We start from the raw sequence: 72,089 nt of genomic DNA on the forward strand, positions 1-72,089 counted from the left end.
TTCGGTGTTCCTCAAGGTTCCGTTTTAGGACCACTATTGTTTTCACTATATATTTTACCTATTGGGGATGTCATTCGAGAAACATAATGTTAACTTTCACTGCTATGCGGATGACACACAGCTGTACATTTCAATGAAACATGGTGAAGCCAAAATTGCCTCTCGCTAGAAGCCTGTGTTTCAGACATAAGGAAGTGGATGGTGGCTGAAACCTTCTACTTTTAAACTCGGACAAAACAGAGATGCTTGTTCTAGGTCCCAAGAAACAAAGAGATCTTCTGTTAAATCTGACAATTAATCTTGATAGTTGTAAAGTCATCTCAATAAAAATGTGAAGGACCTCGGCGTTACTCTGGACCCTGATCTCTCTTTTGACGAACATATCAAGACTGTTTCAAGGACAGCTTTTTTCCATCTACGTAACATTGCAAAAATCTGAGATTTTCTGTCCAAAAATGATGCAGAAAAAATTTATCCATGCATTTGTTACTTCTAGGTTAGACAACTGCATGCTCTACTTTCCGGCTACCCGGATAAAGCACTAAATAAACTTCAGTTAGGTGCTAATACGGCTGCTAGAATCCTGACTAAAACCAAGAAATTTGATCATATATTACTCCAGTGCTAGCTTCCCTACACTGGCTTCCTGTTAAGGCAAGGCTGATTTCAAGGTTTTACTGTTAACCTATAAAGCGTTACATGGCTGGCTGCTACCTACTCTTTCCGAGTTGGTCCTGCCGTACATACCTACACGTACGCTACGGTACAAGACGCAGGCCCCTCAACTATGTCCCTAGAATTTCTAAGCAAACAGCTGGCAGGGCTTTTCCTATAGATCTCCATTTTTATGGAATGGTCTGCCTACCCATGTGAGAGACGCAGACTCGGTCTCAACCTTTAAGTCTTACTGAAGAGATTATCTCTTCAGTAGGTCATATGATGAGTGTAGTCTGGCCCAGGAGTGTGAAGGTGAACGGAAAGGCTCTGGAGCAACGAACCGCCCTTGCTGGATCTGCCTGGCCGGTTCCCCTCCTCTCACTGGGTCTTCTGCTGCCTCTAACCCTATTACAGGGCCGAGTCACTGACTTACTGGTGCTCTTTCATCCCTAGGAGGGTGCGTCACTTGAGTGGGTTGAGTTACTGACGTGAACTTCCTGTCTGGGTTGGCGCCCCCCTTGGTTTTGCTGTGGTGGGATCTTTGTGGGCTATACTCGGCCTTGTCTCAGGATTGTAAGTTGGTGTTGAAGATATCCTCTAGTGGTGCGGGGGCTGTGCTTTGCAAAGTGGGTGGGGTTATATCCTTCCTGTTTGGCCCTGTCCGGGGGTATCATCGGATGGGGTCTCCTGACCCCTCCTGTCTAGCCTCCAGTATTTATGCTGCAGTAGTTTATGTGTCAGAGGGCTAGGGTCAGTTGGTTATATCTGGAGTACTTCTCCTGTCTTATCCAGTGTCCTGTGTAAATTTAAGTATGCTCTCTCTAATTCTCTCCTTCTCTCTTCTTTCTCCTCTCTCGGAGTACCTGAGGCCACTAGGACCATGCGTCAGGACGACCCGGGCATGATGACTCCTTGCTGTCCCCAGTCCACCTGGCCTTGCTGCTTTTCCAGTTTCAACTGTTCTGCCTGCGGTTATGGAACCCTGACCTGTCCACCGGACGTGCTACCTGTCCCAGACCTGCTGTTTTCAACTCTTAATGATCGTATGAAAAGCCAACTGACATTTATTCCTGATATATTATTTGACCATGCTGGTCAATTATGAACATTGTTAGGACGAACATCTTGGCCATGTTCTGTTATAATCTCTACCCGGCACAGCCAGAAGAGGACTGGCCACCCCTCATAGCCTGGTTCCTCTCTAGGTTACTTCCTAGGTTTTAGCCTTTCTAGGGAGTTTTCCCCAGCCACCGTGCTTCTACACCTGCATTGCTTGCTGTTTGGGGTTTTAGGCTGGGTTTCTGTACAGCACTTCGAGATATTAGCTGATGTACGAAGGGCTATATAAAATAAACTTGATTGATTGATTGATTAAAACACAAAACATTTTCTGATAGTGATTTATTGATACAAATGGCGCGTGCAGGCAGTCAATCAGGTAAAGTTGATGCATTCAAAGATGGCCACACTATCCACTTCATTTTTGAATGTTGCTACGGGTACAGCCAAACAACAGAAGTGATGAATTTGACTTCCGCTTTACTTCCCTACTGCAGAGCGCAGGTGGCAAACTTGCTAGAGTAAATTGTTTGAAGGAGTCCATTTATAGAGTATAAAAGTCAAGTAAACAAGTATACGTCTAAGTGTAATTTTATATGTATTTCATTCAAGTTCGCTAAAGTTAGCTAAACCTGCTAGTAGGCTAGTTATGTTGTGACAGATACTAGTTCAGACCATTCAGTGCTTTCAGGGTGTGTTCATTGTCATAGCGACAACTGCAAATAATACTTCAATGTTACTATATTGTGAAAAATATATAGTAACTCGTATTTAAATGTAGCAATTCAACAACAAACGCTGTTTAGCCTGCATATCTATTACAGCATGTCATTGCCTCGTTGCTCAAGTGATTTCCATTTTTCAAATAGTTGTCAATTTCTTTGGGTCTTCTTTTTCACTGTGCTCATCTCTCTGTCGGTCCTGTGCAACTATTTGCAATGTATCGGTGCGACAATGTTATCATCATACTTTCTCTCCTCAATATTCCCAGACATGCATGTTCTATGCTATAAGCATGTTTTACATTCAGCAATTAGCAAGACCAAGCCTACTTCTTTCCACTAATATGCTATTAGGCCTAGTGTATATATATGTATATATATATATATWTTTTTTTTAAATGTCCTATAGCTTTTACTATAGGTTTTCCGTCGATTTCACAAGACGAGGAATGGCCTATTGCGGAGACGTTTGCCTAGCCTATAGCCCAGGAGTAGYTAGCCCTGTTCAATGATTGTCTCATTTCAACACACCTGGTCTTCCAGGTCGGTTAAATAAAACACATTAAGGAGTGAGTTCCTCCAGGCTGCACTCTGTGGACCCCAGGTATAAAAAGCTCCCCTATTGATTAGTCCTAGGTCTACATTTTTTGACAATAAAATTACAGTGCAATGAGGAATGTATTATTGTTATCAAGTGAGTACACCATTATTGTCCATAGGCTGTAAACTGCAGTGATGTAGGCTAATTTGAATAACCTCTCAAACATCCTGTTTTGTTTCATGCCGAAATAACTACTTAATACCTGATTATGCAACCATTTGGATCAGATTTGATGTATTCTCAACAGTTTAGAAGGTCCAGAAAGGTACATTAGCAGGCCACCATATGATATATTTTGTCAGGATGTAGCCCAGTGMTAAGATTGGCCTATAGGAAAATATGGGTTTCTCCTTTCCTCGCCCCTTCTTAATGCTGTATCCTTTTGTACATTCAGCAAGCAAGAACRAACTGTGCATCTCTCGTCCAAAAGGCTGTTAGTAGGCTAAAGACAATAAGTTGAAATAAGTGACCAACAAGCGTTTGTAGTCTGGCTTTGCCTGGGACTCCACAAGATTTAAGAGGAATAACCATGGCAGAAGAGAGACCAGGTACGTAATTGCACAACAGAACACAGCAGACAGGCTGGAGATGTATCCTATAGCCTAAATTAGAAGTGTATACATATTAGCCCATAATTCAGAAGCTCAATGCTAGGTTTAATACTGCAGTGAATATATCCAGTCAATTTACATAGCAAAATAAAAAAAGTTTATCAGATAACGAAATCATATGTAGGCTACTTGTGCCTTTTAAAAAATGTATGTAGTTCTGTCCTTGAGCTGTTCTTGTCTAATGATGTTCTGTATTATGTCATTCTGTATTATGTTAAATGTTTTGTGTGGACGCCAGGAAGAGTAGCTGCTGCTTTTGCAACAGCTAATGGGGATCCTTATCAAATACCAAATAGGTAGCCTACATTATGTGCGCACTGAGGCTGTGTCTAGACTAATAGGCTGACCACCCCGCTCGAATGTTGCAAAATAAATGTAGGAATATATGTTATTCAATTATTGCACCCACACTGCTCGCGCGCGCCAATGAGCGTCTGCGTTGCCAAGGGCTAAAATAGAAGTCATTCCTATATCTGACGCAGATCGGGCTGCAAGTCCTGCCTCTCCCATCTCCTCTTGGTTTATAGAAGCAGGTCCCCACGTGCCATCTCCTCATTGGTTATACCCACATGGGTGATTGAAAGACAAACTGTTTTGCCGGTTGTCGTGGTAATACTATGAAAGTGTAGTTGCCAATCACCATATAAGTTCAAAGATGAAAAAGAAGAAGGAGCGATGACTTAGAAACGATTCGGTTGACCGTTTTATGTGTGGATTAATTGTCGGAGTAGAGGACCTTGTGCATTTCAGGTAAAATAACAACTCAATGTTTATATCCCAGGACATATTAGCTAGCAACAGCAAGCTAGCTAAATAGGACAAATTAGTTAGCAAGTGCAAGCTAACTAGCTAAATTGCCATACATATTTAATGCTTTTCGACCTGTCCCCAAATTAATGTCATTGGTTCAGAGTTTGTTTTGGTATTTTAACCTGCGTGTCCTGATCGCGTTTGGTGTAGTGGGACAAAATAAATGTATGCACGATAGCGCACGATGGCGCACGCGCGCAGCCGGTTTGGGTTCCGTGTTAGAGTTCTGATCATGGAATTCTGAACATGTCATGCTTCTACACCTACATTTAAATGTGTCTACCATGTCCACAGTGTGTCCGGGTTCCCTTTTCCAGCACTATATTCAAATGTCAGTATGCATTCTACAAACGGTGGAATAGGAAAAATATGATAAAAACACAACAACTGATGGCAGTAGCTAACTACTGTAGCTAACTAGCCAGCTGACCTCTGTAGCTAGCCATTAAGCTAGCAGGCAAAGGATTGCCTATAAAGGATTGCAAACGGGTTAGCATAACTCTAGCCAAACAAACAAATCTTATTTTTTCATATTAGCTAGCTGGCTAGCATTTATGAGGCCAGCAAACACATTCCTCACACTAGGAACGTATTTCCTCCAATGGTATAATGAAAAAGTGGCTTTTCTGTCTCAAATCACAAGCTGTCTGGAGACTTGTGGGAGGAGTGCTGACGCTTTCCGTAGCCTGATTGTGTCCAGACTGAGGAGAAATCCACACACAATGCATCCCTGACCACCTCCTGAAGTGGTCAGCCAGATCAGAACACAATAAGACTACAAAGCGGCTTTTGTGCATCTAGACCTTTCTTTTCAATGTGTTATTCATATTCTGATAGCAGAAGTCATGTGCAAGTGTTAAGTGTAGACACGACCTGAGTGCGCTCCCTCCCAGTCCCCATGTACCATCTCGAAAAGCTACCCTATTGTTTCAGTTTCTTAGGAACAAGAAATGTATCCTACCGAAGCTACAACAACACAATGTAATAAAGAACGTTATTATTGTTTTCAAGCCTGAAAAACTCTAATCTAGCTGCAAACTGCAGTGAATAGCCTATGTCATTTGTATAACTGCTCAAAAGTCTGGCGTTTTGAATGCATATTCATTTTGAAATAACTGCATCTAGCCTGCCTGATTGGGCAACCATTTTGATCAGTTATGGGGGGTTTTATCGGCTGTTTAGCCTACAAGATCCAGGCACATTAGGGTCTTTCTATAATCTAGGGTACCAGTGAGGATTTCCTACAATGGACAACTTGATACAGCTGTTGATAAGCCATTGATAATAATCAGCATTTTTTTTTATGTGATTACATTATATGTAAGGGGGATCATAGCTACAGTGGCTTGTGAAAGTATTCACCCCCCCTTGGCATTTTTCCTTATTCCTTATAATTTTGATTATACAAAAAAACAAATAAACTGAAAACTTGAGCGTGCATAACTATTCACCCCCCCCCCCCCCCAAAGTCAATACTTTGTAGAGCCACCTTCTGCAGAAAATTCAGCTGCAAGTCTCTTGGAGTATGTCTCTATAAGCTTGGCACATCTAGCCACTGGGATTTTTGGCAAAACTGCTCCAGCTCCTTCAAGTTGGATGGGTTCCGCTGGTGTACAGCAATCTTTAAGTCATACCACAGATTCTCATTTGGATTGAGGTCTGGGCTTTGACTAGGCCAACACTCAAGTGTTGCTTTAGCAGTATGCTTAGGGTCATTGTTTTGCTGGAAGGCGAACCTCCTTCCCATTCTCAAATCTCTGGATGACTGAAACAGGTTTCCCTCAAAAAGGTCCTGTATTTAGTGCCATCCATTATTCCTTCAATTCTGACCAGTTTCCCAGTCCCTGCCAATGAAAAACATCCACACAGGATGATGCTGCCACCACCATGCTTCACTGTGGGGATGGTGTTTTCGGGGTGATGCGAGGTGTTGGGTTTGCGCCAGACATAGCGTTTTCCTTGATGGCCAAAAAGCTACATTTTAGTCTCATCTGACCAGAGTATCTTCTTCCATATGTTTGGGGAGTCTCCCACATGCCTTTTGGTGAACACCAAATGTGTCTGCCTATTTTTTTCTTTAAGCAAATAAAGGGTTATCTTTGGTCTCTTTGTTGCCTTTCTGATTAATGCCCTCCTTGCCTGGTCTGTGAGTTTTGGTGGGTGGCCCTCTCTTGGCAGGTTTGTTGTGGTGCCATATTCTTTCCATTTTTGAATAATGGATTTAACGGTGCTCCGTGGGATGTTCAAAGTTTCGGATACTTTTTTATAACCCAACRCTGATATGTACTTCTCCACAACTTTGTCCCTGACCTGTTTGGAGAGCTCCTTTTCTCTTCATGGTGCCGCTTGCTTGGTAGTTCCCCTTGCTTAGTGGTGTTGCAGACTCTGGGGCCTTTCAGAACAGGTGTATATATACTGAGATCATGTGACAGATCATGTGACACTTAGATTGCACACAGGTGGACTTTATTTAACGAATTATGTTACTTCTGAAGGTAATTGGTTGCACCACGTCTTATTTAGGGACTTCATAGCAAAGGGGGTGAATACGTATGCACGCACCACTTTTTTCAATTTTTTATTCTTTTGAATTTTTGGAAACAAGTATTTTTTACATTTCACTTCGCCAATTTTGACTATTTTGTGTATGTCCATTACATTAAATCCCCCCAAAATAAATTTAAATTACAGGTTGTAATGCAACAAAATAGGAAAAATGCCAAGGGGGATGAATACTTTTGCAAGGCACTGTATATTCAATACAATTCACGAGTTGATTTAAAACTTATCTTTAACCCTTCATCATGGTTGGTGTCTTGACATATTTGTCCAAAATCATGTGACATGAAGGTGAAAAGCTTCAAGTTCCTCAGCAACAGCGCCTCTTCAACCTCAGGAAGCTGAAGAAATTCAGCTTGGCCTCTAAGACCCTCAAAAACTTTTACAGATGCACCATTGAGAGCATCCTGTCGGGCTGCATCACCGCTAGGTATGGCAATTACACTGCTCTCAACCGCAGGGCTCTCCAGAGGGTGGTGCGGTCTGCCCAGTTCATCTCCGGGGGCACACTGCCTGACCTCCATGACACCTACAGCACCCAATGTCACAGGAAGGCCAAAAAGATCATCAAGGACATCAACCACGCGAGCCACGGCCTGTTCACCCCGCTATCATCCAGAAGGCGAGGTCAGTACAGGTGCATCAAAGCTGGGACCGAGAGACTGATAACCAGCTTCTATCTCAAGGCCATCAGACTGTTAAATAGCCATCACTAGCCAGCCTCCACCCAGTTCCCTGCCCTTCACTAGCTGGCTACCACCCGGTTACTCAGCCCTGGACCTTAGAGGCTGCTGCCCTATGGACATAGACATAAAATTACTGGTCACTTTAGTAATGGAACACTGGTCACTTTAATAATGTTTACATCATGTTTTACTCATGCCATCCTATTCAACTATTGCTTTATATACAGTATGCTATTCTATTCTACGTATTCTGCAGATATTCTAAATATTCTATCCAGATACTCTCCATAATGTCTATGTGTGTGTATTGTTGTGAATTGTTAAATATTATTGCACTGCTGGAGCTAGGAATACAAGCATTTCTCTACACCCGCAGTAACATCTGCTAAATATTTGTATGCTACCAAAACAATTTGATTTGATTTGACTATGTAATATTTTGTATCTTCTTATGTTAATGTGGTGAAAACAGTTTTCATGGGCACACAAATCCAAATCCAAAAAATGCTTCTAACKGAAAGAGTCCCCTTACATTGACACTTAAAAACGAGAAATGTCCAGAATATTTTGGTATCTCATTCATTATACAACTGAAAACATTTGTGCCTGGATCCATGTTGGATCTAATATCCCTAGCGWATTGAGGTTGATCATCTATTGTTGTCTGCTTCATTTACAGCAGGGTCTCATTAGATTTAAAAGAGAAAGCATCAAGGTAATGATTTTGTTTTCATATGTTTTTGTGCCTCGGAAACAACCAAAACTCTTCCTATTGGATGTAATGACAACAAATTACGTAGTCTAGTGGGCTTATTCACAATATGATTTGGTAATGAAATAGCATGACAAATCAATCAAATCAATCCATCAAATGTATTTATAAAGCCCTTTTTACATCAGCCGATGTCACAAAGTGCTATTCAGAAACCCAGCCTAAAACCCCAAACAGCAAGATAAAGAAGCACGGTGGCTAGGAAAAACTCCCGAGAGAGAAACCGGGCTCTGAAGGGTGGCCGGTCCTCTTCTGGCTGTGCCGGGTGGAGATTATAACAGTACATGGCCAAGATGTTCAAATGTTCATAGATGACAAGCAGGGTCAAATAATAATAATCACTGTGGTCAGGGGCGTTGCCAAAATTTTGGGGCCCCATGAAAAAAAACCTACCGGGCCCCTAACATAGAAATCAGAATGTTTCAGTTTAAAATAACGTACTGAACAACATGTCTTATTAAATGTACTAACTATAAGCTTCTGCTGCTCTGTACTACAATTGTGCAGATTCTAGTTTCCACCTTCATCCTTTGCCTATATTAAKAGGATTGCAAACATGTTTGGTTCCTAATGTTAACAAAAGCTGTCTACGTCATGAGATTTTTATGATGCTTTATTATAAATAACTACACAATTGGTGATTTWATTTTTTTATATATGGTATTGTAGTCAGTTTTAATTAAGAAATGACCAATAATCCATGTTTKKGATTAAATCATTTATTACCAATTCTTATCAACAAGGCTAACCCTCTTCTGTCCTATGCATAATTACAAAAGAAATGCCTAAATAATATACCCAAAATAAAAACAAATCCTGAACTATGTGGACTGCAGGCATAAATGTGGTACCTACTAAGAACAAGCATCTGTGAAACTGCAACTGTAGTATCAAGATATTATGTGGGCATTCCTGATCAAGTTCGACAGGAGATAAACCATAGAAGAAAATACTTGAGAACAGTATTTTGCCCATCCCTGGGCAGGCTTGGGTAGAACAGGTTAAGGCATTTGTCCTTGTGTTTGTTCGCTGTAAAAAAAACACTCTGAGGTTACACTGCACCAAGAGCCCCGCGTCAAGCCTTCTTGTGAGCAAACTCATGTCTTTAAAGTTACATTTTCTAGCGAACTGGTTCAATTGAAAGGATGGCAAGGCTGTTCAACCTGTCTTGGCACATTGTAGATCTTAGGTAGTTCTTTATAAGTTTCAGCTTACTGAATGCACGTTCACCTCCAGACCATCTGAAAAAGTGGCACCATATATCGTCTTTAGATGTCGCACTTAATTTTCAAATCCATCTGTGAGATCTTTGGAGTACTTGTTTCTCAATTTGTGGCAAGATACACAAATTTGATTTTCAGTAATTTTCCTAAATGTAAGTATTGGATGAAAACTCCTTGCATATAGCTGCAATCGTGTGGAACCGCATGTCCAAATGACTGATTATACTATCCAGAGCCACATAAAACACTGTGTTGCAAAATCCAGTGTCTGACTTTTTTTCTGGCGGCTCCTCTGTTCACTGTGAAACTGAGTAGTTACACCCATTTAATTTGCCACCATGGAGGCTTCTGCCAGAAGAGCGTCCCATTGATTACGCAGAGCCTGTATTTCATCCTGTATTGTCTTAATGTGAGCTGCTTCAGTGTCCAGATAAATATTTAATGACTAAAGAATTAGGCTTCTATTCTCAATACACTGCAACATTTTTACCCAGAAAGTGAGCAGGAAAGACATTAAGTCGCTTTTCAGACCTTTTCAGATTTGGTTTCGTTAGAAACCATAGAAATAAAGAAACTAGAATGCCCACCCTAGTCACACCCTGGCCTAACCAAAATAGAGAATAAAAGCCTCTCTATGGCCAGGGCGTGACAATGATATCTTATAGCCAACCTTACTATTCAGAGAACTGGGTGATGGTTTACTTTTCTCATGAGGAAAAAGAACACATGGAATGCAATATAATGCCTTTACACTCTTACTATCAATAAGCCAGTCTCTCTGCACATTTTCTCTTACGTTTGCTGACTTAATGTACTGTAAKTAGTTGGGGAGTGGCTTGCCTTCTGAGTCTGGGGGCAAGATTTTATACAGTTCTGTCTCCTCTTTCATGGTCTTGTACTTTCTCTGGCCACAGTGCTGGATCATCTAAAACCTCATCTTCCTCACTTCGAATCTATACATACTCTTCCTTCCCTTATTACTTGCTTGTTCAATCTCTTCTGTCACTCCTTCACTGGCACTGCTGCTACTCTTCAACTCTTCCTCCTCCCTGCTCTCCTCCGCATCAGAGTCTGTCTGACAGCTTTCTGCTGAGATTCTGCCTACCTGGGGCTCTCTAGGCACTAGGAAGTGAGTAAACAAAGGGAATTTTGGGTTTAATGTTGGCTCCTACAAAGGTTACCATACTAAAATCTACTACCGAAAGAAAAAACGTTTTAATAGTATACATATCAAATAGAATACGTATTTAAGTCATCATGTGCCTAACTCAACAATWAAAAAATGGTCTAGTTATGCTGCTGCAGCCACACAACAACTGCCTCACTTCCAAGGTCCGCTGTTTCAACTTCATGTAGTAGACACACATTGGGATCGTTGTCTACAGCAGTAGTAGTAGTAGTAGCATCTACAGTATGGATAGGTATATCAGGTATGAAGGTAAGACCCAGATGCAGACCACGTCGAATAAACAATAGTTTAATATTCCAACAGGGGCAGGAAATAGACAGATCAAGGGAGGCAGGAGTCAGTAAARCAGAGGTGGGGCAACGGTACCGGGCGGCAGTCAGGGTAAGGCAGAGGTCGGTGGTCCAGAAGGGGGCAAAGGTACAGGTCGGCAGGCAGGCTCAGGGGCAGGCAGGCGGGCTCAGAGTCAGGAAAGGCAAGGCAAGGGTGTAAGGCGTCTAGGTGTAGCAGGTAAGGCGAAGTCGGGCGTAGGACACAGAGATGAGTAATTCACGTAACTTTACTCAAAACAACAAATATTCCAAGAAGGAAAAATATTCAAGCTCACAAATACAGACCAACTTACAACGAACAAACACACACAAAACCATGGGGAGGGTTAAATAAGGAACATATCATTATGGGAATGGAAACCAGGTGTGTACAATGAAAACAAAATAAATGGAAAATGAAAAGTGGATCGGTGGCGGCTACAAAACCGGTGACGTCGACCGCCGAACGCCACCCGAACAAGGAGAGGGACCAACTTCGGCGGAAGTCGTGACAAAGGGTCAAAACCAGGAGGGCGAGAATAGAAAAGCAGCAGCTGAGACWCAAAATGCTGGTTGACTTGAACAAACAAGATGAACTGGCGACAGACAAACAGAGAACACAGGTATAAATACACAGGGGATAATGGGGAAGATGGGCGACACCTGGAGGGGGTTGGAGACAATCACAAAGACAGGTGAAACAGATCAGGGTGTGACAAGGTAGGCTACATGTTAGGTTTTAATTTTAGTATATCTAGCTAGCTAACAAATATCACGCAAATATTGGGGAATACAGTTGTAATAATATCTAAATAATAGCTAATTTGCTAGCCATAGCTGTTAGTGGTAGAGAATCATCATCATGTTAATAATTACTGCTCTGACCAAGCCGAGTGAGTCCACGGTAGGCAGCTACCTGTAGCTAGAAAGCTATCAAGCTAGCTATATTGGCTAGCTAGGCAACTTAGTTCGGCAGGCCGTCTGCCCTTACTTACCACTCAAATCCTTCTCCTCGCTTTTTTTTCCGACGCCCTTGACTGTGGTTGAAGAGGGTGCAACAGGTCAGCACCGCAGGAGTAAATGTCTGTTGACTTTTCATAGCCAAGCATTCAGAGTTTGAGACAGCAGGTGCAGTAGAGAGAGAGAGTCGATGGAACAGGTCAGGGTTCCATAGGCAGAACAGTTGAAACTGGACCAACAGCATGACCAGGTGGACTGTGAACTGCAAGGAGTCATCAGGCCAGGTAGTCCTGYGGCATGGTCCTAGGACAGGTCCTCCGGGAGAGGAGGGGAGGGAGAGCGAGAGAGAGAGAGAATCACACAGGACACAGGAGAATTACACCAGATATAATAGACTGACCCTAGCCAACCGACACATAAACTATTGCAGAATAGATACTGGAGGCTGAAACAGGAGGAGACACTGTGGCCCTGTCCAATGATACTCCCGGACAGGGCCAACCAGGCAGGATATAACCCCACCCACTTCGCCAAAGCACAGCTCTCCACACCAGGGATATCCTCATACCACCAACTTACTACCCTGAGACAAGGCCGAGTATAGCCCACGAAGATCTCCCTTGAATATCAAGGCCTAAAAAATGCATTATTCCTAAAGTGGTAATGGCCTACCTTTTTCTTTTGCACTTTATGCATGTTTTTTGGGGGAGGGCTGTTGTATATTAGGCCCTATATATGACCCGTTTCAGGAAACTAGGCATATGTCGCGGGTCACTACTTCATAGGAGAGCCGTTTGAATGTAAACCTTTTTTTAAATCAAAATGTGTTTTCTTTTGGCAGAAATGCCTTCTCGAGCATGTGAACTTTCATGTGCCTTAATATCAAACTTGTATGCAATCTGTAAATACAAATACAATTGTTAAATTACAAGCCTAGTTGGTTTAGCCACAGAAAAAGTGTGCAACCTTCCCGCTTGCCATGATTGGCTAAGATAATTAGTGGGCTGGACCTGCCAAGAGATGAGTTTGGGTCGATCTTCCAAACACCACCATTCTGTCTATTTGAGCTGGTCCGTGGCTTTTTTTCAAATGTATCGTGTATTAAAACTGCATATGTGTTGGTCTCCACTATCTGGAGGATCGGGTTTTGAAATCAGTGGAARTCAAGTATGATAGCTAAGGAGATGGAGAAAACACATGTCTCCGGATTACAGCCCACAATGACTGACCACAACCACACAACTACTGACAACAATGACTGACCACAACCACACAACTGCTGACCACAATCACATAACTACTTACCACAACTACTGGCCACACAACTACTGAACCCACAAACTACTGACCACAACCATATAACGACAGACCACAACTACTGATGACAAACACAAAACTACTGGAACAATAGGTAAATTACTGACCACAACTACTGACCTAACCTACTGACCACAACTTAACAACTAATGGTCACAACGGCCCAACTACTGACTACACAACAACTGACCACTACTAATGTGAACAACAACACAATTACAGAACATGACTACTGACCATGTCTAATAACCACAACAACACAACTAGAACGTAACACTACTTACCACACCTACTGACCAAAACAAAACAACTAAAGACCATACCTCCTGACCAGAACTACTGACCAAAACCAAACATCTACTGATCACAACTACTGACCAAAACCAAGCATCTACTGATCACAACTACTCAACAAAACCACTCAACTACTGACCACAACTACTGACCACAACAACACAACTAAAGACCATAACTGCTGAACACAACTCCTGACCACAACCACACAACTACTGACCACACAACTACTGACCACTGCTACTGAGAACAACAACACAAGTATAGAACATGACTACTGACCACATCTAATGACCACAACTAATTCACACAACTCCTGAACACAACCTCAAAACYACTAACCACAACTACTGACATAAAATACTGACCACAACTAATGACGAAGCTAATGACGACCACCACACAACTAAAGACCACAATGACTGACCACAACCACACAACCACTGACCACAAGGACTGACCACAACCACACAACTACTGACCACAACCACATAATTACTTACCACAACTACTGACCAAACCCAAAACAACACAACCACAGACCACAACTACTGACCACAACTACTGACGTCAACTACTGAGCACTACAACAGAGAGCAACAACAAAATTACATACCATGATTAATGACCACCACTGACCACAACAACTGACCAAAACTTCGAACCACAACCACACACCAACTCACTGAACCACAAAACTACTGATCCAAAATCCAGACCACAAACACAACTACTGACCACAAGCACATAACTACTTACCACAACCACTGACCAAAACAACACAACTAAATACAATAACTCCTGACCACAACTAAACATCTACTGATCAAAACTACTAACCAAAACCACATCACTACTGACGACACGGGAGGAGGGACTGGGGGAAGAAAGATTACTCCCGTGTAGCTGGGGACGGTTCAAGAGGTAAAAGGAGGTAGTTCAGTTGACCTCAATTACTGACCACAACCACACAATAATTGACCACACAACAACTGACTAAAACACACAACTACTAACCACAAGGACATAATAATGACCACACYACTACTGACCACAACAACACAACTACAGTCCATAACTAATGGACACAACTCCTGACCACAACCACTGACCACAACCACACAACTATTGACTACAACTACTGACCACACAATTACTGAGCCAAAAAGCTACCCACCACAACCATATAACTACTCACCACAACTACTGACGGCAAACACAAAACTACTGCCCACAATAGGTCAATTACTGACCAAAACTACAGACCACAACTACTGACCTAACCTACTGATCACATCAACATAACTACTGACCACAACTTAACAACTTTTTTGCCACATCCATGCAACTACTGACCTAATCTACTGAGAACAACAACACAATTACATAACATGACTACAGACGACAACTATTTCACACAACTCTGACCACAACCACTGACCACAACCACAAAGCGACTAACCACAACTACTGACCAGAAATACTGACCACAACTAATGACAAAAAACGAATGACTACAACCACACAACTACAGACCACAATGACTGACCACAACCAAACAACTACTGACCACAATGACTGACCACAACCACACAACTACTGACCTCAACCACATAACTACTTACCACAATTACTGACCAAAACAACACAACTAAAGACCATCACTCCTGACGACAACATATGACCAAAACTAAACATACCACAACTACTGACCACCACAACACAACCACAATGACTGACCACAACCACACAACTACTGACCACAACCACATAACTACTTACCACAACTAATGACCAAAAGAACACAACTAAAGACCACAACTACTGACCACAACCAAACATCTACTGATCAAAACAACTAACCAAAACCACATCARTACTGACCACACAACAACTGACCACAACTACTGACTACATACAATCACAKAACTACTAACCACAAGAACTGTGGCATACAGCAGGTCAGCCACCAGGGGGAGACTAGTCGAGACCTGGTGACAGACGGATTATACATCACGAGGCGATGTCTCCCTCTGCTGGACGTGCCAGGTCTCAACGGGCTCTCCGGCCAGGACTAATTGGGGCTGATTGTGGTTGGTGAGTAATCAAGGGCTGATTGCTCACCAGCTGGACGGGTCCCATAAAGCTGCCAGAAGGGCAGCAGAGGGAAGTAGGGACTGGGGGAAGAAAGGTTACTCCTGTATAGCTGGGGARGGTTCCAGAGGTAAAAGGAGGGAGTTGAGTTTTGTTCCCCACAGGATACAGCAAGACCCAAAGCCCAGAAGATGGTATCCCGGAGAGGGTCTCATGGGGACACCTATTATTTTCTTTTGTTTTGTTATTCAAATAAACACCCTTGAAACCGAACTAATCCTACTCTGTCCGTGTCTGATCTGTGTAAACGTTTTGACRAAACACCCTGGTCTGCCACAGGACATAATAATGACCACACAACTACTGACCACAACAACAGAACTACAGTCCATAACTACTGAACACAAATCTGGACCACAACCAATGACCACAACCACACAACTACTGAACCAAAAYGCTACTGATCACAACCATGTAACTACAGACCACAACTACTGACCACAACCACATGACTACTTACCACAACTACTGGCCAAAACAACACAACTAAAGACAATAACTCCTGACCATAACTGCTGACCAATACTGACGACACAATTACTGACCACAACTAAATAACTACTGACCACATCCATGCAACTACTGACCACTACTACTGAGAACAACACAATTACAGAACATAACTACTGATCACATCTACTGACCAAAACCACAAAACGACTAACCACAACTACTGACATCAAATACTGACCACAACTAATGACACAAATTTATGACGACAACCACACAACTACTGACCACAATGACTTACCACAACCACACAACTACTGACCACAACCACATAACTACTTATCACAACTACAGACAAAAACAACACAACTAAAGACAATAACTCCTGACCACAACTACTGACCACAACCAAACATCTATGGATCAGAACTACTGACCAAAACACACCAATACTGACGACACAACTACTGACCTCAATTACTGACAACACCCACACAATAATTGACCACACCTACTGACCACAACAACACAACTACAGACCGTAGCAGTCAGACGTCTTTGTCCTTCGTCTTGTCGTGTCCCATGAATATATATTTTTCTTCGCATATCTTTTTTTATATTTTTCTAAACCTCAACTTKAACTTTTTCGAAAGTATTTTTATTTACCTTGGAACCGGAATCCCCCAACAGAAGCTAGCCAGCTCACTAGCTACTAGCTAGTAGTCAGCTAACCACTGCTAGCGGTCATCAGCTAACCTTTAGCTCGGAAAGCTCTCGCCAGTTTGTACAACGCGACTCAAACCAGAGCATACCGGARCTATTTTCTGTCCATGTCCCCGGGTTCCTACCGCAAGCTCRGGACATTTTCGCCTGGATCATTGCAGCTAGCTAGCTGCTATCCGAGTGACTACTCCTGGCTAACGTCTGTCCCGAAGCAAGCACCAATTAGCCTGGAGCTAGCCCATGCTAGGTCCATTCTCCTGGCTAGCTGAAGAGGCCCATCAGCCACTCCTGGGCTACAATACCCGCGACCCCTTCTACTGCCGGTACGGGGCATGGAACCCCGCCGATCCTTCACAACTGGACTACGACGTAATCTGCACGAGGGGGTACTCAACTGGCCCCTACATCGCGACGTCCCCTTAATGCCAATCTGAGTTGGTTTTATTCACTGCTTTAGCACACTCTGCCAACCCGGATGTCCTAGCCGTGTCTGAATCCTAGCTTTAGGAAGACCACCAAAAACCCTGACATTTCCATCCCTAACTATAACATTTTCCGCCAAGATAGAACTGCCAAAGGGGGAGGTGTTGCAATCTACTGCAGAGATAGCCTGCAGAGTTCTGTCATACTATCCACATCTCWACACAAACAATTCGAGCTTCTACTTTTAAAAATCCACCTTTCCAGAAACAAGTCTCTCACCGTTGCCGCTTGCTATAGATCACCCTCTGCCCCCAGCTGTGCCRTGGACACCATATGTGAAWTGATTGCCCCCATCTATCTTCAGAGCTCGTGCTGCTAGGTGACCTAAACTGGGACATGCTTATCACCCCGGCCATCCTACAATCTAAGCTTGATYCACTCAATCTCACACAAATTATCAATGAACCCACTAGGTACAACCCCAAATCCGTAAAGTCGGGCACCCTGATAGATATCATCCTWACCAACTTGCCCTCCAAATACACCTCTGCCTTTTTCAACCAAGATCTCTGCGATCACTMRCTCATTGCCTGCATCTGTAATGGGTCTGCGGTCAAACGACCACCCCTCATCACTGTCAAACGCTACCTAAAACACTTCAGCGAGCAGGCCTTTCTAATCGACCTGGCCCGGGTATCCTGGAAGGATATTGACCTCATCCCGTCAGTAGAGGATGCCTAGTTATTCTTTAAAAGTTCCTTCCTCACCATCTTAAATAAGCATGCCCCATTCAAAAAAAATTGAACCAGGAACAGATATAGCCATTGGTTCTCTCCAGACCTGACTGCCCTTGACCAGCACAAAAACATCCTGTGGTGTTCTGCATTAGCATTGAATAGCCCCCGTGATATGCAACCTTTTAGTGAAGTTAGGAACCAATACACACAGGCAGTTAGGAAAGCTAAGGCTAGCTTTTTCAAGCAGAAATTTGCATCCTGTAGCACAAACTCAAAAAAGTTCTGGGACATTGTAAAGTCCATGGAGAATAAGAGCACCTCCTCCCAGCTGCCCACTGCACTGAGGCTAGGAAACACTGTCACCACCAATAAATCCACTATAAATGAGAATTTTAATAAGCATGTTTCTACGGCTGGCTATGCTTTCCACCTGGCTACCCCTACCCCCATCAACAGGCCTCCACCCTCCACAGCAACTCGCCCAATCCTCCCCCATTTGTCCTTCACCCAAATCCAGAGCTAATGTTCTGTAAGAACTGCAAAATCTTGACCCCTACAAATCAGCTGGGCTAGACAAGAAAATTACAGTAACCTTCCCGCTAGCCATGATTGGCTGAGATAATGAGTGGGCCAGACATTCCGCGAGATGAGTTTGGATTGGTCTGCCATATAGCACGCTTCTGTATATTTGAGCTGATCAGTATGTCTAGGTAATCCTGTCTAAAGCTAAATCTCAGAGATCAATTGGTAAACTCTGATTTACCACCTCAAAATATCCTTAGACGATGTCTATTTGCATCCTCTACTGGATGGAAACGGCTGCGCTCAATGCAATGGCACTTACAAATGTAGATCCTTCAAACAACCCCAAACAGGGAAACCGGACCCAATCAAAGGTGTTATCACGTGCTCCACTAAGGCATTTGGTTCAAATCCAGGCTCTGTCGCGGCCGGGAGACCCATGGGGCAGCACACAATTGGCCCAGCGTCATCCGGMTTAAAGGGATGTTCTTGTCCCATCGCGCTCTAGCGACTCCTGAGGCGGGCTGGGTGCAATGCACGCTGACACGGTTGCCAGGTGTATGGTGTTTTCTCCGTTGTCTACCTAGCTATAATGACAAACACTGTTTTCTCCACTTAACCTGGAAGCGGCTGGCTTCCGGGTTAAGTGGGCATTGTGTCAAYAAGCAGTGCGGATTGGTTGTGTTTTGGAGGATGCACGGCTCTCGACCTTCGCCTCTCCCGYGTCTGTACAYGAGTTGCAGCGATGAGACAAGACTGTAACTACTAATTGGAAACAACAAAATTGGGGAGAAAAAGCGGTAAAAAATATATATAGATAGATAGTCTAGCTATTTACATTTTCAGATATTACACATTTCTAATTTTGACAGAAAGTTCAAGTTACAGTGTACTGTTAGCTAACTAGCTAACATTAGCTGGCTGGCTCYCTAGCTAACGTTACTTGTACGATCTTATTACTCGTATCTCAGAGCCATTTGCTTGGCTAGCTATAGCCTAATGTTAGCCAGCTAACTTTGAACCTGGTTGGTTAGCTACCTGCAGATTCATGTAGGGTAGTAACGGATTATTGGGATTATAGTTCATTGTTTACCTAGCTAGCTAGCTAARGTTATGTGTATGATCTTATTATTTGTATCTCTGAGCCAATTGCTTGGCTAGCTATAGCCTAATGTTAGGTAGCTAACATTGAATCTATTTGGTTCGCTACCTGCAGATTCATGCAGGGTAGTAATGTCATGAGTTGGAATTATGGTTAATTGTTTACCTAGCAAGKTAGCTAGCTAGCTAACGTAAATTCAGTCTGGCCATCTACTCTGATTTCAGAGCACTCTCATCTGAGTGTGCCAGAGCACAAAATAACTGATGAATTTACGAATGCACAACACCTGTTGAATATGGCCGGTGTCATACATTTCAGCAAAAAAGCATAATTAAATTGTTGCCAGCTGCACAGTTACAGTCACTAACGCTCTGGATAACATGAAAACAGCCTAACCAGCTCTGCTAGGTTAAGTAAAATGTCAGAGTGGGGTGTTCTCTTGTTTGTCCGGAAATAGCCAGCCAATGTTAACCAGTATGCTTGGGTGCTTGACTGCCGTTGTGAGGTCAGAAGATTTGGATGCGTCCAATGTGCACTCTGAATGCTCTGAGAGCAAAACCTATTTGGTTATGAACGGACTATCTGACAGCACAGTTGCAGTCACCAACGCTCTGAATAACATACAGCCTAACCAGCTCTACTACGGCGAGTAATGTTCAGTGAGCTGTTCTCTCATTTGTGTCTGGAAGTAGCTAGCAAGTTAGCTTCGGTGCTTGACTGCTGTGTTTAATTACAAAGCTACGGAGCAACCTTTAAAGAGATTCTTCTTCAGTGGGGTTCATCGGCGGTTGGCATCCAACGTTATGGTGCATTACCGCCACCTACTGTATTGGAGTGTGGGCCAGAGACAGGGGGAAACTAAATCCTACCTGCCAGCCCTGTTGCTCTTWAAAAAAGATAGCAAAATATTTGGTACTATATCTAATGACTTTCTACTCAATATACTCTTTAAACTTATTTCCTGTATCCCCTTCTGCCTCATACTAAATCTCAGCCTCTCTCTTTCCCTCTGATACTGCTCACACTGTAGCAATACATGCTCCACGGTCTCTGTTTCCTGGCAATAATCACACTTTCACACTTATTATTTAAGGACTTATTCAACTGGCTGTGTCCCACCCTTAATCTCTCTTCTGTRCCTTCCTGCCGTCTTCCCCGACTTTCCTCTGTACTTGAAATAAATGCCTGCCCTTAGTATCTCTATTCCCCCTTAAAGAGATGGGTGTGGCTTAAGCTTAAGAGGGTGTGAATGATGCTGAATGGGTTTAGACAAAGAAGGGCTCTGCAGTAGTAGTACCAAAACATTCAAAGACCATTTTCTCAAAAGTGAGTTTACAAGTTTATCTTTCAAAGCAGAATTACTTTCCCATTGTTCCTCAACTGTAGTGTATGAAACACCATTTTGTAGCTCTGAGTCTCTACTTTTATCCAATGTAAAAAACACAGTTTCAAATTTTGCTACTTAAGACCGATTTGAGCCAGTCAGTCACATTTGAGAAAAGCGCTACCYAAGTTCTATCAACACATTGCCTGTAGTACTCGCGTGACCATTATTACTATCCCTTCCGCGATGGCTACAAGGRCCTCCCCCGCCCTACCTTTGGCAAATCACGACTCCATTCTGCTCCTCTCTTCCAATAGGCAGAAACTCAAACAGGAAGTACCCGTGCTAAGGTCTATTCAATGCTGGTCTGACCAATCAGAATCCATGCTTCAAGATTGTTTTGATCACGAGGACTGGGATATGTTCCGGGTCGCCTCTAAGAATAACATTGACGCAGACACAGACACGGTGACTGAGTTCATCAAGTGTATAGGAGATGTTGTTCCCAAAGTGACTATTAAAACATACCCAAACCAAAAACCGTGGATAGATGGCAGCATTCGCGCAAAACTGAAAGAACGAACCACCGCATTTAACAACGGCAAGGTGACTGGAAATATGGTGGACTACAAACAGTGTAATTATTCACACCGTAAGGCAATCAAACTGGAAAGACATCAGAACATAGACAAAGTGGTGATGCAATTTAACGGCTCAGACACGAGCCATATGTGGCAGGGTTAACAGACAATCACGGATTACAAAGGGAAAACCAGCCACGTCGCGGACGTCGACGRCTTGCTTCCATACAAGATAAACACCTTCCTCGCTCGCTTTGAGGATAACACAGTGCTACCGATGTGGTCCGCTCCCAGGGACTGTGGGCTCTTGTTCTCCGTGACCGACATGAGTAAGACATTTAAGTGTGTTAACTCTTTCAAGGCAGGTTGTGAAGGTACAAAACAACACCTCCACTACGCTGATCCTCAACACAGGGGCCCCACAAGGGTTTGTGCTCAGGGCCCTCTTGTACTTCCTGTAAACCCATGACTGCGTGGCCATGCAAGTTTACAGACGACACAACAGTAGCAGGCCTGATTATCAACAATGACAAGACAGCCTACAGGGAGGAGGTGAGGGCCCTGTCGAAGGGGTGCCAGGACAATAACCTCTACGTCAAAAAAACGAAGGAGCTGATCGTGGACTTCAGGAGACAACAGAGAGAACACGACCTATTCACATCGACGGGACCGCAGTGGAGAAGGTAAAAAGCTTCAAGTTCCTCAGCTTACACATCACTGACAATCTGAAATGGTCCACCCACAAAGACAGTGTGGTGAAGAAGGCACAACAGCACCTCTTCAACCTCAGGAGGCTGAAGAAATTAGGCTCGGCCCATAAGACCCTCACTAACTTTTACAGATTGAGAGCATCCTGTCGGGCTGTATCACCGCCTGGTACAGCAACTGCAGGGTCTGCCCAACGCATCACCGGGGACACATTGCCTGCCCTCTAGGAAACCTACATCACCTGATGTCACAGGAAGGCCAAAAAGATCCTCAAGGACATCAACCACCCGAGCCATGGCCTGTTCACCCCACTATCATCCAGAAGGCGAGGTCAGTACTGGTGCATCAAAGCTGGGACCGAGAGACTCAAGGCCATCAGACTGTTAAATAGCATCACTAGCCAGCTTCCACCCGGTTACGTAACCCTTCACCTTAGAAGCTGCTGCCTTTATACATAGACTTAGAATCACTGGCCACTTTAATCATATTTAAATCCTTTTTCCATACTGCTTTACTCATCTCATATGTATATACTGTATTKTATTCTACTGTATTTTAGTCAATGCCACTCAGACATTGCTCYTCCTAATATTTATATATTTCTAAATTCCATTCTTTTACTTTTAGATTTGTGTGTATTGTTGTGAGTTGTTAGATACTACTGCACTGGAGTTTTGAACACAAGCATTTCGCAATAACATCTGCTAAATATGTGTATGTGACCAATAAAATTTGATTTGATGTAGAGTTGCACGCTTTTTCGATCTAAGGTGTCCACAGATCGATTTATAAGCGAAATTGTCTCTCGTAACCGATACCAGAAACACGCAGGTCCCCTAAACAGGGGACCTTATATCTAAGGTATTCGTCTCCAYCTATTATAAGCCATGCTTTTGTGTATATTTTGTATTTCTCTAAGCTCAGGTTTCCTTACTAGCTACCCAGCTTACTAGCTCAGTGTAGTTTTTTTATATATTATTTTATTGCTGTCAGGTTATGCAAAATGTTCAATTCAGTGCACTAAATGCCAGGGGTTTACGAGACATAACTAAATTAAACATTTTATTTTGTAAACACACAAATGCAGATATAATTTTTATTTTCTGATCTTGCTGATAAGCTTACTGAGCTGCAGAACAAGTATGACTCATCATGGTGCCTTTCAGCTCTGCCTTGAGAATGACGTAGGCTACTAGGAAGGGTTAAGTGACGTTATAACACCATTTTTATTTTATTTTACCTTTATTTAACTAGGCAAGTCAGTTAAGAACAAATTCTTATTTTCAATGACGGCCTAGGAACAGTGGGTTAACTGCCTGTTCAGGGGCAGAACGACAGATTTGTACCTTGTCAGCTCGGGGATTTGAACTTGCAACCTTTCGGTTACTAGTCCAACGCTCTAACCACTAGGCTACCCTGCCGCCCCATAATGGCATAGTTATGGCATAGTTATGAAATAATGGCATAGTTATTTAGGGAAACAGATGTAATTGAGAACACCGCTGGCCTCTGAACATTCTCTTCATATGCATTTGCCTCTTCTAAATCAGTTGGAGCGCATAGAAAAGGCTTTTAACATGTAATCCATATTAATCTGTGTTAGAACACAAAATATACTGTATATAATGACGAAATGGTCTCCGCCCTAACAATGGGAGTCGTTGTCTGGCGGTCTGCTTTTATTGTGGACAGATTTTGAGGGGAATAAACCCTCTCATTTCGCCTCTTCCTCTCTGCCAACACCAACCTCAGACAGTCAGAACCACTGAGCTATAATAAGAATGTCAGAAACGAAGTACCCAGATGGTGACATGCAGCCCCGAGGGATAAAGTTGTGACGATAGAAGAGAAGCATGGAGAGGCCAGAGACTTGTAAATTAGGATAAGGAAGAGAAGTTGGGTTTTGGAGAAACACCATCAGTGCCTGCTCTGCAACCAATACAGCGGATGAAGGCGCAGCAAGAGCGTGGTGAGCGGATAGATGTGGTTATGGACAGCGAGGAAGAAGGAGAAGAGCTGAGTACAGTCGGAAGATGTGTGTTGAGGAAGAATGGCGGCAAGTACAAATCGTATTCTGCTTTCTCTGATGGCACAGATATTTAACCTAACGAGAGTGAAGATGAATTACCTGTGGTGGCAGATGTGGTGAAGACCTCCGAGTCCGAGCCTCACCCCGAGAAGAAGGATGATTTGGGCCCAGTGGGAGTGCCATTTTTCTAGAAAGTGGATCCCAGCCTTTAGGCTGATCCATATGTAGTCGCAGGCTGGGTAGAAAAGAAGTTTGGCACTGTTAAATCGGTAAAGGTAGCTTGAAGTGACTTGTAATGATTTTCTGTGTTTCTTCTGTTCAGAGGGAGTGGGTGCTTCACGTCACTCGACAAGGGACAAGACCTGTGACTTGCTTTGCCTTCTGGAGCAGGGTGCCTTTGAAAATAATGATTACTGGGGTGGCGTTAAGTGTTGATGTGGAGCAACTGAAATGGAAAATTCCTTGTGTCTGTGATGCCCGACATTTGATGCGACGCAGACCCTGTGGCGAGCGTGGTTAAACTGAGTTTTGAAGCATAATCTTTACCTGATAAAGTAATGTTAGGATATGTCAGTTATCCACTGAGAGCTTTTGTACCGAACCCACTAAGGCAGTGGTCACCAACCTTTTCTGAGTCAAAATSCAAGCCGAGATCTACAGATTTTTTGGAACATGACTTAAAAAACGTAAGCCTATGCAACATTAACCAATTAATATATAAACAGTTCTGTAGCAATCAGGTTTGTGCAGTAGGATATAGGCCTAATACATTATAACTGCATATTGTRTATGCTTGAATTGCCCTGCCAATGTTGTTCTCCTCAGACCATTTTGAAATTATATTACAGCATTTTAGGTATATGATCACACTGGTAATAGATGATTTGTTGTGTTACTTGTGAGGCGCAGCTGAGTGAGCATAATATATACACTATTTATACAAAAGTATGTGGACACCCCTTCAAATTAGTGGATTTGGCTATTTCAGCCACACCCTTTGCTGACAGGTGTATAAAATTGAGCACACAGCCATGCAATCTCCATAGTCAAACATTGGCAGTAGAATAGCCTTACTGAAGAGCTCAGTGACTTTCAACGTGGAACCGTCATAGGATGCCACCTTTCCAACAAGTCAGTTTGTCAAATTTCTGCCCAGCTAGAGCTGCCCTGTTCAACTGTAAGTGCTGTTATTGTGAAGTMGAAAAATCTAGGATCAACAACGGCACAGCCGTGAAGTGATAGGCCACATAAGCTCACAGAACGGGACCGCCAAGTGCTGAAYCGCATAGCGTGTAAAATTCGTCTCTCCCCGGTTGCAACACTCACTACCAAGTTCCAAACTGCCTCTGGAAGCAATGTCAGCACAATAACTGTTCCTCGGGAGCTTCATGAAATGGGTTTCCATGGCCGAGCAGCCACACACAAGCCGAAGTTAAACATGCGCAATGCCAATCGTTGGCTGTAGTGGTGTAAAGCTCGCCGCCATTGGGCTCTTGTGGCTGAATGGAAGCAAGTCCCTTCATCAATGTTTCAACATCTAGTGGAAAACCTTCCCAGAAGAGTGGAGGCTGTTATATCAGCAAAGGGGATCCACTCCATATTAATACCCATGATTTTGGAATGAGATGTTCGACGAGCAGGTGTCCACATACTTTTGGTCATGTAGTGCCTTCGGAAAGTATTCAGACCCCTTGACTTTTTCCACATTTTATTAGGTTACAGCCCTATTCTAAAATTGATTAAATAGTTGTTTTTCCTCATCAATCGACACAAAATACCCTATAATGACAAAGCAAAAACAGGTTTGATTTGTTTTGCTAATTTTTGCTAACAGATATCACATTTACTTAAGTATTCATACCCTTTACTCAMTACTTTATTGAAGCACCTTTGGCAGCAATTACAGCTTCGATTCTACTTGGGTATGACGCTACAAGCTTGGCACAGCTGTATTTGGGGAGTTTCTCCCATTCTTCTCTGCAGATCCTCTCAGGCTCTGTCAGGTTGGGTGGGAAGCTTTGCTGCACAGCTATTTTCAGGTCTCGCAAGAGTTGTTCGATCATGTTCAAGTCCGGGCTCTTGCTGGGCAACTCAAGGATATTCCGAGACTTGTCCCGAAGCCACTCCTGCATTGTCTTGGCTTTGTGCTTAGGGTCTTTGTCTTGTTGGAAGGTGAACCTTCGCCCCAGTCTGAGGTCTTGAGCGCTCTAGAGCATGTTTTCATCAAGGATCTCTCTGTATTTTGCTCCGTTCATCTTTGCCTCGATCCTGACTAGTTTCCCAATCCCTGCCGCTGACAAACACCCCCACAGCATGATGCTGCCACCACCATGCTTCACCGTAGGGATGGTGCCAGGTTTCCTCCAGACGTGATGCTTGGCATTCAAGCCAAAGAGTTCAATCTTGGTTTCATAAGACCAGAATATCTTGTTTCTCYTGGTCTGAGAGTCTTTAGGTGCCTTTTGGCAAACTCCAAGCGTGCTGTTGTGTACCTTTTACTGAGGAGTGGCATCTGTCTGGCCACTCTACCATAAAGGCCTGATTGATGGCGAGCTGCAGAGATGGTTGTCCTTCTCGAAGGTTCTCCCATCTCCACAGAGTAACTCTAGAGGAAGAGTTACTCTCTCCCTCATGGCTCTCCCTCATGGCTTTGTTTTTGCTCTGACATGCGCTGTCAACTGTGGGACCTTATATAGAGTGTGCCTTTCCAAATCATGTCCAATCAATTGAAGTAGGGAGAAGGTGCATTTTATGGCTTATAAAAGAGTTGAACAAAGTGTTGACAGTGCTGAATAACAACTTAAACATTAACTTACTAATACAAACAGCAGCTCTTTGCTGTATTCATTGAGTCTCTCTCTAGTCATAGTTTTAAAAGTTTTGAAGTCTCACATTATCAACTTTGCTGTGCGTTGAGGCTTCTTTTTACAGTSTATGGTACGAGGAAACTATGCAGAAACTGTGAACTGATTGGCCAGCGGTCYGCCTATAAGTGCACTTGATTTGTTCTCTGGTTCTGCTGGGTAAGCGGAGTTCTACCTTCAGACACATGAATAGGTTCAAAATGGGAACACTTTCCCTTCCTGGCGCTAGGGCTGCTGAATCAAGTGCATATGTAACCGATGTGAAATGGCTATCTAGTTAGCGGTGGTGCGCGCTAATAGCCTTTCAATCGGTGACGTCACTTGCTCTGAGACCTTGAAGTAGTGGTTCCCCTTGCTCTGCAAGGGCCGGGGCTTTTGTGGAGCGATGGGTAACGATGCTTCGTGTGTGACTGTTATTGATGTGTGCAGAGGGTCCCTGGTTCYCGCCCGGGTCGGGGCGAGGGGACGGACTAAAGTTAAACTGTTACACATATACCGCCAACAGCACGAAACATATACAAAAAATTAGAACGCAAGGCTTTTTTTAACAGAAATGTTTRGTGATCGACGAGGAATGCATTGGAGATCGACCAGTCGATCGTGATCGACCAGTCGGTGACCACTGCACTAAGGTGTTTCAGATGCCAAGCTTATGATCACGTTGTGGCAGTGTGTAGGCGGGAGATTCCGAAATGTGTGAAGTGTGCAGGAAAGCATGGAACAAAGGAATGTGTAGCATCSGTGGAAAAAACTGTGTCAACTGTGCGAGAAAGACAGGTTGAGGTTGCCAGGGCCAGAGTACAGCAGAAGGTGTTGTATGCTGAGACAGTGAAGAGAGTAGAGGATGATGTGTCAACGGTGAGTAGTATTTGGTTTCAGTAAGGTTGGCTTCTTAGCATTCATTGCCATAGTTATCAACTGTACCGCAGGAATGGAATGTAAATGACAGAAAATATATGTTGTGGTGGCAGCTGCAGAGAAGTACTTGGGTTTTACTGCAGAAGAGTTACATGGCAGTTAACCCACTGTTCCTAGGCCGTCATTGAAAATAAGAATTTGTTCTCTCCCTTGGTCATATGTTCATGACCCGATTTCACATAAATTATTTTAAATTCATAGTAACCCCTCCTACAACCCCTCCTACAGCATATGCTGACAAAATATTCTATAAAAAAGTATTTTAGTGGCAAAGACTCCAGTGGTCATACATAATTCATAGATTCACCAAACATATATTATTATTTTATGTTTCATTATTCATGGTATATACTATTGGTTATGATTGCAGTCTTTGGGCTCTGTATGCAATCATAACCAATAGTATATACCATGAATAATGAAACATAAAATAATAATATATGTTTGGTGAATCTATGAATTATGTATGACCACTGGAGTCTTTGCCACTAAAATACTTTTTTATAGAATATTTTGNAAACATAAAATAATAATATATGTTTGGTGAATCTATGAATTATGTATGACCACTGGAGTCTTTGCCACTAAAATACTTTTTTATAGAATATTTTGAATTAGTAATATTTTGATAAGGTGCATGTCACCCAGAGATATGCCCATGTTGTAGAGATACACCTAGCGGACTGAAAGCTCACAGTTGTAGGCATATTACAGTTAGTGCTATTTAGACTAGCGCTGGCAAACAAATCCATTACATTAGCTACCTAAATGTGAAGTAAACTCAACTGAGGAGTAATAGAGCAGCAGGTAGCCTAGTGGTTAGAGTGTTGGACTAGTAACCGAAAGGTTGCAAGATTGAATCCCTGAGCTGACAAGGTAAAGATCTGTCGTTATGCCCCTGAACAAGGCAGTTCCTAGGCCATCATTGAAAATAAGAATTTGTTCTTAACTGACTTGCCTAGTTAAATAAAGTTAAAAAATAATAATAATGGAGACTTTTAACTTGTAAACGTGCAGGATAACTACTTCCGTTTTTTTAATACTCTGTTTTGCTTGTTTGGGTAGCACTCCTCACAGGCTGTTTGGTGTATGTTTTTTGTTGTTGCRGAGATGAAACTGCCCAAACTCTGAAAGGTATTATTGTATGTCAGAATTGCAACTCGAGATTTGTTCAAGCTTAAAATSTTATTCCGTAATCGTAACATGGTGTTTGTATGTTCACAGATGAAATTTCACGTTCAGTTCATTTTTCACGCAAGGCTTTTCTTATGAACCTAACAATTTATATATGGATCTTCTTACGATTCTAACAATACGTACATTCAACCTTTAGGCAGGTATCTGGCTCCATAGCGGCGGCATGCACAAACAATTGTYCAAACGCCATGATACCAAAGAAGAAGTAGTAGTAGTACCCGGATGGAGCTGTCATGGCCGCCGTCGCTGAGCTGCAAGGCTGAAGAGAAAAGGAAGGTAAATTCATCAACGGTAAACCTTTTTTCCACTGTAATTTTAACAATCGCCAGGGTTTTCATTGCGTCACAGTCGATAATGTCTAAATAAATCATCGCTAACCATARATTTACATTATGAGGCGTTATTTCTGGCGTGGGTGGGGGCAAGCTCTATTTTGTATTTAAATAACCGGTTATTGAACAAGTTCTTACTTTATATTGGGACTCTATAGTGTAGTTATTTGTCAGTATCACGGATGAAGTTAATGAGGTACGTGGAGCAATATAAATTCTCAAGATAAACATTGCCCCATGCTTTCCACTGGTGTTGTAGGCTATACGTCTGCGTTTTTTCAAAGTTAGAGAATGTCGAGTCTGTATAGGTAATGTTAGCTAGCTACCGGAAAAGTACATTTTAAAATTGTATTTTTGTCAAGTAATTTATCTGTTTATCTGTTGTCTGTCTTCCACAAATATTGTTAGTTGTTGCCTGTTGTGAAGTAACGTTAGCTTACTGAGACATAAAATTGTTTGGGGGCACACACTGTACTTATTGTGTCGTTTTGCTTTGATGTGCTGAACGGTGTGGGTATGGATCCGATGTTCTGGCCCATGATGTTCTGTTGGTCGTAGTTTGTAGGATGCAGGGAATAAAAAACATTTCCACAATGAACGTTATCCTAGCTACTTCCTATAGGGACCCTCTTCGATAACAACACACAGACCTACACATTTTGAAGGACATTAGTGTTAATATCATTATGCTATCATATTGTCAAATTAATAAATTTACCACATACTGCTATTAAATTWATATATTTTTCCACAGACAATGTGGTAGAATTAGAGAATAGTTTATGGTTTGGTTGCCTTGTGAAATGCATGCATGAGTTGCATAGGCTAGCTTAATGCAGCAAATGTAGTATTCGTTAGCAGTGAGGATGGAAATGTGTCTTTTGGGATGGTGGCACAACAACTCACTCAGTTATGTCTTCTTTAGTTGTGTAGTGCTGGGACATCACAGAATTTGTAAATCCTGGTGGCTATTTTTTCAAACATGGTCGCCAGCCAATGCTCCAGGGTCAGTTATGCAGTTTTCTTGGTTGGGTCAAAAAAACATGGGTTGTGTGCTAATACCCAACCTTTGAAGGATCCTGTGCAAATAAGTCTGTGACATTAGAAAGCCAGCTATTTAGACTGCCCTTTGTGCTTGTTGACAACTATGTTTTGCCCTAGCAGAATTAAGTTACAATGGCCTTTAAAGTTATAATCAAACCTAAATCCTTMGAGTTGGTTGGCAGTTAGGCTATATTGGAAAATGAGTGTCCTCTTTCAATGCGTGCCTATATCCAGTAATGTGATGTTAAACTTAAAGGTTGAGTAGGCTTGGGCGATACCCCGGTATACGGTATATTCCGTAATTACCTACAGTATGACTTTCAATACCCCCCCCCCAAAAAAACATTTATTTATGTGTGGGGGGGCACCACTGCTGTGTGGGGGTGTGTGGTAAGCCACTGCTTATAACTAGAAGTAAAGTATAACTACAAGACATTTGAAGGTTTGTCAAATACATTATGTCCATCTCAGGGCTCCAGCTATGCATTTGGTTTGCTAACTTGCTAGCTAAGTGGCTAGATGTCAAGATCAAGCTTATTGGTTACAGCAGATGCATCCAATCCCCTCCTGGATCAAGATCCCTGTTGCCTAATTTTTTTAGAAATACTGCCCCTTCTGTGCACATTCGGTAATACCGTAGACCCCGGTATGGTACAGAAACAGTAGGACGGTATGAAAATCTGGATATTGCCCAACCCTAAGGTAGACTAAATAACAATATCGGCCTGACTAACGCAACAACTAAGAGCATGAAGTGTGAGGCTAAACTCCTGCAATATGAAGTGTGAGGCGCTCATCTGCAATATTATTGGTTAATCCTGCTGCTTGTGGCAATGTCACATTGCTGAGTCTCAGTTCAACCGTAATCTGAATCTTACCCTTCATTCAACCATATCGATAGTCTTTACCTTTCATTCAATATTTTCCCAATTTACACAAACAGAATTATGATGACAATAAATGGACATCAAAACCATGTAATCAGTCCACACAATTAATGGAAGCAGTGGTGATGTTAATCATTTTGCAATTTTTCTGACAGCTTGCGGAGCCCATCCCGACATCACCAACCCAGAGGGAGAAGACAGAACATTCATGTTAAGGCTTCCTTGGAAGGGGTAAAGGTAAATTCAAATAGTCATAATAAAAACAAAGGATGTCATTTCTGAGGTTCTTTTTTGTTGAGCAAGTATTCTATTGATGTTCAGTCTTGATACTTTTGTAAAATATGAATTAGGATGTGCATACAACAGACATACAGTAGCTATGTTTCAATCAATTTCAGTCAATGCAGTTTGTCATGCTGTTCATTAATCTTAGTCTGTAAAGCCTACCATAATTTATTATCTGATACAAGGCAATTGCACCAACAAATGTGCATATGCTGTGTGGAATACTGTTTTTCTTTTAGTGGTAACATTGAGATATAGGCCTAATACAGAATTCAGTGTGAAAATAATCTTGATTACAATGAAAAAGCCACAAGAATAAAGCATGAGACCATCTGATCTCACATTGGAACTTTGTGAAGTCATCATTAGCTAGGTTTCCATCCAATTTGCAACAGATTTTCATACGAATATCGTCATTTTCCAACCAGAGGTGATAATTATTGGAAAGGAGCATCAAGCTCATCACTGTGCACTTTCACCACCCTGTGAAGTTCATCTTCATTTATTACATCTGTGGCTTTTCCAAGTCGCAGTGGGAGGACCACACAACATAGCATTGTGTAACTGTAAGTTTACTTTGACATGATAGGTATTATATCAATATTTGTGCATAAAAGCGGGGATGCACAGCCAGGACCGCACACCTCCCCAAAATTCCCAACCAAGGCGACTCATCATACGTGGCTCCTGTTTGGGATGGGCAGTTGACATTATTTTGCTATTCGAATAATATATGCAAAATATGTATATGCGTGAAAAATAAATAAATGCTCAAATCTACCCATAAAATATTTGGAAGCCAATAGTTTGGGGTATACATATACACTATAGACTACAATATTATGCTAAGTTAGTATTGATCATATTGAACAATATTTCTTTATTTTCATTTGCATTCTGTATAGAGGGAGTGCTTTTTACCTAATGTACCCTTTAAGCTCACCTAAGKTAAATGTCAAATTTACAAAAATTGCATTTTTAAATGTATGTTGTTGTAGCAACATAACTTCTGTGACATGCAGGTATGACTGCTAGCATGAAAAACACATATTTTAAATTGGCAAGAAATAGTAATGAATGTTAATGAATATGCTATCATGTGCATATAGCAGCACACTGATCTCTTAATTTGAGATAAATTATGATCACTTATCTGACAATGTTATCTGCGGGTAGCCGCAGATAACATAAAAAAAGCTTTTTTATAGCTTTGAAATTGGCCATTAATGTGAACTTACACAATTGTCAATAACTTAATAAAACATCTGATTAGCTTAGAATAAAATAATTTATGGATATAACATCCAGATGAATTAGTTGAAACATTAAACAGCAGAATACTTTTTATTTTTATTTGAATCCAAAGATTGAAGTGGGCTTAATGGGTACATGGGCTTAAATGCCATGTTGCGAATTACATTTGACAATATAATATACATACACCCTCTGTGGATGGCAAAACAACCCCAAAAAATTTGGGCTGCTAAGAAGAAAATGTGTGAAGCACATGCGCTATTAAGCAATGCRCCCCTCAAGTGCATGATGCAGCCTGTGATTTTACCTAAGACGTTCGTTCAGGTGAAGACTCTGGAGCTGACTGGYGACAACATATGGTGAAGACGCCAGTTTTCCAAACAAGTAACTATTACTCCTAGGCCTGAAGAACTAAAATAATTGTCTCTTATATTTACATGTACATGATTTTTGTTGGTAAAAGGCATGAACTTGGCATTGCTTGCTGGCTTCTGACTTATTCATGCTACTTTACGAGCAGCTGGCAAGCTGGATCAGGCAGTTTTACATGCCAGGGGGAAATTAAATGCTATATTTGCTAAGCTATCCATCTGATTGTTAAAGTTGATAAAATGCCATTAGCTAGCTAGATTGAAACTGCTGAAGAAAAGTTGGCTGTTACCCTAACTCCCACCACCAGTCTGAGTTCACCACCTTAGCTAGTGAAGTAGACTGTAGCTAGGTTTCTAGAAAAAAGCTATATATTTGCTAGCTATAATACTGACCATTCTGAACACTTTTTGTCAAACTGCAGTACTTCMTTCCCCTGCCTGTTTATTGATGCACTGGTGACTGAAAAAGTAGGCAAGAAAAATGCTCCTCTTGATTTCACTGCAAATGTTGTTTTGGTATAATTTGTCAGAATTAACGTGTGCACATTTGCATTAGTTAATTAAGTTACTGACTGACTAGTCTAATTCATGTTTTTGGTGGTGTTTAATTTCAGATGAAGAGGGAGTTAGATCACTAGAAAATCAGCATGCAGTCAGACCAGGGCTCGTATTCCAAAGCATCTCAGATTAGAAATACATATTTTTAAGATTTTTTTTGCCTTTATCGCAATTAGTGATTACATTGACAGGGGGAGCTGGCCCTAGATCACTTTTCCTACTCTGAAGACGCTTTGTGAATACGGGCCCGGGAAGAAAGCTGTTGCCCAATACCAGTCTTTCACCACAGGACCCTAGAGGAAATACAGTCAATGCTTATGAACTGAATGTGTATGTGAATTTCCACATATCAATGACACCAATAAAAGGGTTGAATTGTTCAGCAACATGTGCAGTGAACATGGCTTTGGTGATGAAAGGAACATAATGCATTTATTGTAATCTCCACTGCATGCTATGACATGGGCTTGGATGGTAACACACCTCTTCAAGCTTCCTGACTGAATACTGGGGTTTTCAGTGATTCCAGAAGCAAGGGCCTTACCTGGGAGTACAGCAACAGTCCCACCTCTCGCAGCCATTCTGACATGTATTGTATGTAACCACTTAAATTCATACAAACTGCTACGGACGCAAGCACTGACTAATATTCACTTTGTCCCATTCTTTAATCTTGTCTGGGATATACAGTGCATTCGGGAAGTTTTCAGACCCCTTCCCTTTTTCCACATTTTGTTATGTTACAGCCTTATTCTAAATTGGATTAAATAAAAACAATCCTCATCAATCTACACAAAATACCCCATAATGGCAAAGCAAAAACAGGTTTTTAGACATTTTAGCAAAAAACTGCTTATTTAAGTAAGTATTCAGACCCTTTGCTATGAGACTCAAAATTGAGCTCAGGTGCATCCTGTTTCCATTGCTCATACTTGATGTTCCTTCAACTTGATTGCAGTCCACCTATGGTAAATTCAATTGATTGGACATGCTTTGGGAAAGCACACACGTGTCTATGTAAGTGRATGTCAGAGCAAACACCAAGCCATGAGGTCGAAGGAATTGTCTGTAGAGCTCCGAGACCGGATTGTGTCGAGGCACAGATCTGGGGAAGGGTACCCCAAAAATTCTGCAGCATTGAAYGTCCCCAAGAACACAGTGGCCTCCATTGTTCTTAAATAGGAGAAGTTTGAAACCACCCAGACTCTTCCTAGAACTGCCAAACTGAGCAATTGGGGTAGAAGGGCCTTGTTCAGGGAGGTGACCAAGAACCTCATGGTCAGAAGGACAACCATTTCTGCAGCACGCCACCAATCAGGCCTTTATGGTAGAGTGCAGTAAAAGGCACATGACAGCCCACTTGGAGTTTGCCAAAAGGCACCTAAAGGACACCCGAACCATGAGAAACAAGATTCTCTGATCTGATGAAACCAAGATTGAACTCTTTGGCTTGAATGCCAAGCGTCATGTCTGGAGGAAACCTGGCACCATCCCTACGGTCAAGCATGGTGGTGGCAGCATCATGCTGTGGGGATGTTTTTCATTGGCAGGGACTGGGAGACTAGTCAGGATCAAGGGAAAGATTAATAGAGCAAAGTACAGAAATATCCTTGATGAAAACCTGRTCCAGAGCGCTCAGGACCTCAGATTGGGGTGAAGGTTAATCTTCCAACAGGACAACGACCCTATGCACACAGCCAAGACAACGCAGGAGTGGCCTTGGGATAAGTCTCTGAATGTCCTTTACTACAGGTGGACTCCAATCAAGTTGTAAAAACATCACAAGGATGATCAATGGAAACAGGATGCACCTGAGCTCAATTTTGAGTCTCATAGCAAAGGGTCTGAATACTTATTTACATAAGGTATTTCTGTTTCTAAACCTGTTCGCTTTGTCATTATGCGGTATTGTGTGTAGATTGRGGAAAAACATGAATCCATTTTAGAATAAGGCTGTAACAACATAACAAAATGTGGAAAAAGTAAAGGGGTCTGAATACTTTTCGAATGCACTGTATCTGCCTTGTAAGGCAAAAGTATTCAGATTTCAGTGGAGATCTATTGAGAGCATTGGGTGTTATTTTTCATTTATGCTTGGCTATTCAAAGAATATTTTAACATTGTCAGAATGACATGACCAATGTTGAATATAGGGGAATCCCAGCTTTCCAACTGTGTCAGATTTATTTCTCAGGAGTATTTAGCTTTGGTTTATTAACACACCCGTTCATTTGCAGTTATTCTGTTGTTTTTAGGACGTGACAATGACATTAATAGATGCTATAGTTAATAGATACATTAATAGATGCTAAATAGTTAACTAGCCAGGCTACACAATATGTTTTGAAATGGCCATCTAGTCTGTCTGTTGTCTTATTATTTTATAGCCTACATGCTCTGTCTCTCTCTCTCTCTCGCCCAGTCGCACTGGCACACACAGGTGACTCATACATCTTTACTTTTCCAGGATTTTCATGACCGTACAAACCTTGTTTGCTGACCCAAGTCTTGCTATAACTGGGTAAATAACTCAATAACTAGCAAGGATTATCAGCACTTCGATCTCAAAAGCTTTTGATCTCGGGACCGCAAGTGATTGACAGATCGCCTTTTCAAGGCAATACAATTATATTCTGATGCGATCTGCAGAAATAACTTCTTTTTTTTTAAAAATTTTTTAAAAATCAACCATGTAGACTTAAATGTATATTCTGCTTGTCAAATATTTTTTGGGGACTTGCCCCAGTGTTAATGTCGAACCCTGTCCCACTGAAGGCTACTATCAACTATTAATAAAAGTTGCTCTCTCTAATACACCAGCCACAAGTTTTCAACACAACTTTGAAAATGTCAACTTCTTCAACGAGATGCACAATCATATTTCTCTCCCAAAATAATAGCCGATAACTTTTCAAATTCCTTCATGATTAAATGTGGAATAGTCTGAGTAGTTATTTGTGATGAAATATGTGATGTAACTGCCCCACACTCCAAGGTTGATTATAGTGGGGTAATCAGACCAGATATTTTAATGTTAACCTTTTGACTATATCTCACCGCTTCACTTTAGTAAAACGTTTTAATCCTCTTAAACTACCGCAAAAATAATTTTCTTCATGGGAAAATTACCATATTGTTACTGATTTTATATATTTCATGATTTGAAGTGAATAAATATTCACTTTGTGGACTTGAGTGTGACAATCAGGCATCTGTCACTTAAAGGGTAACTTCATTATCTCCAGCACAATACTAGTGTCAACATATGTGAAAATGGCGCATTTCTAAGTTTTGTAGAAGCAAATTCATTTTTAATGTTACATCTGTCGATATCATCAGTTTAAACATTAATTTAAAAAAAGATTTTCAAACACTATGAGATTTGTGGTGATGTGGGGAGCAAGCAAATATCCGCTCTTGGGCTAGAAACTAGTAGCAGGTTTTGAAAATCCCTTTTTAAATCCTATCCTGTGATGTCACAGAGAAGCATTTTTTTTAGGACCTTTTTAATCACASATCATAGAAATGTGCTGTTTTTAGACACTGGTTTGGTGCTGGAGATCATGAATATGAGGTTGAAAAGTGGCGGAATTGCCCTTTTAGCCCTTTGACATGTACCAACAAACGGGTGTGATCATTCTACAGTGGTCCCTACAGGGTACGCTGAAACCTCTGTTCAGTTTCGATTGATGCAACAGTCAGTGTTTCAGCTGGCCACTTTTTTCACAGAAATATTTTGCACAAACATAGTCCTTACAAAGTTGTCATGAATGGTTTATTTTTGGATGCAATGTTCAGACAGTCACAGAAGTAGCCACAGCATAACGCAATCATCCAAACCGGAAAATGTAGGCTACATTAGTACTAACTCTGGGGAAAGATTGACGTAACGCAGTGGTCATATTTAGCTGACATAAAGCACAATATGAATTAGCTAGTAGCAATTACTATTCACAGTTCATCACATCACGGTTGAGCTCACCATTGTTAAAAATAGAGAAACACTTTGATGTGTAGTAATCCGACGATGGGTAGTTTTCGCGCGCCACCATGTTTTTTTCCCCCACGTCGACCAAAGATAAGAGGAGACAAGATGAGTTTGGTCTGTTTGCAGTATGCATGTTGAAGGGGATGTGTCATCTACTATCATTCACTTCCCTTCATTCACTTCCGGGAAGTTTACTTGAAAGATGTGTGAACCATTCCTTCACCTCATTATAACATCTTTGGTCTGACAGATGTTTACGTGATACCCAGAATGCATTGTATAATGTCAACAAACAGGATTAGCTCATCATAATCAGTACATCCATCAAAAAAATACAGTGGCTTGCRAAAGTATTCTCCCCCTTGACATTTTTCCTATTTTGTTGCCTTACACCCTGGAATTAAAATAGATTTTTGGGGGGTTTGTATCATTTGATTTACACAACATGCCTACCACTTTGAAGATGCTAAATATGTTGTATTGTGAAACAAACAAGAAATAAGACAAAAAAACAGAACTTGAGCGTGCATAACTTTTCACCCCCCCCAAAGTCAATACTTTGTAGAGCCACCTTTTGCAGCAATTACAGCTGCAAGTCTCTTGGGGTATGTCTCTATAAGCTTGGCACATCTAGCCACTGGGATTTTTGCCCATTCTTCAAGGCAAAACTGCTCCAGCTCCTTCAAGTTGGATGGGTTCCGCTTGTGTACAGCAATCTTTAAGTCATACCACAGATTCTCAATTGGATTGAGGTCTGGGCTTTGACTAGGCCATTCCAAGACATTTAAATGTTTCCCCTTAAACCACTCGAGTGTTGKTTTAGCAGTATGCTTATGGTCATTGTCCTGCTGGAAGGTGAACCTCCTTCCCAGTCTCAAATCTCTGGAAGACTGAAACAGGTTTCCCTCAAGGATTTCCCTGTATTTAGCGCCATCCATCATTTCTTCAATTCTGACCAGTTTCCCAGTCCCTGCCGATGGGGAGGGGGGGGGAACATCCCCACAAGCATGATGCTGCCACCACCATCCCCACAGTGAAGCATGGTGTTCTCGGCTTAAAGTGGTCCTATAGACAGATACTCCAATCTCCGCTGTGGAGCTTTGCAGCCTTCAGGGTTATCTTTGGTCTCTTTTGTTGCCTCTCTGATTAATGCCGTCCTTGCCTGTTCCGTGAGTTTTGGTGGGCGGCCCTCTCTTGGCAGGTTTGTTGTGGTGCCATATTCTTTCCATTTAAAAAAYAAAATGGATTTAATGGTGCTCTGTGGGATGTTCAAAGTTTCTGATATTTTTTTATAACCCAACCCTGATCTGTACTTCTCCACAACTTTGTCCCTGACCTGTTTGGAGAGCTGCTTGGCCTTCATGGTGCCGCTTCCTTCGGGATGCCCCTTGCTTAGTGGTGTTGCACCAGATCTTATTTAGGGGCTTCATAGCAAAGGGGTGAATACATATGATCTCACCACTTTTTTCAGTTTGACATTTTTTTTTTTATCTTTGAAACAAGTTTTTTTATATTTCACTTTCAATTTGGACTATATTGTGTATGGCCATTACATGAAATTTACATGATAGGTTGTAATGCAACAAAATAGGAAAAACGCCAAGGGGGATGAATACTTTTGCAAGGCACTATACATACATACATACATACAACCTATAACATACCATACATACATACATACATACAGTGGGGAGAACAAGTATTTGATACACTGCCGATTTTGCAGGTTTTCCTACTTACAAAGCATGTAGAGATCTGTCATTTTTATCATAGGTACACTTCAACTTGAGAGACGGAATCAAACAAAAATCCAGAAAATCACATTGTATGATTTTTAAATAATTAATTAGCATTTTATTGCATGACATAAGTATTTGATCACCTACCAACCAGTAAGAATTTCCGGCTCTCACAGACCTGTTAGTTTTCTTTAAGAAGCCCTCCTGTTCTCCACTCATTACCTGTATTAACTGCACCTGTTTGAACTCGTTACCTGTATAAAAGACACCCGTCCACACACTCAATCAAACAGATTCCAACCTCTCCACAATGGCCAAGACCAGAGAGCTGTGTAAGGACATCAGGGATAAAATTGTAGACCTGCACAAGGCTGGGATGGGCTACAGGACAATAGGCAAGCAGCTTGGTGAGAAGCAACAACTGTTGGCGCAATTATTAGAAAATGGAAGAGTTCAAGATGACATCATCACCCTCGGTCTGGGGCTCCATGCAAGATTTCACCTCGTGGGGCATCAATGATCATGAGGAAGGTGAGGATCAGCCCAGAACTACACGGCAGGACCTGGTCAATGACCTGAAGAGAGCTGGGACCACAGTCTCAAAGAAAACCATTAGTAACACACTACGCCGTCATGGATTAAAATCCTGCAGCGCACGCAAGGTCCCCCTGCTTAAGCCAGTGCATGTCCAGGCCCGTCTGAAGTTTGCCAATGACCATCTGGATGATCAGAGAGGAATGGAGAAGGTCATGTGTCTGATGAGACAAAAAATAGAGCTTTTTGGTCTAACTCCACTCGCCGTGTTTGGGAGGAAGAAGAAGATGAGTACAACCCCAAGAACACCATCCCAACCGTGAAGCATGGAGGTGGAAACATCATTCTTTGGGGATGCTTTTCTGCAAAGGGGACAGGACGACTGCACCGTATTGAGGGGAGGATGGATGGGGCCATGTATCCGAGATCTTGGCCAACAACCTCCTTCCCTCAGTAAGGAGCATTGAAGATGGGTCGTGGCTGGTCTTTCCAGCATGACAACGACACGAAGCACACAGCCATGGAACTAAGGAGTGGCTCCGTAAGAAGCATCTCAAGGTCCTGGAGTGGCCTAGCCAGTCTCCAGACCTGAACCCAATAGAAACACTTTGGAGGGAGCTGAAAGTCCGTATTGCCCGCGGACACCCCGAAACCTGAAGGATCTGGAGAAGATCTGTAGGAGGAGTGGGCCAAAATCCCTGCTGCAGTGTTGCAAACCTAGTCAAGAACTACAGGAAACGTATGATCTCTGTAATTGCAAACAAAAGGTTTCTGTACCAAATATTAAGTCTGCTTTTCGATGTATCAAATACTTATGTCATGCAATAAAATGCAAATGAATTACTTAAAAATCATACAATGTGATTTTCTGGATTTTTGTTTAGATTCCGTCTCATAGTTGAAGTGTACCTATGATAAAAATTACAGACCTCTACATGCTTTGTAAGTAGGAAAACCTGCAAGTTCTCCCCACTGTACATACTGTATGCTACAGTAGAAACAACACAATATACAGAAAATAAGGCACTTGCTTTGATAGGAACGCACACATTTCCAAAGTTATTATTTGTAAGGAAAACAACAATGAAGGCAATGCGTGCACCAGCCAGATAATGTGCCAGACTGTGCCAGACAAATATCTGCGTACTTGTTCTGCGGAAACACTGTGGAAGTGCTTAGGCTCTCCTCCCAGAGAGGATAAGAAAGAAGTTTGTCCGGCTTAGTAAAGCCTCATACTTATATAGTTTGAACATTGAAACGGCTACTTCTATGTGAAATAATGAGGCGGAACACCACTAAATTCAAACTGTTAGAAAATTCATTTTGTTAGAAAATAATTTGAAATTGACAAATTGAAACAATTAGCAGGCAGCGCAGGTTATCTATAGGCTAACTGTCTTGTTGCGTAACAATCACATTTTGGAAAAGTGAGTGCATTCTGACATCACGTGCATAAAACAACTCACGCTGGGGCGACCGTTAGAGATATTTGGATTTCACACGTGAAAAGGTCAAGTGTACACCTGTTTGAATGTAAGTAATAGAGCCTTGTAAAATCATTTTATAAAAAAATATATATATATATATTTTCCCCCCAAGTTTGGGTGTCTGTTTTGTTTTTCCCAGGTTATGGTTTTTAGTCACATAAACACACCGTTTGTTTACTAGAAGAACATCCAATTTCGTTGTGCTTTAAGCATTGTTGTGGACTTAAAACATCTGGAAACTACCTTGGAGGTCTAGGAAAAATCAAAGAAATTTAGATTTTGGGGTGCAGTTACCCTTTTAATGCATGTGTGCATCAGCAAATTAATGTTTGTTTAGCTATGTTTCTGTAACGGTTGTGATGTGTTTGCAAAACAAATGGCCACTGGATTGATGCAAATAATCACGATATCATTCTGCCAGGTAGGCATAGGCTAGCTAATTTCTAGTTAACATTTTAATTGAGAATGTTTTTGAGAAAGCCTTTCCTTCTCTACCAGAAGATGATTGTCATTAGCATACACAAAGTTACCACAGACACAAATTTTAAATAGGTTATTTTGTAAAAATTTATGAAAACAAACATTTTGGTTCTTGGTATAAATTTAAGGTTAGGCATACGTTTAGCAGTGTGATTAAGGTTAGGTTTAAAAACAAATTTTAAGAAGATAAATTGTAGAATAGGCAGGCTTTATGACTTTGTAGCTGTGGTAACCAGTGATGACCAAAATGTAGGCATAGTCAATCGATGTATATGCGTTGGGCATGAACGCGGGAGGTTGAGACTTTGGAGGCAATAAACAGTGGGGAAATTGATTGGCAAAATTCAGAATGACGGCTACAGCACATAGCCTTCCTAAGTCATGGAAGGGTAATGCCTTATCAAGTCTTTTGAACACACTCCTTTGATTTTAACTGACATCCAGATCTTCATCACTTAACATTTTAAGATTGATTTTGATATCCTTTTAAAGCTTACAAAGAGGGTTGTCAAACTATTTTTAAATGTCTTAGTTTTGATCTCTGTTTTAACATGTACTCCTGTTTGTATTTTCTTTTGAAAGGTTGTGGTGTCAGGTGTCCATCAGATGCAAAGCCATGTGATTAAGATTTCCAAATCCGCTGATGATTTGGACCCTTGTTTTGGTGTTGTGCCTGCCATCGGTTGTTGAACTGCATAAACTTGAATTCAGGGTGTCAGGTCTCAGCTATATGACTAAAGCTAGTATGTTTGTTCATGTCTTGAAGGATCATGTTACACTTTTTTTTATGAAGCTTTTTTTTAAGAACAATGCAATAATTTGAAACATTGTTCCCTTGTCATGTGAGACTCCTTCCTACTTAGCATTAATATAGCGTTCATATCAGCTTTTTGAATGGTTTTGATTTCCTTAAACTAAAGTGATAGCAGGTTTTCCTTTTAGGATTTTACCTGGACTCTGTCCATTTGAAGTAATAGGCATACCAGCAAAGTAATATGAGTTGTAATGTTATTTCTGAAAAATCCACTGAACATTATCTACTGTGTCCGAATCATTGTGTTGGGTCAAGTCGGCTGAGCCTTTTAGCCTGCAGCAATATGTCCATTATTATATTGCTTGATTCAATTGAGGTTTTTAAAGAAGCACTATGCAGAAATCGCTTTGCCATTTCCTGATTGCTAAATTTCTAATAGTTTAGCAACCAGGAAACGGTGCAAAAATATTGTATTTTCAGCGCCGGAAGTAAAAGACGCAAAAACAAAACTTAAGAACGGGAAGCACAGAAATGGCGCATACAGAACAGATCTATCGCTTCTTAGACTTGCTTTCTATGAGAATGACAGATCTATTACACACATTTCTATGTGAATTTGGTAGTGTCGCCCACAGTTACATATTGCAGGTTTAAGTCAGAACCGGAGCCATTCAAGAACAGCTGTAACATCAGTAGAAACTGTGCTTGTCAGTTAGTAATTCTGTAACAAATCACACAATACATTGAATAGATTCCATAGAGGGTCAAGTAATTATAAGCATAAGTAACCATTTATTTTTGTCCACAAACATGATTTACAATTTCTTTTTCAAATTTGTGAAGTGACAAAAATCCTGATTTTTAGTTTTCACACAATTTCTCCATTGACACCAATGCCTGATTTGCAAGGTCAGTCAGAATTCCCAAGTTGTGATTGACTGACTGTTCAATCAAAGGCGGTTTCCGTAGTGAGAAAGATGTCTTGTGCTGGTAGATTGCATCTTTGTGACACTCGTTTCTCTTGTCCATAGGAGCCTGTATATTGAAGCATGGAAGAGGACCTGATGACACAGGATGATCCCGCTGAAAGCCATGATTACATCATGGAGGCTGAGGAAGAAAAGGAATCCACAAAGGCCCACACAGACCAGATGGCAGGTCAATCTTCTGTGTTGCCATGTAGTGACCAATGTGACCCCGATGAAACATCTGAAGAGTCGGGTAGTTACAAGACATCCAGAAAAGCATCTAAGAAGTCCCCATGTAAAATACAGCAGGGTGCAGTCTTCTCTGGGAAAATACTTAGCTTTGGGTGTTCAGAGTGTAAGGGTGAAGCCACCTACAGCCCCAATGACCTCCTCAAACATTTTCAGGGGGCCCACAAGGGAACCCTGCCGACGTATCCGTGTGACTTGTGTGGCTTTGCCACAAATGAGTTCCCTGCACTTCAGCGCCATCGGATCGGGCACAGGAACACTTTAGTCACATGTGAGATCTGTAATGATGATGTACAGTACTCTCTCCTCATGCTCACTAGACACTATATCATGTCTCACAGCCAGAATGGCCACTTTCACTGTGAAAAATGTGAATTTTCAACAGTTGACGCAGGAACATTTGTGCAGCACATTCATCATCACAATGAGAGCCAGCTCAAATGTGTGAAATGTCAACATGTGAGCTCTAACCGAGGTGAGCACCAGAGGCACCTAAAACTCTACTCGGGTACCTTCCCCTTCACGTGTCTGGTCTGTGGATATGGGGCAGCACGGAGAGAATACCTCACAAAGCACATGGTAACTGTCCATGGTGAGGAGGCAGACAAGAAAAATGTATCGAGATCAACGGAGGACAGCAACAATACCCTGGCAAACTCCTCTGCAGGATTAAAACTCCTGCTGAAGAAAAGCCTTGCTGCAGGTGGTCAATCAAAGGAATCCCAGTGGATGTCAAAACTGAATTCTCTTCCTGGAGTGGGTTTACATAACCAAAATGGAAGGGTGCTGAAACCAGAGAAAACATTGGAGGAATCCCAACAGTTCCATGAAAGGGCTGTAGGCGTGAAAAAGGACAGTAAGAAGTGGTTCAAAGGCGCTCTTAAGAATGAGCAACAAATTGACTCCCAGGCTGTATCATCTATACCACCACCAAAGACCCAGGAAAGTTTTGATAGTCATGGGGCTGACGACCTAAACCCCAACAACACCAATGGACTAACTGTTCTCATGGTCAAAAATAAAATCTCTATTCCACCTAACTGTACTACAAAAGTGATGGGCTTCAAGATGGTTGATGGTAAAAAGCATTTAGTTCTCAAAGTTATACCAACAGCAAAGCTGGAGTTCTCAGCAGAAAATGACATTTTATCTACAGGGCAAGAAGTGGGCTGCCCAATGATAGGCACTAACTCTGATGGAAGTAAATGCTCAGACTCGACTGAAAATGGGGAAAATACTAGCTCCCCTTACTTGGCTGTTCTAAGCCCCTCAGGGACTGATAGCGATGCTGCAATTTCAGTACAAGTGAAGCCAGAGGAAGAGGACGTTAGCATTGAGGAGACATTGCCCATACTGGAGAAACTAGCACAGAAAGCAAAAAACYCAGTGGAGAAGAGGATTGATAAACAACATACGTTTAAGGGTGACCAGATTCCTTCCTTGGCAGTTTTTCCAATGACTAAAGAGTCGGATCACGCCACGATTGAGAACGGTAAACTGAGTAACAATACAGCAGACAAAATGTCTGCTTATTCAAGCCCTAATGTGACTGCTGTGGAGCTCCTCCCAGCCAAAATACTCACAGATAATACCATGCCTTCTGAATCAGCTTATGAGACCATGCTTCCCAAACCAGTTTCTGAAGAGACGATCAACATGCTTGGAGTTGGTGACATGAGTACAGCTACTGCTGATAATTTCAGTGACCCCATCAATGGAAATTCCTCTCGGCCCAAAGGAGAGACGTTACCCTCCAATGACAAACCTAAGACTCCCTCAGAACCCATGACTGGTGACATCCAACCTTCTGATGATACTGCTGAGAAGACTCATTCAGTTATCAAGGAGATGGATCCTTCTGATTCTACTTCCGATAAGATAAATTCCAGTGTGGCTGCTAAGACTAAAACTGAAACTTTATCGCCAGATCTGACGGCCCAACTGGAGTCACACCCAGCTGAATTTGTCAACTCCAGAGAGACTGATATTAATGCTGAAAATCAGAATTCTCCCAACCAAGAGTTGTTTAGTTTTCATAATTACTCAAAGGAAACATCAAGCATTTCCTCCAACTCAACACAACCTTGTGAAAATCCATCAGAGCTTTCGACAGAGGATGAAAGTGTTTGGATGAAAGAATGGAGTTTGACATTGGCTGCATCCCCACAACCTACAGATGAGTGGTCTGGAAATGGGGAAACGGAGACAGAGAATGCAATGGAAAGAGTGTCAGACCGTGACGTTGAGGTCGATGAGTGCATAGCTACTGTAGAGGATCTGGCCACCCCAGTGGAAACTGAGAAGGCAAATCATGGACACTCTTGGTCTACACACCAAGTCCAACCTACTGTAAAAATGGAGGAGTGTGTTCCTTTGTCGGAAAGGGCAACAGGAAGCATAAGTAGTTTGGCCGTCTTGGGTCGCATACTGGAGGAGCATTCGGATGCTATCATTAGCCACCAGCTTGAAAAAGATAGAATAGGCTGCTCAGCTGCCAGCCACGATTCTGTCAAGCCACCTAAGACTATGCTAAGGATCCTTAAATCGGCAGAGGGAAAGCAGCAGATGTTGTTACACACTGCAAAGAACCGGTATGCTGTACCTGTGCAGCTCCAAGGCAACCCAGGGTTCAAGCTGATAACCAAATCTACTCCTCATATCAATGTGTCCTATGTTAAGCCAGGAATTGAAAGACAGAATAAAACCACAGGGCTGGCACTCACCCTCAATGGTGGAAGTTTCAGCATTCTAGGACAGACTGTAGGTGCTAGTGAAAAAGGTGCTAGGCTGTTGTCTGCTGTTCAGCCTGGATCTAGCACTAGTGCAAGCCATTACCTACTCAACAGCACATCTCTTAAAGGTCCTCTTGTCTTGTCAGGTGCAGCACATAGTTCTACTGGAGAAAATACCATAAAGTCACCGCAGACTTGTTACTTAGTCCAGAGGCCAGTCCCTGTAGATCAGGCCCCCCACAATGCTGGTAACAAATTGGCACGTTTAAGCTCTCAGTCTCCACTTTTGTCCCGTCCAGTTCTGGCAATGTCTGCAAACTCAGTGAACAGATCCACTGCATTACACACTGGGCGACAAGCCTTCTTGGTTAGGTATATCTCTACAGCTAAGTCAGGGATGCTTATTAATAGTCCTGATGGGAAGTCTGTGAACCAGAAAGGTCAACCTAATGAAAGTAGGGGACATAAAGTTGTATATAAGATAGTCAGAACTGCCAATGGTAGTGCGTTCCTTTCTGGTGGTGCACATTCCTCAGCCAACAAGCCCATTTATCTGGCCACAAATTCTACACCGATGCCGTGTTTTCTGATGTCATCAAATAAAGTCTCAACCGGAGTGAAAAAACTGATATCCATACAAAATGCCTCCCACAACCCTGTCACGGCCTCACAGCTCTCAAATCTTCTTTCCCCCCAATCCAACTTGCAAGGTAGGGTCAGGCAGATAACGGACGTAGGTCTGAATAAACACCCCCTTGACCCAAGGCCAGGTCGCCAGCTAAGTCAAAGGAAGAGGCGCAGGAAAGCATTGTGTGATGAACTCCCAGAGCACTTGACTAAAGCGAGGAGGCTCTCGAGCAAGGCGGTAACTGAAAAAGGGTCTCCCTTGCTCTGGGAGCCTGTACCCAAAGATGCAGAGAGGACACTGAGACTGTATCCTTTCAGTTCACTACAGGAGATTAAGTGCCCTCGCCGAAATCAGCCGGTGGTTGTTCTCAACCATCCTGATGCAGACATTCCTGAAGTGGCCAGTATCATGAGCTCCGTCAACAGGTATAAAGGTGCTGTTTCCAAGGTGGTACTGTCCCAAAAGACGGTTCAAGCTCTGGCTGAACTCTGCCCAGCCGGACTTCTAGGGAAAAGCTCCAAGGCTAAATGTCCCTCGTCACAAAGCAGTGGCTCCAGACTTCAGACTTCAAAAAGCAGAGTCCGAGAGCGATTTCTGTTGAAACTGAAGTTTAGAAAGTCTAGCAGGAAAAAGTATGAGGTGGTGAAGTCCTTATTTAGAGGTACAGAGAGGTCATCAATGTTCGCCTGCTGGTTTTGTGGTCGACTCTTCAAGAACCAAGAGGAGTGGATTGGCCACGGCCAGCGGCATCTCATGGAAGCAACCAGAGACTGGAATAAGCTGTTTTAAAGCTGTTACAAAACCCCTGGATTGGCCCACATACCGTCCTATAGAGTGGAACAAATGGAGAGGTTAAAGCATTTTTTAAATTACTTATCAGTATACTTTATTCTTATAACGCTTTATATTCCCATAAATGCCCTATTAGCTATGATTGAATCACGGTTTTTGAGGTTGTTGATGTGTGGTGTAAGCTGAAACACGTACCAGTCAAGTTTGGACACACCTACTCATTCAAGGGTTTTTCTTTATTTTAATATTTTCTAAATTGTACAATAATAGGGAAGACATCAAAACTATGAAATAACACATATGGAATCATGTAGTAACCAAAAAAGTGTTAAAACAAATCAAAATATATTTTATATTTGAGATCCTTCAAAGTAGCCACCCTTTGGCTTGATTATAACTTTGCACTCTCTTGGRATTCTCTCAACCAGCTTCACCTGAAATGCTTTTTCCAACAGTCTTTAAGGACTTCCCACATAGGCTGAGCACTTGTTGGCTGCTTTTCATTCACTATGTGGTCCAACTCATCCCAAATTATCTCAATTGGGAGGCCAGGTCATCTGATGCAGCACTCCATCATGCTCCTTCTTGGTCAAATAGCCCTTACACAGCCTGGAGGTGTGTTGGATCATGGTCCTATTGAAAAACAAATGATAGTCCCACTAAGCGCAAACCAGATGGGATGCTAACCCTAACCATGCTGGTTGTGTGCCTTGAATTCCAAATTAATCACTGACAGTGTCACCAGCAAAGCGCCGTCACACCACCTCCATGCTTCACGGTGGGAACCCCACAATGTGGAGATCATCCGTTCACCTGCTCTGCTTAGAGCAGGTGAACGGATGATCTCCACATGTGGTTGGAACCAATCATCTCAAATTTGGACTCATCAGACTAAGGACAGATTTTCCCCAGTCTAAAGTCCATTACTCGTGTTTCTTGGCCCAAGCAAGTCTCTTCTTATTATTGGTGTCCTTTAGTATTGTTTTTTTTGCAGCAATTGGTCCATGAAGGCCTGATTCACGCAGTCTCCCTGAACAGTTTAGGTTGAGATGTGTCTGTTACTTGAACTCTGAAGCATTTATTTCGGCATAAATTTCTGAGGCTGGTAACTAATGAACGTATTCTCGGCAGCAGAGTTAACTCTGGTTCTTCCTTTCCTGTGGCGGTCCTCATGAGAGGCAGTTTCATCATAGCGCTTGATGTTTTTTCAACCGCACTTGAAGAAACTTTCAAAGTTCTTGACATTCCGGACCTTCATGTCTTAAATGATGGACTGTCGTTTCCCTTTACTTATTTGAGCTGTTCTTGCCATAATATGGACTTGGTCTTTTACCAAATAGGGCTATCTTCTGTCTACCACCCCTACCTTGTCACAACAGATTTGCTCAAATGCATTAATTTTTGGGAAAGATGGAACGCTAACGCCCCATCTCGACAACAAAAACGATTTCCCTCTGGTTTCTGCCTGCCAAATCAGTTCTGTTATACTCACAGACATGATTGTAACAGTTTTAGAAACTTCCGATTTTTTTCTAACCAATACTACCAATTATATGCATATCCTAGCTTCTGGGCCTGAGTAACAGGCAGTTTACTTCTGAATACTGCCCCCTAGCCCTAAGAAGTTTTCAGAAGGGAAGGAATTCCACAAATTAACTTAGCGTCCCACATATCCCAGAGAAGTTAACGTCCCACTTGGCCAAAAGCAAGTAAAAATGCAGAGCGCCAAATTCAAATAAATTACAATAAATATCKAACTTTCATGAAATCACACATGCAATACACCAAATTAAAGCTACACTTGTTGTGAATCCAGCCAACATGTCAGATTTCAAATAGGCTTTTCGGCGAAAGCAGACGATGCTATTATCTGAGGATAGCACCATAGTAAACAAAGAGAGAAGCATATTTCAACCCTGCAAGCGCGACACAAAACGCAGAAATAAAAATATAATTCATGGCTTACCTTTGACGAGCTTCTGTTGTTGGCACTCCAATATGTCCCATAAACATCACAAACGGTCCTTTTGTTCGATTAATTCCGTCGATATATATATATATCCAAAATGTCCATTTATTTGGCGCGTTTGATCCAGAAAAACACCGGTTCCAACTTGTGCAACGTGACTACAAAATATCTCAAAAGTTACCTGTAAACTTTGCCAAAACATTTCAAACTACTTTTGTAATACAACTTTAGGTATTTTTTAACGTAAATAATCAATAAAATTGAAGACGGGATGATCTATGTTCAATACAGGATTAAAACCAACTGTAGCTAGCTTTCTGGTCACGCGCCTCTATCTAACAGTACACTACAAGTGACCCTCGTTCAAGATGGCCGTACTTCTTCATTACACAAAAMAAAAAACCTCAACCAATTTCTAAAGACTGTTGACAAACAGTGGAATCGGTAGGAACTGCAAGAAGGTCAATTGGAAATCTGGATTCCCAATGAAAAGCTATTGAAAAGAMTGACCTCAAAAAAACTAAAAATAAATCTGAATGGTTTGTCCTCGGGGTTTCGCCTGCTAAATAAGTTATTTTATACTCACAGACATGATTCAAACAGTTTTAGAAACTTCAGAGTGTTTTCTATCCAAATCTACTAATAATATGCATATCTTATCTTCTGGGGATGAGTAGCTGGCAGTTGAATTTGGGTATGCTTTTTATCCAAATGTGAAAATGCTGCCCCCTATCCTAGAGAAGTTAAGGCACACCTGTTAATTGAAATGCATTCGCCGTGACTACCTAATGAAGCTGGTTGAGAGAATACCAAGAGTGTGCAAAGCTGTCATCAAGGCAAACGGTGGCTACTTTGAAGAATCTCAAATATMAAATATATTTTTATTTGTATAACACTTTTTGTTGGTTACTACATGATGATTTCATGGTTTTAATGTCAGAACTATTATTCTACAGTGTAGAATATAGTAAAAAAAATACCTGGAATGAGTAGGTGTGTCCAAACTTTTGACTGGTACCGAATGTGGTTTGTGTATAATATAAGAATATATACATATGACTTAACCCTTTACACTCGTGGGAATTGGCCAATATGGATAGGGCTAAATTGAAATGTTTCTTATTTCTTCTATATGAGAATGCATAACTATAGTAGCAATTGAAAGGGAACAGTTTGACGATCATGGGAAAATTATTAGACCAAAGGTGAGGACAACAGTTCACCTGACAGTCCACTGTTGACTGTTGAGTTACTTTCTCTGCATTTGTTGATAATAAAATCTGAAAATACTCTGGAAAATACATTCAATAACATAAGAATATTCCTGGAAAATGTGGGGTTGGTGCAACATAAGACAAAGAAGTTGGAGACACCAGTTAGTCCTCTAAGTGGCCACACACCTCTCCAAAGTGTGCACAGTTCCTAAGTAATTTCAATACTCTTTTATGACTCAAAGAAATCTTCAACTATAAGGTGCTTTTTTTTTAGCTTCGCCTAACTGTGCCATTTGAGGAACTAGAGCAAGCACACTTTTAGTTTTGTTTAGAACACAACCCTGTCTTCCTGCAATCACACAAAACTGTTGTTTACGCAATCCAAAAACGGTCCATTATAAATCGCGATCTGGGTCAGGTGGGCATCATTTGAAAGCTTGTTCTATTTCCAGCATGACTAGCTTAGTTATAAAATACAATATTGCAGTGTTGGGCTTTCACAATACAATTCAGGGAAAACGATCACAACGTCTTGTTGCGTGAGGTGCTCAAGTTCAGTACTGCTGTCAGTCAAAACCTATACAGCGCTGTGAAGCGCAGAGCCAGAGCTCTGACGTCATGTATAACATGTTACTGTACAGCCACTGCCTTTCAATGTAGGTGTTTATCAGTGCCCAAATCTGCCATTTTCAACCCGTATACAGGTACGAGTGTAAAGGGCTCCCCTCTCATATGTATGTACAGATGGAATTGAACTGTGAAGACTGGGCACACTGTAATAGAGCATATTTGAGAGAGCACTGGTTTTAGAGGGAGACATTGTTGATGACTTATTTTTGTATTCAGAAATATACCAAATTACTCAGGTGATTTCATATTCTCTGATTCAACTAATCTGGTTTGTAACATAAGCTATTCTTTAACATTTATCTGCTTTTCATAGGTTTAGAGAGCATTGTGCGGTAATTGTTTCCTTTTATTTATTCCCTGTATTACTTCCATTCATAAGGTCAGAACTTAATTTGTAAACCTGAAATCCAAGCATTTTGTTTTTCATGTTCTCTTCAGATTTTAGTTTTGTTTTACTAGTATACAAATAGGCTAAATGTTTTTTTTGTAGCAGATAGTGACTTCAGAAAGTATTCACACCCTTTGACTTTTTTAAACTTTTTTGTGTTACAGACTGAATTTAAAATAGATTACATTTAGATTTTTTTACAAATTAATTGAAAATGAAAAGCTGAGATGTCTTGAGTCAATAAATGTTCATCCCCTTGATGGCAAGTCTCTAAGTTCAGAAGTAGAAATGTGCTTAAGTCACATAAGTGCAATAGTTAAAAAAAAAAAAAAAAGACTACCTCATCTCTGTACCCCACACATACAGTTATCTGTAAGGACCCTCAGTCGAGTATTGCATTTCAAACACAGATTTAACTACAAAGACCAGGGAAGTTTTCCAAGGCCTCGCAAAGAAGGGCACCTATTGGTAGATTGATAAAAAAAGAATAAAAMCAGACATTGTATATCTCATGGTGAAGTTATTAATTACACTTTGGATATTGTATCAATACACCCAGTCACTACAAAGGTAGAGGAGATTTTGCTAAGTTGCCGGAGAGGAAACCGCTCAGGGATTTCACCATGAGGCCAATGATGACTTTCAAACAGTTACAGAATTTAATGGCTGTGTTAGAACTGATGGATTGACAACAMTGTAGATACTCCACAATGTTAAACTAGTTAACAGAGTTAAAAGAAGGAAGCCTGCACAGAATAAACATATTCCAAAACATGCATCTTGTTTGCAACAAGGCACTAAAGTAATACTGCAAAATGTGGCAAAGCAATTCCCTTTTTGTCCTGAATACAAAGTGTTATGTTTTGGGCAAATCCAATAAAACACATTACCACTCTCCATATTTTCAAGCATAGTGATGGCTGCATCATGTTATGGCTATGCTGGTCATCATTAAGGACTGGGGAGTTTTTCCTGGATAAAAAAAGAAACGGAATGGAGCTAAGCACAGGCACAATACTAGAGGAAAGCTTGGTTGTTTGCTTTTCATCAGACACTGTGAGATTAAATTCACCTTTCAGCAGGACAATGATGTAAAACATAAGGCCAAATCTAGTGGCAGAGTTTTGACTTAAATCTGCTTGAAAATCTAGGCTAGACCTAAAAAAGGGTTGTTTAGCAATGATCAACAACCAATTTGTCTTAACTACATTGTTGGTTAAGGGCTTGTAAGTAAGCATTTCATTGTAAGGTCTACCTGTTGTATTTGGTGCATTTGACAAATAAAATACAATTTGAATTTAGCAGAGCTTGAAGAATTTTGTAAAGAATAATGGGCAACTGTTGCACAATCCAGGTTTGGAAAGCTCTTAGAGATGTATCCATAAACACTTGTATCTGTAAACGCTGTCAAAGGTGATTGTAACATGTTTGAGAAGTTGTAAACCTTTTTGTATCTTAGACTTACACAATGTAGATTGCTGACAAAATAAGGACAATTTGAATCCACTTATATCCCATTTTGTAACAACAAATGTGGAAAAAGGGGTGTGAATAAATTCTGAAGACACTGTACATACATTCTGGTTTGTCTCACTATTTTACCCATTTCTGGGATGACATAGATGTTTTAGCTTCTTTTACTGCAACACAATGCCATTGTCTAATCTCTTAATTGTCAGTGCTTGACTTAAGCATTACTCATCACATACTTATGTTGAGTTTAGCTCTCTTAACATTTTTCTTTTTTTCACATCCTTGTTCAGTATGAAAGAATAACTCAACTGATCAATTAATGCATGAGTGATACTTTACGATAAATTGAGGATATTGAGAAAACGTTATAAAATGAGTAAGATCTCACTTTATGGGGATTCGCTCTAGCGGATTCACTAACGGAAGTACCAATCACAATGTCTGTTGGTGGCGAATGAGGTGAGCACCTCCCCTTCATAAGACGCCACTCGCCCGCTTCTGGTCTTTCTTAAGCGTGCCTCTCTTGCGAGCAGAGATATCTCACCCATTTGATCATAGAACCAGGGTTATGCAAGTAACTGTTTCAGGGCAACTCTTTACAAGAGATTTACGATGCTGCATGTTGGGCCACCCCACATGAGGTTTTACCGGTGGTCCAACCAACATCCAGCATCGCAAATCTCTTATAAAGAGATGCCCTTAAACAGTGCCAAAGAGGTATGTGCCTTCAAGCCCTTGAGGGGCTGCAAATCCTTGCTATTATAAGCCAATATAATAGTGTCCACTATCCAATGGGGATAGCTTTTGACAAGATCGGGGCCCTCCCTTGCAGGGGTACGCTCAGGGAACAAAGTTGGTCAACCTTTCGCTATGCTCTCATTCTATTCAAGTATATGCGCAAAGCGCGTACCGGGCACAAACTGTGGAGACACTCTACTTCCGTAGAGGTGAAGMACGGCGGGTGGAAAGCCATAAGCTCTTAGGCTAGACAATTGTAATTGTCGCAGACCTTTAGGCATGAAATTGGGGTTGGGWAACAGTGTTACCTTGGATAACCCTGGGGCAAACTGTAGGCACGAATGGTGAACTGACGATGCATGTAGCTCACTCACTCGTTTTTTGGGATGCAAGGACAATCAATAAAGCAGTTTTGAAGGAGAGATATTTCATCCACGCTTTCCAGCAGCTCAAAAAGCTGCCTCAAGCACAATAGACCGGTCCCAAAGCGGAGCTAATGGCTTGGAGACGGGGCGTAAACGACACGCTCCCTTCATAAATCGACATAACAGAGGATGTTTTCCTTACTGTGTTATTGTCGAATCCTGTATGACAGGCCGAGATGACGGCTAAATTTACAACCTGGTCGCACCACTTCTCAAAAACAAGAGTCAAGCCTGTTGTTTTCAGATTCATCCTCTCACGGGCCAGGCCCAGAGGACGATGGGCTAGGTGGAGATCAAGTGTGTCAGTAGATCCTTGCGTAACAGTATCTGCCAGGGCTCATCGTAAAGCAGGAGAGTGATCTCTGCTAATCAGAGCTTGCCTGGCCATCAAGATGAGGGATAAGCGTTCTTTCCTCACTCTGTTCAGAGTGGGGAGGATCAAGCATAAAGGAGGAAAAGCAACACTCTTGGCCAAGGGTGTGATAGCGCGTCCACCTCAAGTGGTATGTTTCCTGCTATTGCAAAGAACGGACAGTGTGTGTCTTTGTGCGATGAAAAGATCTCTACGGTGGCTAAACACTCTCACAGATCTGCAACAACATTTGGGAAAGTCGTCTCCAATCCCCATAACGGGGATTCCCTCTGAACAACAAGTCCGCTTGCACATTCGGTATGCCTGGGACATGAGTCGCGCATAACGAGGGAGATGCACTGCTCCACAGAATAGTCTGTGTAAGTGCGGAGAGCGAGTGCCACCCTGGCGGTTGATGTATGCCACCACAGTTGTATTGTCTTTCCTGTGAAGGATGTGACAATTTTGAAGGAGGGGCAGAAAGAGTATCAGTGAATGAAATGCTGTCAGCGGTTCGACGGAATTTATGAGTGTGGTGGAGCTGTGGTGACCACAGTTCCTTTTATTGTTCTTCCCTCGTGAACTGCTCCCCACCCTGTGAGTGACGCATCTGTCTTCACCACCTTCCTCTGACACTTCACCTAGGAGACGTGGGCACAGGTGATGGGCAGTTAATCAAAGCTGGAAGTCTCAGATGGTGGACGCCATCAACCCCAGCACTCAGACACTTTCTGAGCATGACCAAACTCCCCCTGTTGAACAGGGAGAGGCACTGTCGGAACAACGAGGTGCGACCGTCCGATTGTGTAGCCCGGTAAGAGAGAGAATTCAGCTTAAGTTTTCTGTTCTCTGTGTGGGCTAGCCGGAGAAGTAGTACAATGCTAGCCGGAGAAAGTGTGTGCTRTCATCTCTTATTTTGAGCTAAACGAGAGAAAGCTAGCAATTCAACCTTTCCAGGCAGTTAAGTATAGCAAGCCTTGCAGCGAGTATTTTGATTAGCTGAGCCTTTCGACGATAACTGGCCCTTTTGTGGGTTTAGCTAGCTTTCCAGCTAGCTAGCCAAGTTAGCTGTAGCCTCGTGGCGTGTGCTAACCAAGTCTCGATAGCTAACCTGTGACACACTACCACCGGTGACTGAGTAGTAGAAAATAAATTGTACTCGAAGCAAAACTTTACTTTCAGTCAATACTCAACACATCCGACAGGATTTGGGGACCTACCTTCAGCAGCGTCAACCTCGCAGTTCACCAGAGAACAGTTCATTAGGAAGACTGAAATCTTGAGGAGAGCTTAAAGAGTTATAGAGAACTCTTCACAAGGAAAAGCGGTGTGAATGACCAGAGGCGGGATGAGTGGCGTCTTATGAAGAGGAGAGGGACTCACCTCATTTGTGAGATACTGTATGAAATGAAATATTTCAAATAGAACAGCTAACCTAAATAACCAACACAACCTTATTTTTGTCTTTGCCCTTGCATCGCTGCGCTATGCGCCAGCCGGCGCAACGGGGATGAGTGAGTGACTGGCATCGCAAAGCCACCTGAGTTTTCCAGCCTGGTCATTGTCTTTGTTGTAGTTTAATATGCAATGAAAATTAATATCAGTCTTGACATAAAAAATCACTGGAATCAAGCAGTTTATGCAACTGTCAGTTTAAAAAWATATATATATATTGATGGCAATTGGGGGGGTGACTGAATTTAATTTGGATTGTATTCTGTTAATTTTTCTCCAGTGGGTCTATGATGTAAAAATTCAGGCTCTTACTTTTATGTGCATTGGATGTTTCGTTGATGTCGGATTCGTGCCGTATATGGGGTTCGTGAAGGTTTTTAGTGGTACAAGTTGGACGTTCTAATGAGTAATGTACATTTTCCGCATTTAGAACTATTTTTACGGGCAGAAAAATCTGTTCCCCATGATCAAAGCTTTACTAGTTAAATTGAAAGAGTAGTTGAAAATGAATAGGCCTACAAAATATTATATTATATGGCTTCATGAAAGACTGGTATAACAGGACTACACTAGACCACAAATAAGACTAGACCACAGTTTAAACAGCAACCACCAGTCTGCATTGACACACTGCTACTCATTTCATTTGTATTTCTTTTCATATGCTAATTGAACAACTGTGATTTCCAATGTCCAATAGATTTCTTGTGTTATAGTAGAGGGAGTTCTTTTCTGAAGCATCTGTACAATTCATTTGACAAATTACGCTTGACACAACATTGTTCTCTTTCCAATACCTCTTCATTCGACAAACAAATAATCATTCTCTTAGTTTTATGAAATTCTCCTTTCTTAGGAAAAAAATTACATTATTTTGTTTTCAGTTTTAATATCCCTGTCAGAATAGTTGCTGGGTCTTTTTACCTGAGAATAAAAGTAAAATGTTTTTACGCTAAGTGCCTCAAATGTTGGGCACCAGGTTGACATAAAATTGTACTGTATTCACCTTGTGGTTCTATCTTCTCAAATAAATGTAAATACTTTGGAAAATGTCTTGTGTTTTGCAAAAATGTACTGTTTGTTGGGTCTTTGGGCACAGGAACACTGATTTAATAGATTCATCAATTTGATTCATAAACATATTTATAAAAAGATTTGACTAACTTGAATTTTAAATACAGTTGAAGTCGGAAGTTTACATACACCTTAGCCAAATACATTTGAACTCAGTTTTTCACAATTCCTGACATTTAATCAGAGTAACAATTCCCTGTTTTAGGTCAGTTAGGATCACCACTTTATTTTAAGAATGTGAAATGTCAGAATAATAGTAGAGAATGATTTATTTCAGCTTTTATTTCTTTCATCACATTCCCAGTGGGTCAGAAGTTTACATACACGCAATTAGTATTTGGTAGCATTGCCTTTATATTATTTAACTTGTGTCAAATGTTTCGGGTAGCCTTCCACAAGCTTCCCACAATAAGTTGGCCCATTCCTCCTGACAGAGCTGGTGTAACTGAGTCAGGTTTGTAGGCCTCCTTGCTCGCACACGCTTTTTCAGTTCTGCCCACACATTTTCTATAGGATTGAGGTCAGGGCTTTGTGATGGCCACTCCAATACCTTGACTTTGTTTTCCTTAAGCCATTTTGCCACAACTTTGGAAATATGCTTGGGGTCATTGTCCATTTGGAAGACCCATTTGCGACCAAGCTTTAACTTGCTGACTGATGTCTTGAGATGTTGCTTCAATATATCCACATAAATTTCCTACCTCATGATGCCATCTATTTTGTGAAGTGCACCAGTCCCTCCTGCAGTAAAGCACCCCCACAATATGATGCTGCCACCCCCGTACTTCATGGTTGGGATGGTGATCTTCGGCTTGCAAACATAACGATGGTCATTATGGCCAAACAGTTCTATTTTTGTTTCATCAGACCAGTGGACATTTCTCCAAAAAGTAAGATCTTTGTCCCCATGTGCAGTTGCAAACCGTAGTCTGGCTTTTTAACTTCTTTGGGACAGGGGGGCAGTATTGAGTAGCTTGGATAAAAAGGTGCCCAGAGTAAACTGCCTGCTACTCTGTCCTAAACGCTAGAATATGCATATAATTAGTAGATTTGGATAGAAAACACTRTGAAGTTTCTAAAACTGTTTGAATATGAGTATAACACATTGTCTGTGAGTGTCTGTGAGTATAACAGTCTGTGGGTATATGGCAGGCAAAAACCTGAGAAAAAATTCAACCAGGAAGTGGGAAATCTGAGGTTTGTAGTTTTTCAACTCTTTGCCTATCCAAGATACAGTGGAAATGGGGTCATATTCCACTTCCTAAGGCATCCACTAGATATCAACAGTCTTTAGAACCTTGTTTGGTGCTTCTACTATAAAGGAGGGGGGAATGAGAGGGGATTGAGTCAGAGGTCTGGCAGAGTGCCACGAGCTGGTCATGRGCATTCACATGAGAGGTAGCTTGCGTTCCATTGCATTTCTGAAGACAAAGGAATTCTCCGGTTGGAACATTATTGAAGATTTATGATAAAAACATCCTAAAGATTGAATCTATACTTCGTTTGACATGTTTCTACGAACTGTAATATGACTTTTCGTCTGAACCTTCGCCTGGACCTGCCAGCGCGTCGTCAGTTTGGATTGTGTACTAAACACACGAACAAAAAGAGGTGTTTGGACATAAATTATGGAATTATGGACTATAATGCTATTTCTGACTTTGTTGACTCCACAACATGGCGGATATCTCTTTGGCTTGTTTGGGCTCTGAGCACTGTACTCAGATTATTGCATGGTGTTCTTTTTCGGTAAAGCTTTTTTGAAATCTGACACAGCGGTTGCATTAAGGAGAAGTTTATCTAAAGTTCCATGCAGAACACATGTATTTTCATCAACATTTATGATGAGTATTTCTGTAAATTGATGTGGCTCTCTGCAAAATCACCGGATGTTTTGGAAGCAAAACATTACTGAACGTAACGCGCCAATGTAAACTGAGATTTTTGGATATAAATATGAACTTTATCGAACAKAACATACATGTATTGTGTAACATGAAGTCCTATGAGTGTCATCTGATGAAGATCATCAAAGGTTAGTGATTAATTTTATCTCTATTTCTGCTTTTTGTGACTCCTCTCTTTGGCTGGAAAAATGGCTGTGTTTTTCTTTGGCTATGTACTGACCTAACATAATCGTTTGGTGTGCTTTCGTCGTACTGCCTTTTTGAAATCTGACACGTTGGCTGGATTCACAACAAGTGTAGCTTTAATTTGGTGTATTGCATGTGTGATTTCATGAAAGTTACATTTTTATAGTAATTTATTTTAATTTGGCGCTCTGCATTTTCATTGGATGTTAGCCATATCCCAGAGAGGTTAATGGCGGTTTTGGAGCAGTGGCTTCTTCCTTGCTGAGCGGCCTTTCAGGATATGTCGATATAGGACTCGTTTTACTGTGGATATAGATACTTTGTACAGGTTTCCTCCAGCATCTTCACAAGGTCCTTTGCTGTTGTTCTGGGATTGATTTGCACTTTTCGCACCAAAAGAACGCGTCTCCTTCCTGAGCGGTATGACGGCTGCGTGGTCGCATGGTGTTTATTCTTGCGTACTATTTGTTTGTACAGATGAACGTGGTACCTTCATGCATTTGGAAATTGCTCCCAAGGATGAGCCAGACTTGTGGAGGTCTACAATTTTTTTCCTGAGGTCTTGGCTGATTTCTTTTGTTTTTCCCATGACGTCAAGCAAAGAGGCACTGAGTTTGAAGGTAGGCCTTGAAATACATCCACAGGTACACCTCCAATTGACTCAAATGATTCATTGCTCATCCTTGGGAGCAATGCTCYTTGTCTGGAATTTTCCAAGCTGTTTAAAGGCACAGACAACTTAGTGTATGTAAACTTCTGACCCACTGGAATTGTGATACAGTGAATTATAAGTGAAATAATCTGTCTGTAAACAATTGTTGGAAAAATTACTTGTTTCATGCACAAAGTAGATGTCCTAACTGACTTGCCAAAACTGTAGTTTGTTAACAAGAAATTTGTGGAGTGGTTTTAATGATTCCAACCTACGTGTATGTAAACTTCCAACTTCAACTGTACATCCATTATCGCTTGCTACGTAGCTAACAGCTATAGAATACATTACATTACATTTTTAACAAGGCTTTTTCCAATTAAAATGTGTTCATTGCATCCGCCATAGGAGCCCAGATTCATAATATTACCATGTGTCCCAGCTGCTAGCCGTAGTTTTGACTACTATAATTTTGATATCATAGATGGTCAGTCCATGCATCATTGGCCCTGTCAGTAAATTTGAGAGTGCTTACATTACCCCCAGGCCCATCCTTCAGATGTTTACCAAACACAGGTGGCATGCCTGCTTTATGGTTTCAATTAGAAATTGTTTAAGGGGGTGTTAGCTTGGCAGATAATGTTACCCATCTAAAGAAAGTGTTTTTGGTTTACCCGTATTGCCAGTTTCATTGTATTATTACGCTATAAATGGTTATTTTATTGTTGTGATACAATTAATTACTACTTCAGTAAGGACTACTTTACACTTATTCAGGGACTTTAGGTGTAGAAACTTTGACTGTCTGACCAACACATTGTTGAAAAAATGAAGGTACTGCAATTGCTAAATATTTCCAATAAATTGAAGCAATATAATTGACATAACATAGCATGTAATCTAAGACTATACAGTGAGGGGGAAAAAGTATTTGATCCCCTGCTGATTTTGTACGTTTGCCCACTGATAAAGAAATGATCTGTCTATAATTTTAATGGTAGGTTTATTTGAACAGTGAGAGACAGAATAACAACAACAAAATCCAGAAAAACACATGTCAAAAATTGTATAAATTGATTTGCATTTTAATGAGGGAAATAAGTATTTGACCCCCTCTCAATCAGACACTCTTAAAGGGAGTGCTCCTAATCTCAGTTTGTTACCTGTATAAAAGACACCTGTCCACAGAAGCAATCAATCAATCAGATTCCAAACTCTCCACCATGGTCAAGACCAAAGAGCTCTTCAAGGATGTCAGGGACTATACTCCCGTGTAGTTCTGGGCTGTATATCCCATGATTTTGTAAAATGGTCACTCACTACTTTAAAGTTAGCTATATACAAATCAAAATATATTTTATATTTCAGATTCTTCAAAGTAGCCACCCTTTGCCTTGATGACAGCTTTGTGCACGCTTGGCATTCTCTCAACCAGCTTCATGAGGTAGTCACCTGGAATGCATTTCAATTAACAGGTGTGCCTTGTTAAAAGTTAATTTGTGGAATTTCTTTCCTTAATGCGTTTGAGCCAATAAGTTGTGTTGTGACAAGGTAGGGGTGGTATACAGAAGATAGCACTATTTGGTAAAATACCATGTCCATATTATGGCAAGAACAGCTCAAATAAGCAAAGAGAAACAACAGTGCATCATTACTTTAAGACATGAAGGTAAGTCAATTTGAAAAATTTCAGGGGCTTTGACATTTTCTTCAAGTGCAGTTGCAAAAACCATCAAGCGCTATGATGAAACTGGCTCTCATAAGGACCGCCACAGGAAAGGAATACCCAGAGTTACCTCTACTGCAGAGGATAAGTTCATTAGTTACCAGTAGAGGTCGACCGATTATGATTTTTCAACACCGATACCGATTAATCGGCCGATATTTATATATTTTTGTAATAATGACTATTACAACAATACTGAATTAATACTTATTTTAACTTAATATAATACATAAATAAAATCTATTTTGTCTCAAGTAAATAATGAAATATGCTCATTTTGGTTTAAATAATGCAGAAACACAGTGTTGGAGAAGAAAGTAAAAGTGCAATATGTGCCATGTYAAAAAGCTAACTTTTAAGTTCCTTGCTCAGAACATATGAAAGCTGGTGGTTCAATACTCCCAGTTCTTCAATATTCCCAGTTAAGTTTTATGTTGTAGTTATTATAGGATTTATGACGCGTCGACTATTTCTCTCTATACCATTTGTATTTCATATACCTTTGACTATTGGATGTTCTAATAGGCACTTTATTATTGCCAACCTAATCTCAGGAGTTGATAGGCTTGAAGTCATAAACAGAGCTGTGTATCAAGCATTGCTAAGAGCTGCTGGCAAACGCAGTAAAGTTTGAATGAATGCTTACGAGCGTGCTGCCGCCTACCACCGCTCAGTCAGACTGCTCTATCAAATATCAAATCATTGACCTAATTATAATAGAATAAACACAGAAATATGAGCCTTTGGTCATTAATGGTCAAATCCGGCAACTATAATTTTGAAAACAAAACGTTTATTCTTTCAGTGAAATACGGAACTGTTCCGTATTTTATCGAACGAGTGGCAACCCTAAGTCTAAATATTGCTGTTAGATTGCACAACCTTCAATGTTATGTCATAATTATGTAACATTCTGGCAAATTAGTTCGCAACGGGCCAGGCGGCCCAAACTGTTGCATATACCCTGACTCTGCGTGCAATGAACGCAAGAGAAGTGACACAATTTCCCTAGTTAAATATGCAGGTTTCAAAAAATATACTTGTGTATTGATTTTAATAAAGGCATTGATGTTTATGCTTAGGAACATTTGTGCAACAATTGGGCTTTTTTCGCGAATGCGCATTTGTTAAATCATCCCCAGTTTGGCGAAGTAGGCTGTGATTCGTTGATAAATTAACAGGCACCGCATTGATTATATGCAACGCAGGACAAGCTAGTTAACCTAATAATATTGTCACTACTTCTGCCGAAATCGGTCCCTCTCCTTGCTCGGGCGGCGTTCGGCGGTCGACATCACCGGCTTTCTAGCCATCGCCGATCCACTTTTCATTTTCCATTTGTTTGGTCTTTGTTTTCTACACATCTGGTTTCTATTCCCCAATATCATGTTCATTATTTAACCCTCTTGTCACGTTCCTGACCTGTTTTCTCTTATTTTTGTATGTGTTTAGTTGGTCAGGGCGTGAGTTGGGGTGGGCATTCTATGTTATGTGTTTCTATGTTGGTTAATGGGTTGCCTGATATGGTTCTCAATTAGAGGCAGGTGTTTTACGTTTCCTCTGATTGAGAACCATATTAAGGTAGGTTGTTTCACATTGTTTGTTGTGGGTGGTTGTCTCCTGTGTCTGTGTTTGTAGCGCCACACGGGACTGTTTCGGTTTGTTTGTAGTCTGTACCTGTTCGTGCGTTCTTCGTGTATATGTAAGTTCTTCTGTTCAGGTCGGTCTGCGTCATTTGTTGTTTTGTAGTTTGTTAAAGTGTTTTCGTGTTTTTTCGTCTTTACTTTAATAAATTCATTATGTCTACATTTCACGCTGCGCTTTGGTCCAATCCCTGGTCCAAGCACCCGTTACACCTCTGTTTCCCCCATGTTTGTGTGCGTGTTTGTATATAATGTTCAGGTCGTTACTTGTTGGCTGGTATTGTTTGCCGGGTTCGTTATTACACCCGTTATTTACGAGTGACCGGTATGTCACGCACCTTTAGTAATTGTTTTATACTGGTGCTGTTCGTGGAATAAATTGCCTTGTACACTCATCTCTGCTCTCCTGTGCCTGATTCCATGCACCAGTTACCCACAGCCTGACAAATATCATCAACCATGTGTAGTTAACTAGTGATTATGTAAAGATTGATTGTTTTTTATAAGCTACGTTTAATGCTAGCTAGCAACTTACCTTGGCTCCTTGCTGCACTCGCGTAACATGTGGTCAGCCTGCCACGCAGTTTCCTCGTGGAATGCAATGTAATCGGCCATAATTGGCATCCAAAAATGCAGATTACCGATTATTATGAAAACTTGAAATCGGCCCTAGTTAATCGGCCATGCTGATTAATCGGTCGACCTCTAGTTACCAGCCTCAGAAATTGCAGCCAAAATAAATGCTTCATAGAGTTCAAGTAACAGACACATCTCAACATCAACTGTTCAGAGGAGACTGRGTGAATCAGGCCTTCGTGGTCGAATTGCTGGAAAGAAACCACTACTAAAGGACACCAATAAAAAGAGACTTGCTTGGGCCAAGAAACATGAGCAATGGACYTTTACCGGTGGAAATCTGTCCTTTGGTTTGATGAGTCCAAATTTGAGGATTTTGGATCCAACCGCCGTGTCTTTGTGAGATACACCTCCAGGCTGTGTAAGGGCTATTTGACCAAGAAAGAGAGTGATGGAGTGCTGCTTCAGATGACCTGGCCTCTACAATCACCCGATCTCAACCCAATTGGGATGGTTTTGGATGAGTTGAACCACAGAGTGAAGGAAAAGCAGCCAACAAGTGCTCAGCATATGTGGGAACTCCTTCAAGACTGTTGGAAAAGCATGCCAGGTGAAGCTGGTTGAGAGAATGCCAAGAGTGTGCAAAGCTGTCATCAAGCTAAGGGGCAGCTACTTTGAAGAATCTAAAATCTATTTAGATTTGTTTAACACTTTTTTGGTTACTACATGGATCCATCTGTGTTATTTCATAGTTTTGAGGTCTTCACTATTATTCTACAATGTAGAAAATAGAAAAAATATATATGTATATACCGTATTAGGCCTGTGTTGCTTTTGAGAGAGCAAAGAAAATTACAATTATATATAAGAGGTATTGAGTTCTGGCCAAATGGCCAAATGATTTCTAGTCAGATGCACTAACCTCAACTCTAGTATACATGCATAAAAAAAAAATGTATATCTCATATGACGAATTAACAGTCTCGGAGTAGAGTTCATCTTCCACAGCCCGCCAAAAGATTACATCATGCAACCCTTGCAGCTAGCAAATTACCTCAACATGCCCTTCAATTGCACAAGAAAGCTGAGTGCTTGCTGCTGTTGGGGGCACTGAGCTTGTTTTAGTTGGCTACTTGTGCGAGGAGACAGTGCGGCTCGATGCTGGTTGATAAATTTGACAATGAATGTACTAGGAAAATAATTTCTCGACCAGAGGTGACTGAACTAATGTTAAGGATTGATAATCGTTATTGCAATAGTACTAGAGTATAATTTCAAAACATTAGCATGAAAACAGGTAATAATAAAAATCATTATATTAGTGAATCTGTTCAAAATACTTTTTCAGTCCTTCCTCTTGTATTAGCAGTGGGGAAAGGGACAAAAAAAACACACGCGGGAGTTTCTATGAAGGAGTGGTGTATCCAGGGAGAACTCATCTTCCGAAATGTCATTCGCTGTCTTATGCTTCCATCTATTGGAATTATTTAGCAATTGCAATTATTTTTTGAGACCATATCCTTATAGAATTACTCAGAATTGCAAAATATAATATATGTTCTAGTTCATTTGATCACTTATGGCCATAAAATATCATTAGCATGTAATAAACATATTTTGCATTCAAGCCTCAGTTTAGGGTTTCGACTTGTAGACAATGACACGAAACAAATGATTGGTTATAGAAAGACTATTGTAGAACCAAGAATCCTGAGACAAAAGAGAATGTTGGATTGAATAGTGCATCAGTGACATAAGGTGCCAAAGTCGAGTGTTTGTTTTACAATGTAACATGTTAACAATGTTTCTACCATGTATAAAGCTGCCCATTTAAACGTACATGCTCTATCAATGCGAAATATGTTARGATAACGATCAAAGTGTTGGTAGAGTATAATCATATCATTTAACCTTCCTCGTGTGTTTGTCTGAAGCACCCCGCTGCTTCCTTGTTGAAGTGCCAGTGTGCATTATGCATGAGGCAAATTAGTCTACTTCTTCTTCAATGGGGTTTAACGGCGGTTGGCATCCAATGTTAATGGTGCATTACCGCCTGCAGCTGGACGGGGTATTAAATAAGAAACGTTAAAAAAATATCCTGGGAAAGGGATAAAACGATATTATACAAAATAAAACACGTCAAACTAAAAAACATGAGAAAAAAAAAATCATACTTCTTCAATCACAGTACACTCCACATTACATCCCTACACGGGCTCAGAGGCCTGTGATGGGGCTACATTCACCGACAGGATTTCTTGCACCGCCTCGGCTGAAAAATCACGTAGACTCAAAAAAACGTTCAGCGGCATTCACAATGATTCCAATTTCCTTAGACTTCTTCTCCGCTTGTGCTGTATAGTTTATGACCATTGAAATAAACAATACAAAGTCCACCCTTTTAACATGTAGCATTTCACTATCGCTCAGTTGATGAAAAGCCTTCAGTGGTCTTGGTGGCTCTACTACCATTGCTTCTTCCCCGCCACTCGTTCCTTCCAATTTTCTCACTGCCTCCAGATAGGAGACGCGCTGGACACTCCTTACCCTTCAGGGCARTCCAAGAATTGAGGCGCATGATCCACAGTTCAAATCCACAGTTTCAGCATTTCCCTTCATCTGGCATACGGTATTCTTCCTTTCTTCCCTTCTGCACAAACTTGACACATGACCAAATCTTTTACATGTATGACACTGAAGGGGCTTGTGCACAAAAGCTCTTACAGGGTATCTCATGAATCCTTACTTRATATGAGAAGGGAGAGACTCTTAATCAAAGAACAGTAGCATGGGTGAAGTGAACTTATTTTCTCCGTCCACCATACAAGTCAATCGACGTGCACCAACCACTCCATCGATGTCTTCTGTTATCCTCTATTTCTTGCGCCGCCCCAGAAATAACCCCTTTGATAGGCGCCCTGCTACAAAAATCCATGCAGGAAACATTCCACTCGATATGTTTTTGAGTCTTAACACACGCTTATTCTGCTCCACAGACACACAAAAAATCTAAATAAGACCACTTCTTGTGACTCTCACRGACTCCACACTTTCTTCCAACACATTCCAGATTTTCCTGGAMACGTCAAACAGATTTCCCAAGTAGCGTTCATCCAAAACCCTGACTCCGACCAAAAACGAGTCTAGACGTTTACTATTTTCCAACATAGCTTTACTTCTTTTGTTTCCCTTTTTCTTCGCCACTGTAACCCACTCATTCTCACTTTCTGTACTATTAGCTTCACTCAGCTCGCTAGCAGTTTCAAACAAAACCTCAGTTTCCGCCATCTTCCATCAACAAACGTCTATGTCAGAAGACAAGTTAGTCTACGAGTCATCGAGGAACATTTATTTGTTGACGGGAATAACCAAAGTAATGAATTATCGCGAGGGGTGAATTACTTCATGAATGTGTATTATGTGACTTAAAGTAGATATTATGGTACAAGTTATTGAAGTGTGTGTTTATGTAAAACTGTTGTTTATGATGTTATATGTCCATGGAAAATTACGCACTCATGGTAGAAATGTGTTTTGGGGCTATCATGGTGGAACATTCCTAGCTGAAGGGAGTTCCTGGAAAGAGTACTTAGGTGCTCAGTTGGCTTTGCCTAGGAAGAGCAGGCTGAGCAGGTAACAGGTAGGCTAGAGTATAGTTGTACCTGAGTTTTGTTATCTGTTTTAAGTTTTTTTAAAACCTTTATTTAACTAGGCAAGTCAGTTAAGAACAAATTCTTATTTACAATGACGGCCTACCAGAAGGCAAAAGGCCTCCTGCGAGGATGGGGGCTGGGATTAAAAATACCAAGTTAAATAAAAATATAAGACCGAACACATATCACAACAAGAGAGACACCACAACACTACATAAATAGAGACCGAAGACAACAACATAACATGGCGGCAACACAACATGACAACAACATGGTAGCAACACAACATGGCAGCAGCACAACATGGTAGCAGCACAAAGCATGGTACAAWCATTGTTGGGCACAGACAACAGCACAAAGGGCAAGAAGGTGGAGACAAGAATACATCACACGAAGTAGCCACAACTGTCAGTAAGAGTGTCCATGATTGAGTCTTTGAATAAAGAGATGGAGATAAAACGGTCAAGTTTTAGTGTTTTTTGCAGGTCATTACAGTCGTTAGCTGCAGCGAACTGAAAAGAGGAGCGACCCAGGGATGTGTGTGCTTTGGGGACCTTTAACAGAATGTGACGGGCAGACTGTTATTTATTTATTTTTTATTTTTTTCACCTTTATTTAACCAGGTAGGCTAGTTGAGAACAAGTTCTCATTTGCAACTGCGACCTGGACAAGATAAAGCATAGCAATTCGACACATACAACAACACAGAGTTACACATGGAATAAACAAASCATACAGTCAATTATACAGTKGAAAAAAGAAAACAAAAAGTTTATATACAGTGAGTGCAAATGAGGTAAGTTAAGGCAATAAATAGGCCATGGTGGCAAAGTAATTACAATATAGCAATTAAACACTGGTATGGTAGATGTGCAGAAGATGAATGTGCAGGTAGAGATACTGGGGTGCAAAGAAGCAAGATAAATAAATAAATACAGTATGGGGATGAGGTAGGTAGATAGATGGGCTGTTTACAGATGGGCTATGTACAGGTGCAGTGATCTGTGAGCTGCTCTGACAGCTGGTGCTTAAAGCTAGTGAGGGAGATATGAGTCTCCAGCTTCAGAGATTTTTGCAGTTCGTTCCAGTCATTGGCAGCAGAGAACTGGAAGGAAAGACGACCAAAGGAGGAATTGGCTTTGGAGGAGACCAGTGAGATATACCTGCTGGAGCGCATGCTACGAGTGGGTGATGCTAAGGTGACCAGTGAGCTGAGATAAGGCGGGGCTTTACCTAGTAGAGACTTGTAGATAACCTGTAGCCAGTGGGTTTGGCAACGAGTATGAAGCGAGGGCCAACCAACGAGAGCGTACAGGTCGCAATGGTGGGTAGTGTATGGGGCTTTGGTGACAAAACAGATGGCACTGTGATAGACTGCATCCAGTTTGTTGAGTAGAGTGTTGYAGGCTATTTTATAGATGACATCACCGAAGTCGAGGATCGGTAGGATGGTCAGTTTTACGAGGGTATATTTGGCAGCATGAGTGAAGGATGCTTTGTTGCGATATAGGTAGCCGATTCTAGATGTAATGTTGGATTGGAGATGCTTAACTTCTTATGGCTGGGGGCAGTATTGAGTAGCTTGGATGAATAAGGTGCCCAGGGTAAACTGCCTGCTACTCAGGCCCAGAAGCTAAGATATGCATATTATTAGTAGATGTGGATAGAAAACACTCTGAAGTTTCTAAAACTGTTTGAATGATGTCTGTGAGTATAACAGAACTCAAAATCCAAACAGGAAGTGGGAAATCTGAGGTTTGTAGGTTTGCCTATCCAATATACAGTGGAAATGGGGTCATATTTCACTTCCTACGGCTTCCAGTAGATGTCAACAGTCTTTAGAACCTTGTTTCAGGCTTCTACTGTGAAGGATGAGGGAATGAGAGCTGTTTCAACCAGGTGTCTGGCAGAGTGCCATGAGCTCACTCAGGCGTGCCCCTGTGAAAGGTAGCTGCATTCCTTTTCGTTTCTAAAGACAAAGGAATTCTCCGGTTGAAACATTATTGAAGATTTATGTTAAAAACATCCTAAATATTGATTCTATACATCGTTTGACATGTTTCTACGAACTGTAATGGAATTTTTTCAACTTTTCGTCTGGCCTGCGCGTCACGAATTTTGGATTTTGAACTAATCGCGCGACAAAAAGGAGGTATTTGGACATAAATATGGACTTTATCGAACAAACAAACATTTATTGTGGAACTGGGATTCCTGGGAGTGCATTCTGATGAATATCATCAAGGGTAAGTGAATATTTATAATGCTATTTCTGACTTCTGTTGTCTCCACAACATGGCGGGTACCTGTATGCTGTTTTTTGTGTCTGAGCGCCGTACTCAGATTATTGCATGGTGTGCTTTTTCCGTAAAGTTTTTTTGAAATCTGACACAGCGGTTGCATTAAGGAGAAGTTTATCTAAAGTTCCATGTATAACACTTGTATCTTTTATCAATGTTTATTGTGAGTATTTTTGTAAATTGATGTGGCTCTCTGCAAAATCACGGAATGTTTTGGGAGGCAAAACATTACTGAACATAACGCGCCAATGTAAACTAAGATGTTTGGATATAAATATGAACTTTATCGAACAAAACATACATGTATTGTGTAACATGAAGTCCTATGAGTGTCATCTGATGAAGATCATCAAAGGTTAGTGATGAATTTTTATCTCTATTTCTGCTTTTGGTGACTCCTTTCTTTGGCTGGAAAAATGGCTGTGTTTTTTCTGTGACTTGGCTCTGACCTAACATAATCGTTTGGTGTGCTTTCGTCGTAAAACCTTTTTGAAATCGGACACTGTGGTGGGATTAACAACAAGTTTATCTTTAAAATGGTGTAAAATACTTGTATGTTTGAGGAATTTTATTTATGAGATTTCTGTTGTTTATTTGGCGCCCTGCACTTTCACTGGCTGTTGTCAAGTCGATCCGGTTAACGGATCTCAGCCGATCTCAGCCGTAAGAAGTTAATGTGAGTCTGGAAGGAGAGTTTACAGTCTAACCAGACACCCAGGTATTTGTAGTTGTCCACATATTCTAAATCAGAGCCGTCCAAAGTAGTGATGCTGGACGGGCGAGCAGGCGGGCAGTGGTCGATTGAATAGCATGCATTTAGTTTTACTTGCGTTTAAGAGCAGTTGGAGGCCACGGAAGGAGAGTTGTATGGCATTGAAGCTCGTCTGGAGGTTAGTTACACAGTGTCCAAAGAGGAGCCAGAAGTATACGAATGGTGTCGTCTGCGTAGAGGTGGATCAGAGAATCACCAGCAGCAAGAGCAACATCATTGATGTAATACAGAGAAGCGAGTCGGCCCGAGAATTGACCCTGTGGCACACCCATAGAGACTGCCAGAGGTCCGGACAACAGGCCCTCCATTTGACACACTGAACTCTATCAGAGAAGTAGTTGGTAAACCAGGCGAGGCAATCATTGGAGAAACCA

At 41.4% G+C, this 72,089-nt stretch overlaps 1 protein-coding gene across 2 annotated transcripts; it reads left to right on the forward strand.

Moving 5' to 3' along the window:
* The first annotated feature begins 29,702 nt into the window (after positions 1-29,702).
* LOC111978685 (zinc finger protein 518A) lies at positions 29,703-53,009 on the forward strand. 2 transcript variants are annotated; one of them, XM_024008894.2, is made up of 3 exons: positions 29,703-29,791; positions 31,919-32,000; positions 44,245-53,009. In XM_024008894.2, exon 3 carries the CDS (start codon positions 44,263-44,265, stop codon positions 48,577-48,579), a length of 4,317 nt encoding a protein of 1,438 aa, XP_023864662.1. In that variant the 5' UTR covers positions 29,703-29,791; positions 31,919-32,000; positions 44,245-44,262; the 3' UTR covers positions 48,580-53,009. The 2 variants fall into 2 exon arrangements, with proteins under 2 accessions (XP_023864662.1, XP_023864663.1); XM_024008895.2 differs by having other exon boundaries at positions 29,725-29,776.
* The last annotated feature ends 19,080 nt before the right edge of the window (positions 53,010-72,089 follow it).

The sequence above is a fragment of the Salvelinus sp. IW2-2015 genome, linkage group LG18, assembly GCF_002910315.2.
Source record: "Salvelinus sp. IW2-2015 linkage group LG18, ASM291031v2, whole genome shotgun sequence".
In the NCBI taxonomy this organism is placed as follows: Eukaryota; Metazoa; Chordata; class Actinopteri; order Salmoniformes; family Salmonidae; genus Salvelinus; species Salvelinus sp. IW2-2015.